The sequence below is a fragment of the Eumetopias jubatus genome, unplaced genomic scaffold (genome assembly GCF_037043125.1).
Source record: "Eumetopias jubatus isolate StellerSeaLion01/CBP00866 unplaced genomic scaffold, mEumJub1_p1.0 scaffold_14, whole genome shotgun sequence".
In the NCBI taxonomy this organism is placed as follows: Eukaryota; Metazoa; Chordata; class Mammalia; order Carnivora; family Otariidae; genus Eumetopias; species Eumetopias jubatus.
Genome location: NW_028274820.1, coordinates 53,618,577 through 53,690,665, shown reverse-complemented (window position 1 = coordinate 53,690,665; position 72,089 = coordinate 53,618,577). Strand labels below are relative to the sequence as shown.

The following is a 72,089-nucleotide window of genomic DNA, read 5'->3' as shown; positions in this document are numbered from 1 at the left end:
AATGTCACATAAAGGTCATTGAGTTTCTGGAAGCTGCCCATAATTAGTTGTAAGAGCCTGAGCTACCTAACTTCTGAAACTGAATTTACCCAATTGCAATATATTAGAGGGTTATCATGAGGATTAAATAAAATCAAAGTATGTAGAATCATCACAAAAGAACTTAGCCAGTATTCACCATACTTACTTATGTAATGGGTTTCAGACTACTGAATTGTCAGTATCACTGATGGAGAAATGAGTGATATATTCCTCATTTTCAGTTACTTTGTGTATTCGTTATCTAGAGTATGATTACCTCAAACTCAGTCATTAAGGAGGTCCTATACCTATGAGCTTGTGTCACATGGCATGACTGCCAAGTGGATACAAAGTGAAATAAGATAATGTGAAATTTGCTTCTTCACGGTGTCAAAGGATGCCAATAGCTATTTTGGGCACTGTGTCATGGTAAGAGGATTGCCATATGACTGTGTTAAGATTGCACCTGGAAAACTATTTTTTTTAAATATTTGACAGCTCAAGAGCCTCCAGCAATAGACCAAGTGGTGGGGAGCCTAGGAAGTGGTACAAAGAATCCATGAAGTTCTATGCCTGTAAAAAAAGAAAAACGAAAGATGGTAGGTTAAAAATGCACATTGTTTTGCTTTGTCAGTGAGAATGAACATAATAGCTCATAGATATGAGAAAGGTGTAAATTCTAAAATAAGAGAAGGATAAATGACTATAGTCAAGTGTAAGAAGGTATATCTATGAGTAGTAGACATCATTGTTTAAAATAACAATTAGTTTAGGGACACCTGGGTGGCTTGGTGGGTTGGGTGTCTGTCTTAGGCTCAGGTCATGATCTCAGGGTCCTGGAATCAAGTCTGGCATCAGGCTCCCTGCTTAGCAGGGAGCCTGCTTCTCCCTCTGCCTGCCACTCCCCCTGCTTGTGCTCTCTCTGTCTCTCTCTGATAAATAAATAAATAAAATCTTAAAATAACTATTTAGTTTAAACACCAGAAAGAAAAGCCTCCTGAGAATAACAACTATTCAACTATGGAATACTCATTTCAGAGAGACAATGTGAGCTCCATTTCTCAAGACAGGGCAAACAAAAGCAGTCTGAGCAGCCAGAGGGTGAGTTATAGGGAGTAATGATTTGCTGACAAGATTTGGTTTTGTTTAGTATCCAAAATATGAAAACTGGTCTCCATATATACTGAGTCTTAAAATATACTAAAAGTTAACTAACTTCAGATACATAATTTTTTCTTTGTTTTTAGCTTGTCTTGTTACCAATTGTTTGTCTCTGCGTGGGTGGATAAGAAAGATAAAAGACCTGTTTTATGAAATATAGTAATGTGTCTGTAATGTCTTTAAAACTAATGATATTTTAAATTTTTTGAGCCAAAAAAAGAGTAGGTTTTTCTGTTCTACTCTCAGCTCATAAAACAGTGCTTTGCAGGCAGGCAGTAAATATGTTTTTGAATAAATGATGAAAACACTGAACTCAGAGGAAAATGTCCATACCCAAATTAGGCTCAGTATTTGTATGTAAAATGGACAAATTATTATGGTATGCCAAATCCAATTATTGGTAACCATATTGAATCCAGATTCTATTAGAGTATTTAAGTCCTATGGAATAAGTTCAATCCTTGAATATTTAGAAATGAGTCATTTTATCTTTTCTTATCCCTTAAAACTCTTTGAAGTTCAAAGAGTAGTACAGTATTAGATTTCCTATGTAGAAATGAAATTATAATAAGAATTTCTGAATCTACCGAACTCTACTTACCAAATCTTTTATATCATTGACCATATAGTACAATAAACAAAATCATACTCAATGAAATGGACAAGTTACTGTTTTGCCGGCATATGACTTTTCCTCAGAGAGGAAACCTGTTTTGCCAGGTTCTTCTCAATCTTCTGTAAGTGTTAAACGTGTACTACAAAATATGATGATAAGAATCTTAGACTAAGTCATACCTTATGGGATGGTTAAATTCTCATGAAAGCAGCATTTGTTCACTCTTTTGCTGTCTTCTGGTTTATAATTGTTTATTACATAAAACTGGTATAAACATTCTCCTCAAAACTTTTTTTAATATGAAAGATCACATTGTTTTTTAATTCAAATTATTTTACTTAAATTATTTCCAGGGTTTCTTATAAAAGTCAATATGATGGAGGACCAGAGAGATATTTTTTCCACCCACAAATTGTTGTATAAGAGTTCAAGACACATACACAATCAAAAAAGTTGGAGAATAATTTTGTCCTGGATCCATCATGGTCCATCCTGAGAGGGTTATTGTCCAAATCAGCCCTTCTCAACCAGGGGTTCCATAAGAATTAAGCCCTACAGCCCTAAGATATTCATTATATATAATGAGTTATCTTTTTTCCTATGTTTTTAAAATGGTACTACCTATAAACCATCCTTGGTAAAATTTACAAAATACTCGTTTCCTGTTAATCTTAATTTTTTTTGCAGAACCTTGGTTGGGAAAGGGCGGCCTAATCCACATGTGATCCATGTTAAGCCTATTCCTTGATGACTTGGAGTATCCATTCATCTCCTCTCAGCTACTAGGACTTTTTGACATTTCCAAGGATCCTTCCTGTACCAGCAATTGCATATAACAGCTCCATCAGATGTCCTTCCACCTCCCAAAGTCCTGCATGGGCATAGGGACCAGATTTTATCACTCAGAGAAATTACTTCCTCCAATTGTCCCTGAATCCTGGGAAATCCAGTCTTCCCTAACTTTTCTTTCAACCCTACCAAGAGCCCTCCAAGTCTTTCCTTCTACTAAAACAAAGCTTTTGGCTTTCTCCTGGAGCAAAGCAAGTCTCAAGATGAATTTGCTCTTTTGAAAGAAAAGATATTACCCCTGTTCTTTCTGAAAGAGCCTTAGAAGCAGTAGGGCAACAAGGTAAGTTCTCAGTTTATTTAGACATGAGCATCTGAACTATCTCAATGTTCTTAATTGTTCCTTCCCGAGGTACAGTATTGAGTTTCCTGACCTTCCTCAAATCAAGGCACATAGAGAAGATGATGGAAGATGTATGGCCTACTAGGGAAAAATGGCGGGAATTTGGGGACAGATATTTTTATATCAAGTGTTTCCTAATAACCATCTGTAATTGCAAAACTGCTTGCAACTGGCTTACATGGTACTAAAAGGGCAAAAGAGCCACGAAAAATTTTTTCCAATAGGGGCACCTGGGTGTCTCAGTTGGTTAAGCATCCAACTCTTGATTTCAGCTCAGGTCATGATCTTAGAGTCTGGGATCAAGCCCCACGTGGAGTCTCTTGTGGAGACCCATATGGAGCCCCATTTTGGGCTCCGTGCTCAGTGGGGAGTCAGCTGGAGGTTCTTTCTCTCCTTCTGGCCCTCCCCTGTGCTCCCTCTCTCTCTCTCAAATAAATAAATAAATCTTTAAAAAAATTTTTTTCAGAGCACCTTGGTGGCTCAGTTAGGCGTCTACCTTTGGCTCAGGTCATGATCCTAGGGTCCTGGGATGGAGCCACCTTCGGGGTGTCTGTTACTCTGTCTCCCTCAGCCCCTCTCCATGCTCATGCTCTCTCTCTCTCAAATAAATAAATTTGAAAATCTTTAAAAAATATTTTTTTCTCAATAAAAGTAAAGACACTACTACATAAGGCTATGCCCTCTAGAAGTTTCCATCTGGCCACTTATCCCCCTTCTCCTGACACTGTTACCTTGGGCTGCTTCAGTGATCCTTAGGCACCAATAATCCTTAGGGTCATCTCTTTAGCCACTTAATCCACGGAGCATGTTTGCACCTGGCTCCTGAAGTAGGTGCCCCAAAGAAAGAGTACCTCCTCGGCAATGCTAAGTATCACATACCATACCAGCAAGTACTGGAGGATATTGAGTACTCTTCTGCCTACAGTGATTGCAGATTCATCCTGCAGTGAGACATATCCATTGGTGGGTATGTCACCAATGAAGGTAAGGAGAAGGGGCACTGTAAAATAAGATTACAGTTGAATGCTCTATTTTTTTTAAGATTTTTTTTAAAGTAATCGCTACACCCAATATGGGGCCTGAACTCACAACCCCAAGATCAAGAGTTATATGCTCCACCAACTGAACTGGCCAAGTGGCCCCTTGAATGCTCTGTTTATTTTTTAATTCAGATTTCCTCTCTTGCACAATATTGTCAAAATGTCCTTCTCACTACCTCTCTAGTTCCAGCCTTCATTTATAATTGTAATTGACTCATACTTCTTCCATTCCCACCCCAGCCCTCAGTGGATTGTATCTGGAGTTAGCAGATGCAGAAATAGATTTTATTAAAATATAAATCATCTTATGTCACTTCCCTTCTCAAAACCTTCTAATCTATCAACTTAGAATTAAAGACAAAATATTACCATGGTCCAGCAGCCTTAAGTAATCTCATCCCTGGCTACCTTTTTAACCTCATTTCCAACTGCTTTCTGCCTAACTCACTAGGCTTCAGCCATTATAGAAACGTTCATTGCCCATTTCTGCCCACATAGCAGGCAAAGCTATGTGTTTCTCCAGCTCTTCCTCTGGTTCACACACTCACTTCATCCAGGTCTCTCTGATCATATGTCACCCACTGAACACTATCTAAAATACCCATCACTTCATTCCCATACCTTAACAATTTACTTCACTATCTGAAATTATATCATATAATCACTTATTGACTTGTTTGTTGTATGAATCTTCCTCAGAGTGTAAACTCTTTAGGGCAGATATTGTATCTTATTTATGGTCTATCCATAGTAGCTAGAATAGTGTCTGGTACACAGTAAGCATTCTATGATATTAGCTATTATTCATCTTCAGTATTATTTCATGAATCAGTATTGCCCTGTGCTGCTCAGAAAATGTTTCCAGGGCCTGAGTCCATACACAGTCAAGATCTGGTGTGTGGGCGAGGATAAACTAATTACAATAATTGAGAAGAAAAATTAATTTAATCTAACTTATTTTTGATATTATATAATAGTGTTCTTCCTAACTTCCTAAGCCCTTCAAAAGAAAGGTTGACCTACTTCTTTAAATCTTCTACTGTAATGGGCAATGCAACTGTCCAGTCAATTGGTAAACCTAAAATTTTTAACTGCTTTTGGCTGTGTACAAAGTTCCTAACAAAGAACACTCCTAAGTTATCAATGAAATGTAAAACCTGCTTTTATTCTTTAAGATCTTACTAATTGAAGAAGCAGGAAGTGAAATAAAATACTAATTTTATTTGTGTCTCAGTGGCCTCAGAAAGTGAACAGAACTTCTGATGTTTATTATTTATTCCCAGCAATTGGCATACAAGCTGAGAGAATTGAGTGTCAGCTGAACAAAAGTGTTTGCTTTGAAATCTCAGAAACCTTATGCTTACTCAGTCCCTGTAGCATATGATCTACTACAGTTATGGCCTATCACTGGAAGAATAAACTCTTTCTTCTCATTGTAATTTCCCTATTCCCTTATCATTCCTTAAAGGCAGAAGAATATATAATTTTTTTAATTTTAAGATTTCTAATTTAAAAAATTATTTTTAAACTTCTGCTTTATTACTCCAGGTCTAAAGCTGGGAATATTTAACATAATATAACTTTAATTTTCAAACATTATTGTTAACTTAGAATTTTAAATTAAATTTAAATATAATGATGTTCTGTGGAGGTACTGAGATTCATAGATATTTTCCCACCCACATTAAGCAACGCCAGACTGCTGTGCTTCTTAGTTCCTGTTTCTCATTGTATAACTTTTTCTGATTAAAAATTAATACAAGTTTTTTGTTCACAAATTGAAAAGTACAGAAAGTATAAAGGAGAGAATAAAAAACATCTATAATCACCACCTAGAGCACTAATAAAATGTGTAATTCCTTACAGTGTTCTTTATATTCATAATTTTTAAAGAAAATTAGGATTGTTTTGTTTACTTACATGATTTTTAAAGTATAGTTTCAACTCACTTTATTGCTATAATATATAATTTTAAAATGTAATTTTAATGACTATAAATTATTCTATTTTATAACTTTACAGTTCTTTACTTTTAGCCTTTAATTGGAAAATTAGGCTGGTTTTAACCTTTTTCTTCAAATGATACTGTTATGAACAATTGTATATGTAATCCTTTTGATCATTAATAGATATTTTATTAGAATAAAATGCATAAGTTAAATTACTGAGTCAAAATACATTAGTATTTTTAATAGTCCTGATATATATTACTAAATATCTTTTAAAAATATTGTACCCATTTAGATTTCCATAGCATTTATGAAACTCTTTAACTTCACCCCAACAACACTAATTATCATTTTAAAATAAATAACTAGCAAAAAATAAATAATTAATTAAATAGCCATTTGTTATATTTGTTTAGGTATGAACACTGCTTGTTCATACATTGTGATCTTTTCAATCAACTTGTTCTCTTTTTGACTTGAAAGAGATATTTGTATGTGAAGAATAAAACTGTCATAATTTTTTCTCATTTTTTCCAGGTTATTATTCACCTTTTTTATTTTTAAATGAGTCATTGAAGGAAGCAAGGAGAGGAATTACCATGCTGGTTTGATTTTTTGTAATTAAATATAAGTAGTTGAAGAAGTTGTGGATAAAGTCCTAGAAAAATAACATCTCTCTGTTTTCATCAGTTTTATATTTTTATTTTTCATATGTTTGTTCAACAGATATTTGTTAAGTATTTATTCAATGAGTTTATAAGTTAGTGTCAACTCAAGATAGGGGAAACAAATATTGACATAGTGAGATATACACCCAGATGTCTACATTTTATAAGAAGAGCCCCTAGCCAGATACTTTAGCTATAAGATAGCTGAACTGGACAGGAATCTCTTAAAACCAAAATTCTGATTATAACTACAAATTCCCCATTTAAGGGAAAATAAAAGAATAAAAATCATTAAATCTTATACCTGTCCAAGAACTATTCAGATAAGTATATATTTGAGGGGAAATATGAAAAGCTGAAAGTTGGGATGTATACATGATGATAAACCCTAGAGTAGCAGGAATCTAGAAATACAGAGAAAAGCAAAAGCATAAATAAGCAGAAGCTTGTTAAAAATGCCAAAGACAATAAAAATGACATTTTTAGAAATGTTCAGAACAAGAAGAATGAGGCCAGAATAGGCCCACTGCTTGGGGGCATATGACATATAATTCTGGAAGGACTAGCTAGGGCATGGCATGACAGAAAGAGCAAAAAGATCTCAGCATGAAAGAATTAAGGGCCAAAGCCAACAAGAGGAAATTAGATAGTGATAAATGAATAAACCTGCCCTTAGGTTAAAAAAAAAAATCAACTGTCTGAGTACAAGATTGGGGAAACAGGATAGTCCACAGGAAAAATACTCTGGGGTTTTCATTGGTTGAAAACTTGGCCTGAATCAGTGGTTCACAGTGTGACCAATTGACCACAGTATTATAGGGCACATTAACCGAAATATAGAACTACAGAGATGATTATCCTCCAGTACTTGGTTCTTATTGGAACACAAGTGTTGTATTTTTTTTTTCTGTGAACCATTTATTCTTAGCAAACCGGAGCCCAGTAACAAAATTCAATTTAAAAAAGCAATATAAAATTTAATATGTTGACGGAGGACATTAAAAAGTAGCAGGCAAGTAATTTAGAACAGAGAAATTGAGTCCAAATAGATTATTGCAGTACATTATGCAAAATATAAATACATAAAAAGAAAAGTTTATGTTTTTCTACCTAAACAGAAATCAGTCTCCACAAGTGTTATATTTTAAAATTTATACATATTTTTATTTTAGAGAAACAGGGACAAGTTAAGACTCCCTATTATCAGTGACCTGGACCATTTTTTATGATCTTGAAGGGACTTGGAAATTTTTCCTGTAAACATTGGATGTGACACAGTCATGAAAATTGCAAGATATTTGCATGATTATGACAATAAAAATAGTGTTTACTTGTTTTCTGTTATTCCAGAAGATAGAATTGAATGCAGTGAACGGGATTCACAAAGAGGTAAATGTTGGTTTAATATGCAGACTTTTTAAAATGTGATCCGTTCCTGGTGACTAGAAGAGTTGAAGAAGAGGTCAGGAATGTGGTAGAAAGGATCTAAATATAGGATGAAATTAATCAAGAGGGTTTCTCATGGCTCTATCAATTGTACTATTCTGTGCTAATCTACTTTTGGTGTTTATTAATGCAACCTAAGAGTTTGTTCTTCTCAATTTCTTTGCCCCTGAAATAATTATGTAAATGGTCACTCAGTTGAGAAATACATAACAAAAGTGTTATAACTTAGCACTCATTTTTAAAGTGTAAGAGTATCAGAAATTAGAAATGCGTGTAGGTTGAGAAGAATAGGTATTAACTCTTCCTTAAATGTTTGGTAGAATTCCCCTGTGAAGCCATCTAGCCCTGAACTTTTGTTTTCTGTGAGGTTTTTTGTGTACTGATTCAATTTCTTTACTGGTTATCAGTCTGTTGAAGTTTTCTATTCTTCCTCTTTCAGTTTTGGTAGTTTATATGTTTCTAGGAATTTATCCATTTCTTCCAGGTTTTCCAACTTGCTGACATATAGTTTTTCATGATATTCTCTTACAATTGTTTGTATTTCTATGGTGCGAGTTATGATTTCTCCTCTTTCATTTGTGATTTTATTTATTTGAGTCCTTTCTCCTTTCTTTTTGATAAGTCTGGCTAGAGGTTTATCAATTTTATTAATTTTTTCAAAAAACCAGCTCCTGGTTTCATTGATCTGTTCTATTATTTCTAGCTTCTGTATCATTTAATTCTGCTCTAATCTTTATTATTTCCTTCCTTCTGCTGGCTTTAGGTTCCGTTTGTTCTTTTTCTAGCTCCTTTAGGTGAAAGGTCAGGTTGTTTATTTTTAAAGAACTAATAAAACTCAATACCCCAAAACCAAATAGCCCAATTAAAAATGGGCAGAGGACATGAACACACATTTCTCCAAAGAAGACATCCAGATGACCAATAGACACATGAAAAGATGCTCAACATCACTCATCATTAGGGAAATACAAATCAAAACTACATGAGATGTCACCTCATACCTGTCAGATTGGCTAAAATTAACACAGAAAATAACAGGTATTGGCGAGGATGTGGAGAAAGGCGAAACCTCTTGCATTGTTGGTAAGAATGGCAACTGGTGCAGCCACTCTGGAAAACAGTATGGCATTCCCTCAAAAAGTCAAAAATAGAACTACTCTGTAATCAGCAATTGTACTAGTAGGTGTTTACCCAAAGAATACAAAAATACTAATTCAAAGGGATACATGCACCCCAATGTGTATAGCAGCATTATCAACAATAGCCAAAGTATTCAAACAGCCCAAGTCCATCAATAGATGGATAAAGAAGAAGTGATACACACACACACACACACACACACACACACACACACACACACACACACACACCATGGAATATTACTCAGCCAATTTAAAAAGAATGAAATTTTGCCATTTACAATGACATGAATGGAGCTACAGAGTATTATGCTAAGTGAAATAAGTCAGAGAAAGACAAATATATCATTTCATTCTATGTGGTATTTAAGAAACAAAGCAAATGAGCAAAGGGGAAAAAAAAGGAGAGAAACAAACCAAGAAACAGATTCTTAACTGTAGAAAACAAGCTGCTGTTTACCAGGGGGGAAGTGGGTGGGGGCATGGGTGACATAGGGGATGAGGATTAAATAGGGCACTTGCTGTGATGAGCACCATATGTTGTATGGAAGTGCTGAATCACTATATTGTACACCTGAAACTAATATTATACTATATGGTAACTAACTGGAATTTAAATAAAAACTTAACAAAATAAAAATAAAAAAGAAATGACAGTGTGAAACCTGCATCTTTCTGGCTGCAAGAATTTGGGCCTTCTCCTTTGTTTTAGCTATTAATTTTCTTGGCTGTACTGGAATTGGAAACTGTATCTTGCATGGCATCTCTGGTCTCAATTGCAAAAACAATGCAAAAACATTGTTTCTGGTTACCAATATATCTACCACAATGATGCTCAGTATTCCTTTGTATATACCCAAGTTTCCTTCTGGCATATTTTAATTCTGCTTGAAGAATATTTCTTTTTATATTTCTTATGGTGAAGATCTTATGTCTTTACTAAATAAATTTAGTAAGTAAATTCTCTCAGCCTTTGGTCTGAATGAATCTGTTTCCCTTTCATTTTTTAAGGCATTTTTCTGTGTATACAATTCTAGGTTAATAGAGGTTTGGGGGGTTGTTTTTGAATTTCAGTACTTTAAAATGTCATTCACTTGTCCTCTGGATTGAATAATTTTAAATGAGAAGTCTGGAATTCCTGCCTCTTTTCCTCTGTACATATGTGTCCTTTTTCGTCTGGCTGCTTTTAATTTTTAATCTTTATCACTGGTTTCCAGCAATTTGATTGTGATATGCCTTGTTGTGTTTATCCTACTTGTGGTTTACTGAGCTTCTTGGATATGTGGGTTTGTAGTTTTCACCACATTTGGAAAATAATAAGCCATTATTACTTCAAGTATTTTTACTTCCTCTTCTAGAATTTATATTATATATATGCCTCACTTCTTGAATTGTCCTACAGGTCAATGAGTCTCTCTCTCTCTCTCTCTCTCTCAGTCTTTCAGTTTTTCAGTGATGTAATTTGTATTGTGGGTTTTGGGTTTTTTTGATGTTTGGGGTTTTTTTGCTGTAATTCTAATTTCTATTGTTGTATCTTAATATTCACTGATCATTCCTTCTTTAGTGTCTACTCTGCTATTACTTTCAAATGTACTGTTTTTGATTTCAGATATACAATTTTTCATCTGTAGATATTGTACTTTGTTGTTTGTTGTATCTTCAATTTATATAGTATCACATTACTATTTTCCTCTTCATCTTTGAACATATTTCTAATATTTATAATAGAGATTTTAAAGTGTTATCTAATTTCATCATCTCTGATATCTCAGTTATGGATCACATTTTCCAGCTTTTTTCATATTTCAGATAACTGAATAGGGTATACTGTGACTTTTACACTGTTGAGTGATGGTTTGTCATTTTCTTTAAGATGTGTTAAACTTTGTTGAGTTACTTACAGAGGAGACTGATACTTTAGAGGCCTGTTTTGAAGTATTTTCAGGTCAGATATAGAGTCACCTTTACTCCAGGCATCGGTTAGCCCTATTATCTGTGTGTGCCCCACCTGAGTTCCACTGAAGGCTGAGTGTTCATCAAAGACTCTTCTTGGCTGCTATGAACCTTAACATTCATGACATCTTGTAAGCTTCAGATTTTAGTTCTCTAATCATTCTGCTTCTAGTCTTATAGAGTTGTATCCCATGATTGTGTGGCTAAGAATTTAACAACAAACTCAAGGGATCCCTATGGAGATCTATTTCTCCCTGAAACACCCTTCCCTCTAGTACTTTGTCCTGAAAAAACCTCCAGAAACTCTGCTATTTGCCCCAGAAATTCAATAAAACCACCATGTTCTGCTTGGTACTCCTTTTCTTGTAGAAAGACCAGAACAGAAAACTTACTTCTCTTCTCCTGGAGATTACAGTGCTGCACTGTTTGTCATACAGTATCTGAACAGCTTATTTGAATACACTGTATGTAGTAGGAAAGTAAGTCCAGTCCCATTTACTCTATAATGGCCAGGAGTAGAAATACCCACACTTTATTAATAGAAATCACTACAAAATACATCATTTATGGGTTTTTTTCACAATAAAAGTTGTTAGTAATCAAAGGATATTTCAGACATAAACAGAAAATTGTGATACAGTACTAAATACTACTATATGTCTTCTAATTTTCATAAGCACTGACAATACTATTAGATAATGACTTCTAAGATCTACTATCACTAGAAAACAAAAAAAGACAAATTCAATTTTAATTATCTCTGCTTCTTTATATTTGAATAAGGAAAAATATCTTCAGAATATTGTTTTCTTTTTCCCCTTTTTAGCAGTCACTTTATCAAATCCTAAGTCTTTAGGTACAATCGTTTCTGTATTTGTACAATACAAAGTATTCAGATATAAAATAGACTTGTAACACTTAAAAACTGCTAAATGGCTTGTAATGATTTTGTGATTTTTCTTTTCCTTAATCTTTAGACTTCATTAGTCATTCAGTCCAGTGCTGGGGTCACCATACAAATTTAGTTTATAAAAGCTTGAACACTTAAAATCAGATCCCAAAGTTAATCAGTTTAAAATTTCGAACTTTTCAGTTACTAAATCTGTATGAGTGATTGAGTTGCTTATTTCATCAACTCACTTCATTATAATATTAAGATAGGTGGTATTTGTTTACCAACTCTTGGGTTCTCCTTTATCCATATATTAAAATTTCTATAAGTCTTATTTGGGAAGATGAAGGCACTAGTTTCTCAGAACTCTTAAATACTTATTGGCAGAACTTAGGTCCTTAAAGAAGGCAATTATGAAGGATTATTTTTCTGATTAGCTAATAAGTTTAATAAGAATTATTTTAAGTTACCTACACATTCATATTCACCATATCATAAACAAGCCAGCAGGTGGCAAACTTGAGATTTTTTTATACTCTGGCTCTTATTGAAGATGTACAAGTATTGAGCCATATATCTCTGGATCTCATGAATAGCTCTTTTGGTGTAACATGACATAAGAAAAATTAAACCCTCTAATTGTAGAGCCTCTGGTATTTGGATAGCAATGCACTCTATTTATGCATGTATTTATTTAGTTTTAATTTGATTTGCTGTTTTATCCTATAATTCTTTCTCTAACAAATAGTTTGAAGAGATGTAAAATGCCAGTTTGAATCCATTTTTGTTATGGTTTCCATGATTATGGAAGTAAATTTTAGTGGTCCTTTTGTTTACTTTGGGAGGAACTTTATATCATTTAAAAGGGCACACAAAATCTATTTTTTTCCCAGAACAGGTAATATTCTTTTGATAGTTCTAACAGCATTGATCCCCATGTTTTTAAACACAAAACATAATTTCCTGTGGGTAATTATTGTTTTTATTTTATTCCTATAAATGTTTCTGTTTATGTGTGACTCCCTTGTAGTCACTGGTAAGTAAAGATGGATATAGTTTCTTCTATATAGAGGTTTGGGCTTTGCACCAATGACTCAGGATCACTCAAGGTTGGTTATATTCAGGCATATGATTAGGCTTTGGGGTATTTAAGTAAACACATTTCTAGCCATCACATTCAGGGATAATTCAAACGTAATATATGACTTACTCATTTCTTTCTCTCTTTGAAATCTATCTATTGTTAACACTACCTGTATGTCTTCTATAAAATTAATTTCCCTTCTTGTAAGTTACACTCCTTCCAAATGTCTGCATTAACCAATCTATTTTAATAATTACTGTAACTTGTTATTCTCTTTCAAATGGAGAAGAATTAAAAAAAAAAAAAGGAAAAGCAGTGACTGAAGACAAACCAAAGTTGGGCAACCTAGATACTTCATTATTTCTACATATAAATTGGATCATTTAGATGACTTCTACAAGATTTAAATAAAATAAACTGTGCTTCATTAAAATCAAAAAATATTTGAAGGATTCTAACAATTGGCTGTTTGGCACACTGAGCTTTCAAGATGTGGAAAATGAATTCACTAATTAGTCAATATAAATGTTTGAATTGTTCCCCAAATTTCACAATAACTGAGGACTCTTTAAGGCCTAAGAAGTTATACTTCATCCTGCTTTTATATTTTTAAGGGAAGTAAGACTCAAGTTTTTTAAAATGTAGAGTATAAATATATCATAAAGAAAGTAAATTATAGTGTAGAATTGAATGTAAACTATTAAACAAGCCCTGAACCAAATTTAAGAAAACTGAAATTGGTGCATATGCTTTAGATTGCATATCCCTCAGCTTTAGTGATCTCAGCATTGAGGCTTTAAAAAAAGAAACTTCTAATCAGAGAGATGCCTACATTGCACTAGTCTGCATGTATTCAGAGGTCAAGGTGTCCTGGTTTTGTGTAATGTTTCCTAACTCAATCGTCCTTTCTTCTATTTTCCTTCAATCTATCTCCAACTGTGAAACCCAGGTTTGAGAAAGATGGCTCATACCCCAAAACACCTTCTCATCTCCCTGCTTCCTGAATCTCCCTGCTAAACTACCCTGTGATTTTTCATGAAGTAAAATCAGGGACATGAAAATGGGGTCCAGATACAGCAATTCCTAGACTTCCAGAGCCCCATGTGCATCAGACTACAACACAAAAACACCCAAGCTAGGGTTGGCTCCTGCCCTAATGATTCTGAATGACTGTCAGCTGTTCAATGAGCCAGATTTTTGTTCTTAATAATGCCCTTTCCAATGAAATACTTAAATGTATACATTTCTTGAATTTGAATGAGAACACACGGTCCCAGTCGTGCTCAGTCTGGTGATGTATCCCCAAAATGTAGCATTGCTGCTGGGTAAGAGCAAGGGTCTGCCGGCTGGAGAGGAACAGCCACCAGTATCCCCACAGAAGACTGTGGGGCCAATTGTGTCTCCACACCATCCCGCCACCGACACACAAGGGACAGGTCGTGACAGTGGAGAGTTGGCGCTCCTTATGAACAGGCTTGAGTCTACCTCTTTAGAAAGAGGTATTCCTGGGTGAGAGTCCTTAGGAGTCCTAGCGAATTTAGGAGTCTGGCCTTTCTCCACCGCTCAGCTCTTTCTGTCTTTTTTCCCCAGTGCGCCCCCACCCTACCCCGTGTACACGCAGAAGAAAGTTTTACACAAAATGAGCCCCACGTTGACGTAGGCATCCCTCCCCTTCCATCTGGATAAAAGCCCAGAAGGGAGCTAGTAGGGGAGGTGCGGAGATAGGGATCCTTTGGATCACTGTGGTCAGGGTCCCGAGGCGTGGCCGATCAGGAGCCAGCCAAGAGTAGACCCACAAACATATCAGGCTTTTCCTTCCTCCATCAACCTCTCAAATCCCAATGAGGTCACTGAAATGAAAGAGAATCAGACCAAGAGAGAGGGGGAGGAAGAGGACGACGACAAGGGAGAAGAAACCCAGACGGAAAAAGGCCATCAGACAAGGTCGCTTTTTCTGGCGACACAGCAACTGCGAGGAGCGTGGTACTGAATATATCCGCCCGCTCAGCCTGCGGACCGAAGGACTCGCAGAAGCACTTTGTGTTACCACGAAAACAAAGGAGAGGAGACGGGAGGGAGAGAGAGAGAGATTGAAGCTCTGAGCAGTTCCGCTTTGGATCTCCGGGAAACAAGGTTCATCTCCTCCGCAAGGAAAAGAAAGAGGAGCCTGAAGGGTCTGGGAGGTTAGAAGGGAGCAGGTTTCCTGCGGAGACTTGGGACGCGGCAGAACTCTGGACAGCGCCTCGCGAGCGGGGCTCATTGCTCCCAGCTCCTCCAGGTTTCTGGCTCCTTCTTGAAAGCCCTTCTACCAGTGCACTCTCCTCTCCTGGACTCCGACCACCAAACCCAGGAAAATCCTACGATTCCTGTCTGAACGTGCCAGGGGGTGGAGCGACTCGGCCTCTGGCCCGGTCCGGGAAGAGGGTCTCCGGTTCTGGAAATCTAGTCCTTGTGGATAATGCTTCGCTGGTGAAGAAAGAAAAGTTTTGGGGTCTGGTTGGGGGCGGAAGGGGTAAGGAAGATAGTGGAAGGAAGAAGGTGGATGGTTGGTTTCCCTCTCTGATCTGGAAGGAATGATGACCGAGGAAGGATGTGCACCAGCGGCCAGATTATTGGGAGCCTCTTGGTGCTCTCTGTGCTGGAGATAGGGCTGGGGGTGTCCAGCGTGGCCGTGGGGGCGGTCAGCTTCAGCCTGGCCCTCCGAGAGCACAAGCCGCAGCTCGGAGACTCGTCCCCGGTATGGAGCGGGGTGTGTGTACGTTGAGCCATTTCACTCTCTCTTTACCTCTTTACGGTGATGGTCAGTGTGCGTGCGTTAGTCACTCCCTCCCTGGGGAGGAAAATCATAAATCTCCTCTGGCTTGCATGTAGGTTCTTGTTGGCAGACTCTGCCTTTTTATGTTGTCCTTTTATTTACTAATTGTTTTTTTTTTCCCCCTCTTACCTTGGCCTAAGACCAAATTAAATGGCTTTGTTTCAAGTTGGGGGTGGGGGAGGGGAGTTTCCACTAGCTGAAGCTGCATAAGGCTGCTTAGTGGTGCTGATTAGGGAGTCACACCTGTCAAGGGCAGACTCACTTAGCCTGTTTCTTTTACAAGGAAAATCAAAATGAAAGTGTTACATCATTTTCTTGTATCAGGAACAAGCAAGGGTAGATTTATGCATTTATTTCTGGGCAACAGGGTCCAAGGTACAGTAAAGGCAGCACTGATACAACAAAAAGAAATGTGTGAGTGTAAAAGGAGTATTTTATCCCAGAAAACATTGCTCTTAATCTTTCTTTGCTAGCTTTCTGATACTTCACATCTAAAAACTCTTTTGTAAGTTCTAGGCAATAAGTTAAACAATGAATGGTATGATATGTAACAACATTCTAATTGGAGAATAACTCAGCTTAAATAGTACCTAATGCTCAGAGAAAATGTCATAATTTCCTCTAGGTCAGATGTCAGACCCAATGACCTTCTTGTTTGCTTTGGGTGAATCTCCAGGAAAGCCTCAGAGACCCACTCCTTCCACCAACGATCAATAAAATAACTGCACTATTCCTAGCGTGGACCTAATTGTGAAAATAATTTTTTCTTCTCCTTTAAGTTATATAACTTCTATATCCTTCTTGGTTTCTAGTTGGATTCCAGTTTCCAAGATAATTTAATAAGATGCTATTCTGTCACTGATGATCAATAGGTGTAATTAACAATCATGGTTTGGTTATTTGTGCTTTGAGTCACTGAGGGGAAAAAATGACTATGGGTTTAAGAAAAATCCTTTTGAAGTAATTCATTCTTGAGGGAAGTTCTAGTATTTGAAAAAGTGGTACAATTGTGCTTTGGAAAAATAGTTTTTATATTTTAATTTTTCAAAATGAGGCAAATGCTTTTAAATTGCAGAAGTTAAAAGGAAAAGTAAAAATGGTACTCAATTTCAACACTGACTTTTTCCTAAGAATCCTTGTTCTGAATTCAATAAGTTACTATCAGCCTGCAAATAATTACCTTTTTCTTTATTACGTAATTTTTCATCAACATACACTTTAAACTTAAATATGAAAGGCTAAAAGGCAAACCTTAAATTTGGTCATTTTATATCTTATATATTATTATTATTATTTAAACAGAAACAGAAATAGACTTTAAAACTTCTATCAGACAATTGTCAAAATGAAATAGAATACCAACATTTAAAACAAAAGGGAGAAACCTTTTGATGGCTCACAAGGGAGAAGACTCAAATACTCTTCAAATCACTTCCCCTTTTAAATGCAAGAAATTGGGTGAATAAACATAGGTTTTCTCTAAATAGTATTAGTATCCATTTTATTTTCAAGAATTAAAAAAGTGGTTACATTTGCTTGGTATCGCATAAGAAAAATAATTATTTTTTTTCTTCCCAGACTATTTACCATTATCTAAATGAGTCAACATATGTATTTGTACAAAAAAATTAAATTTTTGAATCAGCTCAATAAAAAGCAAGTAAAAGAATAATATGTACAGTCATTATCATAAAGAATTAGTTCCATTTTCAACTGGTTCTTTAGAGTAACCAAAATTCAGCTAGGATCCTCAAACAATAATTTTGAATTCTGTCATCTGGTTCAATAAAAATTTTTAAAGAATGCATGTAATTGAATGAATGGATTTGAAACTAGGAGGCCCAAACTGGTCACTTTTTGATCATTTTTATAAACTCAAGTTAAAAAAATCAAATTTGTGAAGAAATACTGTTTTGATCACTACTTATTACATTATAGACTTGCTAAATTGATTTTTTAGATTGTTTTTCAGAGGTCATTTGTGATATAGTCTGAATTATCTCTTATATCTGTCAATGATGAATTCACTTAACCAGTATCAATAGAGGGCTTACCATGTGCATTTTACTATTTAACACAAAGACCATTAAGATGAATCAGAATACCTAGCAGAGGAAACAAGAGGAGTACATCACTAACTTTATCAGGGGTGAGAAATTAAAGTTTGACCTTAGAGAGCTACAGGGGCAGATAAAGAGGAGAGAATTTGGGGAGGTCAATGAAATATCCATGGGAGAACAATTGTTTTCTCTTGATCTTGACAGTTTACTGGGACTTGTAATTTATGTATCACAGTGTTAAATAATGCATCACAGAGTGAAATCTGAAGTCTACCTGGGTGCAGATCCCAGATCTGTCATTTACTATCTGGATGACTACCAAAGTTTCTCATATTCTGTAAAATAGTGTTGTTAAAAGGCACAAATGAAATAATGCTCTTACTAAATGCATGGTGTGTAGTAAACATTTAATAAATGCAAGCCACTAATACTGGGTGCACAGACTGGCAGTGAAGGGCATGAGAAATGAGAGCCTTTCAGGCAGCGTGGATGAAGGCACAAACTGAGATGGTATGGGTTATGTTCCAGGTGGAAGAGGCTCTTCTATTTTTCTGGAGCTTATGTGTGAGGGGAAGATAAGGAAGGAAAGAGTGGCTGGGGCCAGACCACAGGAGGCTGTGTGCCAGTTGAAAGCAATAGATTTATTTCCTCATATTTTTAATAATAATAATAATACCACCAATTCTTACTTCCCAAGGAGATTCAAGGAGATGCAGAGGAAAGCTAGATCAAAAATTATCACTCTCTTTGGTATTTTATGAATTTAAAAATCTATATTATTTATGAACATTAGATGGGATTTTATAATTAACCTGTCATGATAACCACAGTCTATAATCAGAGTGTGTTTTGATTGGTGCCATGAAGTTTTTTTCAATATATTATTGTCATTATTACAAGATCTTTTAATTAAATTTTAGAAGTCAGATAAAACTGTACTATGAAGGTATTACTTTTTATGTATGGATTCTGACATCATAAGCTTTTTATCTAGGTCAAGTACACTAAGAATTCAGGCAACTATTTTGATCTTTGAACCCAAAAACACACATTTTTTAAAATGTGGTTTAAAAATAAAATAGTAAAATAAAATAAAGAGCTTAAAAATCCGTGGGATGGATACTTATATTTCCAGTCACTATTTCACAATCAGGCAAGGGTGCTTCCTGTGATCAGTATGGGCAATTAGCAGGAAAAAAAATTATTTCACTATCATTTCATAGAGAAAGAAAGCTGTAAATGCCTTATAGGATTTTAGCTTCTTCTTATTCACTTGTTATAGCTGATAGAGTCACCTGTTGAAAGCCTAAAAGAAGACATTACTGCTAGATAACAATGAGAGAACCATTGGGTAAACTGTTTTGGAAAGACAGTCATGTAAAATATAATTGATGTGTAAGATTTATTGACAGAGTTAAATAGACAGGGCTGTTTCCAAGTTGCTATGTGATAGTCACTTTTCTCCATCTCCAGTGCATCATCTCTAATGGAAATAGACTGTATTTAGTAGTACACAGATTCATGGTTCCAAGAGGATTTATTTTTTGTTGTTCTAGATTGGCACTTAGAAATATAGAGATTCAGGGCGCCTGGGTGGCTCAGATGGTTAAGCGTCTGCCTTCGGCTCAGGTCATGATCCCAGAGTCCTGGGATCGAGTCCCGCATCAGGGGGAGCAGGGAGCCTGCTTCTCCCTCTCCCTCTGCCTCTGCCTCTCTCTCTCTCTCTCTCTCTGACTCTCATGAATAAATAAATAAAACATTAAAAAAAAAAGAAATATAGAGATTCAGATGGTTGTGTCCAGAACAACATCTGGTGCTCAGTTGTATTTGATATATACCATACCAAATTCCAGCCACCTATATCTGATAATTATTCTATAAATCAAATGTATTAAAAAGAAATTTTCTTTTTTTTTAAGATTCTATTGATTTATTTGTCAGAGAGTGAGAAAGAGAGAGCGCACAAGCAGGGGGAGCGGCAGGCAGAGAGAGAAACAGGCTCCCTGCTCCCCCTGATGCGGGACTCGATCCCAGGACTCTGGGATCATGACCCGAGCTGAACACAGACTTAACTGACTGAGCCACCCAGGTACCCCTAAAAGGAACTTTTCTAAGCCTTATTAACCTCACATGTAAACACAGTCTTCAGAAAAATTTTATCTAAATCATACAAAGTTTGGATGATTTTTATTGCTAATTTTTCTAGACAATACTTGATTTGTATAACTTTCTCCACTTAGTAAATCTGATACTTTAGGTGAGTGAAATTTATAGCATAATCAAGGCTACCTGTTATGTGGACTCCTGATTCACCATGGCAACAACCCAGCCAATTGTAGGTTTGTGTTGAAATCCATCTACTGTACCTTCCGATCCATACTACAGCAATATAAGAGAGGTGCTATAAATAATTGAGAGCTGCCTCAAAATATTATTTTTAATAATTAAATCTAGTCCAATTCATTTAAGGGATAACAAATGAAACAAGGTCAAAGAAACCTCTCAAACATTTGAAGTTACTTCAAATGTATAAAATTTGAAGCTAGTATGTCTCTAATCAGATGATATATCACTTTTCTCCAGATTCAAAACATATAACTTAAAGGATTCATATTGCCTAGCATGAGCTGAAATCATTGCCCCATCCTCATAAAAAACTACAAATATACAAATATTATAACCAATTTTAGGATTAGTTTTAGTCATATAAGTAATTTAAGCATAAATTCTCATTTCAAAGGGTTAACAAGAGAATCAAAGCTGACTTCATCAAAATTAGCCACAATTATAAATTTAGTGTGTAATCTCATAGATATTTCCCCGCATAGGAATAGTATCATTTGAACATATAGATCAATTTTAAGTTTTTGGATAGAATAAAGCCCATTTGTGGACTCTGTAGAGCCCAGATAAAGAATCTCTTATCTGATTCATACTGTTATTCTCAAGTGCCACTTTTATCTACTGGGGTTAGGGCTATTAGATACTTGGCAATTAAATCAGTTAGACAAGCCAAACTACTAGGAAGTGTAATTATTATTCAAGGAACCATATTGTGTGCCAAAGAAAGACAAATAAAATGTCTATTTCTGGTATTGATTGGTAATGCTATGATAGAAGAAAAATGGTCACTTTTGCCATTATCTGATAAGATATTTTGTTTTAGTCTATATTTCATCCACATATAAGTGACATGTGTTTGAATTTCTACCTAGAGCCTATGACAAATTCTGTCTCAGGATTTTGGCCCTTATTCAAGGGTATAACTGATCTTGAAGACTTTAGCATAGAAATAGGGAATAATTGATAATAATTACCTTGGTCACCCAGTTGTTGATAATTTTCTTGATAGAAACATGATCTGAATAAAGTCAAATCCTTTCATTTGGATGATTTTGCTTAAAACACTCAAGTTGGCTTTAAGTATTGGCATGATTATTAACCAGATCATCCAATATATGCTTCAAATATGGCCAAGAAATTTAACTTTTTGTATATTCACTTAACCCTCAGATAATATTTAATTCTGTTGGTAGATGGGAAGCATAGCCCAGCCATCCAAACTGAAATGCCTGTCTTCAAAATTCTATAAAAACTAGAATAGATTTTGGTGAATGTGTGTGTACACCCACTGAAGGTGGGAAAACCCCAGCAGTTTTATGTCCAAATGATGTTGGATCATTTACTTGTGAAGTAAACAAAATTTCATTTTACTACCCCACTATATATATCTATCTATATATAATCTTATTCATTTAAATGGCATTCATATATATATAACTAAGCTCAGAGTCTTAAAAAATACTTGACTTTACTGTCTTAGTAATTTAGTAAAATCACCAGGTGGTCCCTCTGCAGATAGATGTTTATTTCAACATGCCAAGTGGACAATTCCAGAATAAAGGGATGGTAGTATATAAAGACTCTCATTCAGCATATTTCTAAGAGAGAAAGAGAGGAGAAATTGTATGACTACTTTCCTCTGTGATATAGGAAACTGTGCAGTTCTCATGAATGCAGATTTAATCTATAAATACTTTATTCAAATTGAATGATAGATTGGATTCATATATCACACTCCATATAACTGTGGTACTGGATCACATATGTTTCTTCATGAAGTCAAAGCGAGGAATATCAGTACCAGTTTCATGGGTTACCGTCAGTACCAAGCCTGGCACAAAGTAAGTGTTCAGTGAGCATTCACTGCCTCTTTCCTTTACTGCCCTCATGCCTTCCCATGACTGCCTGGGACCTAGACCACACTAGTTCTAAACTTGTTCTCAGCATTTCTCCAACACCCTCAACCAACTCTAATTTAACTCATCTTTTTCTTTTTATAGTATGTGTCATTAGCTTTGAATTTAGTTCATGTATATCTATTAGCAACTACAAAAATGTACCAAAATATCTACATTGGAGAGGTCATGTAAAATATCCAGCTTAAAACTGAATGGGGAAACAGCTGCTGCTATAAGACACATAAAAATATTCAATAATCAGACAAATTAGACAATTACCTAAGTTAGGCAAGTCAAACAGTGGGGATATAGGAACCACTATTTATGCCACAAAACAAAGTCCTTGTAAACATTTAAACTATATGAGTTCTTGTCATTAGTCAAAATGAAAGTACAAATTAATATTTCTAATAAAGATATTTAATATCTTGGAGACTTGTATAGTTTTGCTTGAACTACCCAAGTACTTTTGAAGAAATGTTTATTACATGTTGTATTATTAATAGGTGCATCAATGAAATATCTAGATTTCAACAATGATTCTTGTAACACTAATTAATGCTTATGGTTTTTAGCGTCAGTATCAAGACTCCTGAGAAAAAAATCTAAGTTCTGTTAGTTCAAGATCTGTTATTAAATACTGGACAAATTTATGTGGTCAAGACAAAAAAGAAAATATTAATGGTTAAGAAGACCACCTTGGAAGATAGGGTGTCTTGAGCTGTTTGTCCTGTAGAAATAATACATGATATGATTTATTATTAGTTAACGGTGCTCCAGATGCTTTTATATTCGTTATTATTTCCAGTTTTAACAACTCCATAAAGAATGTAGTATTTTATAAAATTTATGTAGGGAAAAGAGCTTACCTAGAACCTACTGTTATTTAATCAGCTGAGTTAGTATTTAAAGCTGACAGTCTTATTTTAAAATCTGTACTTTTTCTATTGCATTGTGTGGAACATGGGAAATTGTCATGAAAAAGTCATTCACTAATGTCTGACCTCATTATTTGCTTCCACCCCTGAATATATGAGTCAGGCAAAATGGCATAAAGATCAATCTCCATCACTGTTTGTATCTATTTCCCAGAAGAGACTGGCATAGTCAACTGATCAACAAGCACAACCTCCATATCCCCAGAAGAGTGTGAAATAGTAGACTAAATTGTTCCTACCTTCAGAGCTTAGGCTTTAGCCTTAAAAAGTAAAACAAAATTATGCATCTCAAATGATCATTAAATATTATGAGAGCAGGTCAGGAAGACATAAAACAACATATTTAAACATAGTTCAAAATGAGAGTTAACAGTGAGGGATCAGGGTTGACTCCTGTGTGGAGGGAGATCTTCATCCAGGCCTTGGAGATTGGGCAGCTTTCCAGTAGGCAGAGAGAGAAGAAGATGTGCTAAGCAGAGCTATAAAGTCATGGAAGGAACAATAAAATGGAGAATTTGTGGAGTATTGAGGAGACCGGACTTGTTGTAGCAAAGATATATTCACAGTAATAACTGGCAAGTGAAGATCTAATTCATCTAAATACAAGGAGACCAGCTTTAAAAGGTCCTAAAAGAGTAAGACTAGTCTGCCCTTGATTTTGGTGACCTCTGCTGGGTAGAACTTGATCATGAGGCCAAGGCAGTTGGGCTAGGCATTGCTGCTCAATTTCAAGGCAAAACACCGGCCCTTGATTCCAAGATGTGTGTCCTGTTTCAAAAGAAAGACTTGAGGGAAATCTTGGGACTTGAGGGAAGTATAAATCTACCATCACAAATCTAACCCCATTTCAAGTGACTTTCTTGTTGATGGTGCATTTATAAGATCATAGTTTCCTTGTGTTGAATTATTCTTAAAGCTGCCTGACATATAAAAATAAGAGTTCATTTATTTAACTGGAGGTATCAGCATGACATTAAGAAATTAAAATAGATTTTGAAGGTATTAAGACGTGGGTTCAAATTCTATCTCTAGCATTTGATAGTTAAGTTTGAGTGAGTTACATTACTTCCCTGAGCAAACAGCTAACTTACCTGTAAAATAGCAATACTACTATCTCATGGAGTTCAAAAAATTAGAAGTAATACTTATATAAAGGGCTTGATACATATTAAGTGTTTAATAACTAAGACTAGCCCACAACAATGACTACATGCTAGTGCTATATTTCTGGAAAATCAATTTTCTGTATGTGGTTTCTATTTGTGTATTAATAGACATTTTATTTTTATATTTCTGAGGGGGAGCTTCTTGTAAAGCCATTGATGAAATTGATCTTGGACTCAATGCTTGGTAACAGTTAAATCATATACCCTCTCTTAGAAAATATGTACTTTTCATAACCAATTTTGAACATTAATAGTTGTGATTTAGTGTGCATGTCCCAGGGCCCTAGGAATATTTTCTAGGTCAATATTGGGATAAAGAGGTACAATTTTTGTTTGTTCTACCAAGTGGAGATGTGTATTTGATTTTACCATTATTTTTGGCTGGGCTGTTGGAATTCCTAGTTCCTTCTACTTGTTTCCCACCAACTATTTTTGTATATCATTTACTCTGAGGAATTAAAATAATGATAATAATGACATTAATAATAGTAACAATGGCAGCTTATATTTACAATATACTACATTGCCTAAGAATTTCAACTGCTTTGTTGTATCATTTATCTCAGCAGATGAATTTCTTCACTTAAGGGATGAGAACCTAAAGGATTTAGGATTTAGTGATCTAAATCACCTGAAGAAAGAATGTGTGCATGTGTGTATGCGTGTACATACACACATGCATTTGCTGATATGCATGTGCAGGAGAGATGAAAAGATAAGAAATTCATACAAGGAAGTTGATAACTGTCACTGATATGCAATGTATGCTGCATTTAGGCTGCTAGTACCCTGATTTGGGTACAAGTTCACAATGTTGTGATCCTCTGTGAGCTGCAACTTATTTCCATTACTGGCTGGCTTTCAGAAACTGCCAGGCGTGTTGGATGGACATTTTTCTATGGTGTTGACAATTCTTGGGAAGAGCATAACTTCTACCCTCTAGTCCCCTGGAGTTCCTGCCTGTTTTCAATTCTGTGAGAACAGGTCACAAATCATAGACTCAAAGCTGGCACATACCCAAGGGAATTTTTTTTTTCTATCATCCTCACCAAATCCATCTTCTATACTATAAACTTTGTTGTATTTTCTACATGTATCAAGTTGTGGGTGTTATATTTGAGTGTTGTCCAAATATATTACAGCATCTACATTAATTTTGTTCAAAAGAGAAAAGAATTCTTAAACATACAAATGTAAACAAAAATAATGCAAATTGGGATAACCCACATTAATGTAACATTACCTTAAGCTATATATAAATACTTACTAAATTATTATCATGAAATAGATCATACAGAGGCCCTGTTTTATATATATATATATATATATATAAAGTTTAAGTTGCCTTAATAAACAGAATGTTATCGACAATATTTCCATAGCTGGGTGTTCAATATTGATTGCATCCTCTTTTGCTTCCCTCCAGAAATAATCATTATCTTAAATTTTTATATTAGTTTGAATTTTAAAATTAATTTATTTATTGTAACTGGCTAAAAATTGGCTAAAATAACAAAAATTTGGGCTCAGGAGACAGACTTCTGATTTTGTTGCTATATTCTATGAGATAGTTTTATTTTGTCTCATTTTAAAGATCAACATGAGTAATGACTATACATAAAAATTATTTGGACAATTGACATTTAAATATACCGCAAATTCAAAGTCCCTCTTACCAAAAATTCACAAGTTTAGTTATAATTTCCCTTGCTACTTTTGGAGCAGAAAAAACTCTAACATTAAAAAGCCTATTTACTCAGCATACTCAAAATAATCAACAGATTATTTTTTTAAAAAGAAAAACTATCACAAAGCAGAATTGGAATAGGACAAAATGCATAATGCACTAAATACAAGAGAGATTGCATTCCAGGAACACTGAAAGGGAGATGTGAAGGAATGGCATTCTGAGAATCAAGGCTGATTTTTTTCTATACACTGAAGGATTTGGGTACTGGGGTAGTGGGAAGTTTCTGAGGTTTTTGGACTTGGATTCATTTAGAAGAGTTTAACATGCCAATCAGCTACATGCTATGTTTGATGATTTCTTCTGAAATTCATTCTTAGGATTGTTGGTTTCATTCATTTGCTTTACAGTCTCTGAAAAAGGTTTCTTTCACTACCTGCTGTGCATCCCTATTTACCACTGTGGTGGTTTTCTTTCCATCTCTCCCTTGAGTGATTTTGGTTTGATTTCTTTATTCACTGTGGTTGCTTCTTATCCCATGCTATCTGCTAAGCCACCAAGATGGCCCGATGCTTAGCACAACAGCCTATCTGTTATACATCTTACCTCTTGGTAGTTTTTTTATTGTGAAGGTAATCATATTTGTGAGAGGTCATGGCTCTATTGATAAAAATGTACATTTACCCTTTCTCAGTTGAATTTTTGAAATATTGAAAATTTCAACATTTTCTGGAGTGGAAGAAATATGGATCTATGTGCCTTGCTTTTTTCAGTTCTCTGTTTTGGAGTGGAAAATAAGAAATTAGTTCTAGCTTAAGGGAAAAAAATAACATTGCATAATTAGCAGGGTTTTCCATGGACTAAGAAAAGAAAGAAATATAATTAGGAAAGTGGAAAAGTGACTTCTTTTAAAGATGAACACTATGCTAAAAATGCAAAAGAATTGGGAGAGGAGAAAGTAGGGGCCATTGAGATCTATAAATCTAATAAAGGCAGAGAAATCCCAGGGATCTGGGTTGTGGGATAGCACAGCTCAGGGCCTGGGACCCCTAAGGGTTAGGCTTATGGAGATGGGGCCAAATCAATGTTGAGATCAATGGTAAAGACACTTGTTGGGCCTGAGCAACGTGGTCTGTGCTGGGTTGGGATGAGTCGAGAAGAGGAATGACAATGTAGTGTGAAGAAAGCGCTAAAATGAAACAGAATAGTCAGGTTCCTATTCCAATTCTCATGAGCCAGATGCTCATTCTCCTTAGTTCTCTTTCCTATAAGATTTAGTCAACATATATTGATTCTACTGTGACAGCATCTTACAGTCTGAGTTAGGTTTTGAGGATCTAGCTATGAATAAAATAATCATGATTCCTGATCTTCTGAAGCTTAATTTTAAAAAATAGAGAGACAATGAACAAATAATGCACAGATTAACAATTACGGGTTGTGACATCTTAAACAGGAGAAATGTAGGCTTATGAAGAATACAACTTACTGATAATGGCAAAATCAGCAAAAACACCACCAAGGAAGCAATATTTTCTGAAGGATGTTGAGGCATTACCCAGATGAAGCAGGAGAAAAATACTGTTTAAACTGGACAGAATAGCATGGATAAAGACCCTCAGATAAGAAAGGTTCGATGTGTTTGAGAATCTGAGAGAAGGCCAGCGTGACTGGGTTATGGCAAATGATGGGAGGAGATAGAAGGCCCTCAGTGAGGTGGAGAGGCAAATGGGGGGAAAAATCACTTAAGGCTTTACACACACGCTAGTGTTTTGATTTCCCCTTAATTACAACAGGAGCCTATTAAAACTAATAGGTTTCAAGTAGAAAAGTGACGAGATTATATTGGCATTTAAAGAAGCTCACTTGGGGCGGCAGTTTCTAAAATATATTGGAATCAGACTAGAAGCCACAAGTCTAGTTAGGAGGCCACTGGCATGTATGGTATTATGGTTACATGGATGACAGTGAGAGAATAAAATAAACACAGAAGAAGCACAGATATTTGAGATACAGTATTGACAAGACTTTGTGTCTGATTAGATGCCATTGTTGAATAAAGTATTAAGAACGAGTCTCAGATCTAGAGACTGAGCAACTGACAGGATCCCATGCATTCATTTGAGAATTAGATGATTAGAAAAGGAAAAATTCTGCATGGATGTGTGTGTGTTGGTGCATCTGTGTGTCTCTGTAGGATACAATTGTGTAAGATGGGGAGAGGTCAAGAATTTATCTGTTATCTGCTAAGTTAGAGTTACCTGTGAGATTGGAGACATGCTGGGGACTATTAGATGGGTCTACAGTCCAGAACACAGGACTGTGCTGGAAATGTAAACATGGGAGTAGTCTGTAAATACATTAAGCACACATTTAAAGGTACTTTTAAAGCCATGTTACTGATTGAAACCACCTAAAACAAAGCCTTCAATTATTCAGAAACTGGATATTGATGAGGAGGTAGAAAAGAGAGACTGAGAAGTTGTGACCAGAGAAATGTGTGGAAAACCACGAGAGTATGGTGTCGGAGAAATCCAAAGGAGAGACCTTCCATGTAAGATGAGGTTTGTAACGTGGAAGTCATTGCTGACCTTAGCAAAAGCAGCTGAAGTAATGGGCATATACTCCAGTACAAAGTCTGCTAAAGAAAGAATGGGAAGTAAGAATATGGAAGCCAGAAGGACAGCGGTGGTGAAGGGTCTGTGTAGACAGATAGAGTAATTGATATAAAAAGATTTGGACAGGGAGGTTTTTGTCTTTAAGGGAGATTTTGGAACAATTTTCCTTGCTGAGGTGAATAATGGAGTAGAAAGGAAGGAGAAATTCTGAGTAGATGAAGGGTGATTGAATTTAGAGATGAAGTGCAGGTTTTGTGTTGATAAATTTTATTTTTGTATATTAAATAAAAGAAAGCAAGATGAGTATGACTGAAGATGCAGTTTGTCACACTTAACTGGCAAAGGATGAGAGGATGGCTTTTGTGTTTTCTCTCTAATCTGAGGTCTACCATAGCTGAGGGTAAAGAAGAGAACACCATTCAAATGTTTCCTCTCCCTGCCAGTTGAGAATAATAAAGTCACACAATATAAACTGGATGGAAACATAGAAATAATTTATTCCAAATTCATCCTTTTACAGATAAGTGAACTAAAGCTCAGAGAGTTAGCACTGCTGGCTAACTATAGAACCAGGACAATAGGGCAAGTCATCTAATTCTTAGTCTAACACAGTTCTCACAGATGCCTCAAAATATTAAGTAATCCTTAAGGTAATGCTCAATCAAAAGGAACATGCAGTTATTTGGTTACTGCCTCACACTGAACAGGAATGATCTCAAATTATTGGCACTGCTAAGCTATCATGAGGATATAAGGATTTTAACAAATTTTATTTTTAAAGATTTTATTTATTTATTTGACAGAGAGAGACACAGCAAGAGAGGGAACACAAGCAGGGGGAGTGGGAGAGGGAGAAGCAGACTTCCCGCTGAGCAGGGAGCCCAATGTGGGGCTCGATCCCAGGACCCTGGGATCATGACCTGAGCCAAAGGCAGATGCTTAATGACTGAGCCACCCAGGTGCCCCGATTTCAACAAATTTTAAGGGTCTCCCCCCAGTTGGGAATTTTTCACTTTGGCTCAGGTCATGATCTTGGGGTCCTGGGATCGAGCCCCTCTGCTCAGATACACACTCTCTCTTAAAAAAAAAAAAGATTTTTTTTTTTCCTTTGGCTTATGACCTTAACTAGAATTAGGTATCATCTAGATTTACACAGAGTAGCCATTAGCCACATATATCAGTTGAACACTTTAAATGTAGCCAATCTAAGTTGAGATGTGCTATAAGTCTAAAATACACACTTGGATTTCAAGGACTGAGTATGGAAAAAAGGACTGTAAAATATTTCAAGTTTTTAATGTTGATTCCATGGAGAAATGGTAATAACTTGAATATATTGAGTTGAGTAAAATATATTATTAAATTTTTCAACTTTTTTAATGTAACTATGAGAAAATGCAAAGTTCTATATGTGACTCAAAACTTTGGCTTGTGTTAGATTTCTAATTTCTCTCATCTAGCTACATTTTTCTTATGAAAAGAAGTAATTAGCTGGTCAGGAAAATCTTCATGCTTTGTTTACCTAAGATGGATGAGGGAAGCCTTTAAGACAATTTGAGTTATTAGTGAACTGGCAGGCTAAATTGGCTTAGTTGGCTGGTAGAGACAGCAGAAACTGCTAAGTGTTCCAGTGGCATTTCCCAAAGTGGACACCCAAGTTACCTGCCCCCATGACGTAAGCCTTTCAATCTTTCTTGTTTAAATGGTGAAATCCAAGTCTGTGGGTGACTTTTCATTAAGAGGATTTCAGGTATCATTTTCCAAGTACCAAAAGTGTTTTGAGAGAAGAGAGGCTTTTTTCCACTTCTACCAACTGGAAATTCATTTATCCATTCATCAACAAGTATTCATCAAACTTTTTGTACATGTGAGGTCCTATGTTAGAGCTTAAGTTTTAAAGAATAAAAATATGTAACACCTGACTAGGAGTTCAGAACCTTTTGGAATGACAGATATGTAGCGAATAATTACCACAGAATATGATCAGTGCATCAGTGTTATAATAGATCTGAATATAATATATTTTGTTAGGTTCTGACTAAGAGTACATGGAGGGGTTGAAAAGGCTTCACAGATAAACTTAATATTTTTACAGGAACTTGATGTTTAAGGAAAAAATATTCCAGGGACCCTAGGTGGCTCAGTCACGTTAAGCATCTGCCTTCGGCTCAGGTCATGATCCCAGGGTTCTGGGATTGAGTTCCCTTTCAGGCTCCTTGCTCAGCGGGGAGCCTGCTGCTCCCCCTGCTTGTGTCTCTCTCTTTCAAATAAATAAAGAAAATCTTTAAAAAAAAGAAATTTTCCAATTAGAGGGAGAATATAAACTTTTATCGGCACCCACCATGTACCATAGCAAGGCAGAGCACTTTCACATGGATTGCTTCTTTTAATTCCATAATCATGTGATACTAGTATTAGTCTCCTCATTTCTATAAAGGGAATGGAGAATATCATTTCATTACAAATGACATATGCAGTGTCGGAGAGCTGTGATAGTGTCATGGTATTTACGCGAGAAATACCTCATAAATACTGGAGAAACGTCTGGAAAAAATGAGCGGGGGGGGAGAAAACAGGGCCATTTAGATTAGTGATCAGTGTCAGAGCAGGGAGGAACTCGGGACTCCCATCCAATCCAACTCCCTCCCTTTAAAGATTAAGCCCCAGAGAATTCAGTTGACTTGCCAAATGTAGTTAAATGACAAAGGAAAACTGAATGGGAGCCTAAGGGTTCTGTTCTAAAGCACAGATTTTTCTCAGTAGTGAATGGTCATAGCCTCTTAGCCCCGGACTACAAAGAACGATTCCATCAAAAGCTGCACTTTGGTAACAATACTTATCAAGCCCTACTATCATTTGCTATTATAAGTCTTCAGCTTGTTTATACAAGATTCCTTTGTGTATTCTCCTTTTTAGAGTTGCAATTACAGTATTATTGATAACGTTTTCACATAATTTCCCCCTTTTTAAAAATTCTGATAAATTTCACTCCCCTTTCCTTGCTTTCCTAAATAGTTGTTTCTTTAACAGGATCTTCTTGAGGCAGTTGTGGTAATACAAAGCCTCAAGATATACAGGACCCTAGAACTTCCCAACCAATCAATTTGACAAACAATTACTGGTTTTACTTTGAATGAAGCACTTTGTTGAGAATTTGGAGATAGATAATTATCTGTACTCTGGATCTAAGGGCTATATAGCTGGTAGCATAAATGTATGCAAACAGAAACAGATAGTGAGCACGTGAATTCTTCTAAGTGATTTGCCCCAATTATTTTATCTAATTATTTACAGCAATTCTATGAAGTAGGTTCTCTTATGCATCCAATTAAGGAGAAAACTGTGGCGAATACTTTAACTTCCTCAAAGTCACACAGATTGAAAATGATGAAACCATGATTCAAACTCAGCCCATTTGACTGTACAGAAGCCATTCTTATCACTAAACTATACTGTCTCCTACTAAATCCAAATAAATATAGTTCAATACAGAATGCAGTGTATGAACATCCTGTGGATACACAAAGGAAAGTAAGGAGGGAGACAGAAGACTTCATGGAGGATGTGCCTTTGGTGGCAAGTCTGAAAAAATAAAGTAGTGAGGGCTTACTGGGAAGGGAGGAAAGAAAGGCACTCCAGGTTAGTGGAGACATGATGCACGGAGAGCTTGAGAATGGTAAAGAGCACACTGGTTTCAGAACACACACTGTGCAGAAAGAAGAGAGTATAAAGAGGTAGGCTTGACCTAACTGTGAGGAACTTGAAGAGTATACTATGGAATTTGAACTGCATACTTTTTAAGAAATGGATGGTTCTAAGAATGTTTTAAAGGTTCTGAGGATAGGAGTAACATGAGTCAACACGTATTTTAGGAATAATCACCTAGGCAGCAGTGTGAAGAATTAGAGCCAGGGGGATTATGTACATCATTCTTGTTAAAATTTAGAATCAGAAGGAAGCTCACTTTAGTGGGAATGGAAATAAAAAGGCCATACATGAGAAAGTCTATGGAGGCAGATTCAACAAGAGTTGGTGGGAAACAGGCTATGAAAAATGAGAGTGGAAGAGACTGGAAATTAAGGCTGACTTTCTGCCCTGGTTAAAGAGAATGAGAGTATACTGTGCTCAGAAAAACAAAAACAGAGGCTGGTTTGTAGGGCAAGAAAACAAATTAAGTTTAGACAAGTTGTGCCTCTTTGATTCATTTATTCATGAAATATTCATCCATCAATTTATAATAGACTTTGTGCTATATTCTGGGGATACTGTAAAGAACAAGAAGATAATGTTCCTGCCTTCAAGACACAATCTGTGGTAGCAGTACAAACATTAAACAAATAAATATACAAGTAAGTATTTCATTATAATGCTACGAGGGGAAAAAGGATGCTATAAGAGCTTAAAATGGAAAAAAAAAAAAAAAAAAGAGCTTAAAATGGGAACTCAGTCCAGAAAGTTAAGAGGGCGTCTTCTATGAAGAAGTAATATTTAGCTAATATTTAAATTAGGAAAAACAGCCAGTCAGAGATGAACAGTACTATTTCAGGCCATGGAAACATCACATGTCAAGTCTTTGAGGGAGAAGGAATCTGATGAGTTCCAAGAAGTTAAGAGAGAAATCAGTGAAGGTTGAGGCTGTAGAAGAAGGCAGATTATGAAACACTTTATCAACCATGTAAAGATTTTGAGTTTTTTCTTGAAGGCAATGGGATAAAATTGAAAGATTTGAAATATGGAAATAACAAGTTCAGAGAAGAGTGGGTTTGATGAAGGCAAGGATGGAAAGAACAAATTTGGAAGCTTTTGCTGTAAAATGGATGAGAGATGATAGTGGTTTGGAATAGAGCAGAAGCAATGGGAGTGAACAGAAGCAGATATATTTCAGCTATATTCTGAAGACAAAAAGAGTACTGCGTGGTTCACTGACATACATGAGAGTTTGAATGAGGTGTCAGTTAGGAGTCCCAGATGTCAGGAATGAGAACTCAGTGGATGGCTGTGCTATTTCCAGAAGTGAGAAGTTTTGGAGGAGGATAATATCTTCAGGGGGATGATGAGAGTATTTTCAGGAGAATATTTTCTCAATATCTTCAAGAAATGATTAGGACACTCTGAGTGCAAAACATTTTTGTGAGGCACCTCAGTGCCTGATTTTTCTGGTTGACTAGCAGTTCTTGGGTCATATCATCACCATACCTAGGCCAGTGGGAAAGATAGTCTGCCTCCCTGAATAATGAAATAAAATTTCTAGAATTTATTCTCATTCCCTCTGATTGGCCTTACTTGTATCTTGTGGAAATCTCTGAAGCAATCACTGTGACAAGGAGGACAGAACATCCTAATTCATTAAAAGTTGGCTCACAGAGCTGTGGGAGGTGGGAAACACATGACTGAAAGGGAGGGGTAGTGACTTCCTCAGCAGAAAAATGAGGTAGGATTGCCAGAAAATGGGTAAAGAAATTCTGAAGACCAAAATAATGGCTTTCTACCACCAAATATAATAACTGATCTTGCAGAAGTGAATAAAGAAAGATAAAAATGTGTAGTTTGAAATTTGGGGAGGGCATCTTTGTGAAAAATACAGTTGGAACTCTGTTGCTGAGTTCAGATAGAGGCCGGTACTTGAGGTATAGGTGTGAGAAGTTTCTGGCAGAGAAGTACCAGTGAGGGCGCCTGGGTGGCTCAGTTGGTTGAGCGACTGCCTTCGGCTCAGGTCATGATCCTGGAGTCCCGGGATCGAGTCCCGCATCCGGCTCCCTGGCTCGGCGGGGAGTCTGCTTCTCCCTCTGACCCTCTTCCCTCTCGTGCTCTCTATCTCTCATTCTCTCTCTCTCAAATAAATAAATAAAATCTTTAAAAAAAAAAAGAAGTAACAGTGAAAGCTGCAAGCAGAGAGTGAGAACTGACACTTCAGGAATCCCAGCAGACAGTATGGGCAGGAAAAAATGAGCCCAATGGTAGGGGCTGAGGAGTGAAGGGCAGAAAAGAAGGAAGGCAATCAGGAGTGTGGGATGGAATCCTGTGCAGAGACTATTTCAAAAAATAAAAGAATAGTCAGTAGAGTGTCATTGATAATCTCAGAATGAGCAATTTTACAGAAGTGTAGGAATAAAAACTACATGTATTACTTTATTCAGCAAACAATTATTGAGAACCTCCTGCTTGATAAGTACCATGACCAAAGACCCTCCTCTTCCATTCCAGTGATTTCATAAGTGTGTCCTGGGACCATTCTAAGTATTCTGTTTGGGAGGAGGGTATTGGCGGTAGTTATAAATACGGAAAAAGTTCTCTTAAGGAGCTTAATGTCTAGTGATACAGGTAATAAACATGAAAATAACTGAGTCATAATGTAACAAGGTCCAAAACAGATGCACATAAGGTACTATGAGAAATCAGAAAAAAAGATGAAATCACGTCTGGTTAGAAAACTTGAGATGAGCCCTGGAGAATAGGCAAGAATAAGGACAAAATTTTGCAAGTAGAAAAGTGGATATAAGCAAAGATGATACACTGAGTATATACAAGGATTCTTAAGTCCACTTTGGCTGTAGGATATCCGCAGGAGACCAGTTTGCAAACTGGATTGGAACTATCCATCTAGGCTCTGATGACAAGCCAAGACATTTGCTGAGTCATTAAAAAAAATTGTATGAAGGAGTGAGGTACTAAAAATCATGCTTAGAATGGACTTCAAATGACGCTAGAGAAACAGAAGGCAGAGAGACTCTCTAGAAAGCTCTTAGATAATCCAAGGGAGCGTTGGGGAGGGCCGGAATGAGATAAGAGGTTCACTGTGGGTGCGGAATTCCTGGCACACAGTAATTGGATTGGTGGAAATGGTATGGAAAAGGGGAAGATCAAAAGTGCCTCTGAGTTTTGAGAAAATAGTGGTAAGAGTGATGGAAACAAGAGAGGGATGAGGGGACGCAGATTTGAAACTCATATTTTGTGAGTACGGTATCCCTGCTGGATCTCTTTTGTTGACTCCCATGCATCTGACTGTGAGCACACTGAATTGTAGAATGATTGTAGCCTGAGCCAAAAATAGACAAAGCTTTCACAATGACCAACATCCTGTGTTATTCTCTGGTCTCTTGGAACATGGACCTACTTTAGACATGACATTTTTGCTTTGAAATAGCACATTCAGCAGCAAGTATTATTGGGAACACTTAGAAGACTTCCTTTGCATCAAATAGAAATTAATACATTTGATAATTACTTTCTAAAAGGTAGTCCACTTATAAGCCTAAAAAATTTTGTTAATTGCTGCTCAGCATATCACGGCTGGAAATTGGAGAAAATAATAGTGCATACATTAGTGAGTACATACTGATTTGATATGGGACAACCCACCTCCATGAAGGAGGGAACATGAGCAAACATACACACAGTTTTGGCCTATGGCAAGAGTCTGTGAATGAGAAAAAAAAAAACAAATAATGTATATCTAAATATTTTTTTATAATGCCTATCAGGTATTCAGACACTGATCTGTACTCATCAGATACTAAAAAAAAATTATATAATTTTAATAATTTTACTAATAACTTCAGTTATATCTGGTTTATTGCATAGTAGAAATTATACCAAGTATCTCATAAACATTATCTCGTTAATCCTTTTAATAACACTGCAAGATACGTTTTAAGATACTTGTAGCAGTCTGCCTATCTTACGGATAGGGAAGTTGACATTCAGAGAGTTTAAGTAGATGCTACAAGTCCACTAATCTGTGTGGCATAGCCAGATTTAAAGCCCATGTTTTCCTTACTCCAAAGTCTGTGTACCCCCAACCATTATGTTATACTCCATCCATTTCTTTTAAGCTCTGCCCATAAAGAACAGTGCTGTTTCTAAATCCCAGACCCTAGTAGACAGCACCCACCAACTAACCTTTCCCCAGATTGAGAAATGTCCTGGAGCCTACATATGACTCCTCTAATGCTCCAGAGTACCCAGCAGTTCTGTATGAAAAACCATCACAAATACCTTTGTCCTACTTGTAATCTCGTTCTGCTAGCTGATGCATAACCATCATGCTATCTATCTTATCAGGGCAAAGGGATTATTTTCTCTCCCAATATATGTGTTTCCTCTTCATGCCATTTAGCAGAAAAATCATGCCAACCCTCTTCTTCCTAGTTCTGCACTAAAACCCTAAATAACCATAATATCCTTTTTATCTAATCAGATGTTCTCCTTACTGTTTCCCCCTGAAATCAGAGTAAATCTTAAAATCGCATTGCATTTAACCTTAATTCCCCTCAGCTTGTTCCAACCTCTATAGTTACTCCTTCACAGACACCTTTGGGAACAAAATACTATTCACAAAAACGAGCATTAGGAAATTGTAATCTTTAAATAAAAAGGCATAATACATGATTGTTCCTCCTTCACAGATTCTGAAGCTGTATTTTGGTTAAAATTGAGCAAACCTCACTTTATTTCTGAGGAAATGATGTCATTTCTATTGGGCTCTGTAAGTTATAGAACTACTCGTAAAGGAAAGGAATTGGATAATGGATGGTGTTTGTTTATAGACTTCTAAACATTGTAGACCCAATGTATTTTAATCTCTGTTGTACTTTCTGAAGAGTACAAAATGGCCTGCAATTGATAAAGAATACCACAGGGTCAATGCTTAAAAGTATCTCCCACCCCATGGCCAATCTCTGTAGGTAAAGACTGATCTGTGTTAATTCTCCTGAGATACAGATACCTGTAGGGAGGGCAAATGTTATGGGCCAGACGTAATAATGATTAGGAACATCAGTGAGCCGGAAGTTTACTAGAAAGAAATCTGACTCAAAGAAGAAGCTCTGCCAATTTATTGATTTGCTTACCAGGCAATTCCATGACTGGCGTTTTTTTCCTTAAAGAGACACAGAGAGAGTGGGGTGCCTGGGTGGCTCAGTCAGTTAAGAGTCCAACTCTTGATCCCAGCTCAGGTCTTGATCTCAGGGTCATGAGTTCAAGCCCCACATTGCGTTCCATGCTGGGTGTAGAACCTACTTAAAAAAAAAAAATAATAAACAGAGAGAGACAGAGAGAAAGGCAACAGAACGTTTAAGAGAGAACGATCGTGAAGATGGCTGAGAAACCAGGGTATGTTTGCCCTAGAGAAAACGCAGGGTTAAATGGTGTATTTGTCATACGTTGGGGGGCAATGGGTGGATATCACAGGCATAAAGGCCTCAGGCTTAATGAAAGAAAGAACTTTCTGATGATCAGAATGACTTAAAGGTGAAAAATCCTGCCTCTCTTAATGGAAGAGATTGATCCTAAAGTGTAAAGGCTCTTGTCAAGTCAGAAATACAAATAAAATATTGATGTTGGGCACCTTATGATTCACTACCATTCTAGTTTCCACTGCAACAGTTGGAGCTTAGCCTCGGTAAGCATAATTGTTTGTGAATGTTGTTTATTTGGAAGAAAGAGGATTAATGGAAGAGAGGAATCTGGAGGAGCTGTTAATGAACACAAGGCTAACTCACAAAAAGCCTTGACGTTCCCTTTCATTGAAACCAGGACTCTCCAGGACAATTAGCATTGCTCTGGATTATTATAGAGGGTTCTCACATACACATAAAGGAGGAAAATGGTGTTTTTCCCACATGGATACTAATTTTTTGTGTGTAGAACCCACCCAAGTTATAGGATGGATTTTATTTTTTTATTTTTTTTTAAGATTTTATTTATTTATTTGATAGAGAGAGAATGAAAGATAGAGAGCATGGGAGGGAAGATGGTCAGAGGGAGAAGCAGACTCCCTGCGGAGCAGGGAGCCCAACGCGGGACTCGATCCTGGGACTCCAGGATCATGACCTGAGCAGAAGGCAGTCGCTCAACCAACTGAGCCACCCAGGCGCTCAGGATGGATTTTAAATGGATGCCCTTTGGGGATTCTGTGACTTAATTCAAATAAATCATTCACATGGTGGGAACTTAAAAGCCATCAAGGAAAATATTTTGATGAACTCTTTCCAATGCATGCTTTATGAGGAGGTCCTCCCTCACTTTTTAAGAAAGTTGCCTCTGCTGGCTTTTTTCCCATCTTGTTATGTTCATTAACTCCTCTAAATGCTAAAGCCATAGGTCGACATGATGTGATGTGATCACAAAGTTCTGGAAAGATTATATGAAACATCCTATTATTTTATAAAAGTTTACCTTAAAGAATTGGGAAAATACAAAAGAACCAGAATGACATTAAAATGACCAGTGATAGGGCACCTGGGTGGCTCAGTCGTTAAGTGTCTGCCTTCGGCTCAGGTCATGATCCCAGGGTCCTGGGATCGAGTCCCACATCGGGCTCCCTGCTCAGCGGGAAGCCTGCTTCTTCCTCTCCCACTGCTTGTGTTCCTGCTCTCACTGTCTCTCTCTGTCAAATAAATAAATAAAATCTAAAAATAAAATAAAATAAAATAAAATGACCAGTGATCCCACCACTCAGAGAAAGTCACTATTTACATTGTCATATTATTGCCCTGGCTTTGCATGTATGAAAATAATAATTTTTGCAATATAAGAACAAAACATGCATAGTTTTGTAGTCTGCTGTTTTGTTAAAACAGTGTTATAAGCATTTCATTCATGGCCTAACATATTCTAAAAAAAAAAAACCCATGATTTTAAGTCCTAAATTTCAGTACTTTAGTCCAGTCTTCTGCTTTCAGGTAGTTCCATACAATTATTTAAGACTAATATTATCCTCACTTCCCCAAAAAGTTTTGCCTTAGCTCATTTATGTAGACTACTCTAACTTTCTGCCTGACTTTAAAGCTACACAAAATATATTTTTTATCACTGTACACTCATTTCTTCTTCTTGTCTCTATATTGGAGACTTGAATATCCTTAGAATTTTGATATTCCCTTTTAAGCCTGAAAATTAGAAGTCTTTTGTGACTGCTTTCTTTCTTAGAATAATAATACTATTGTCAGAAAGGCAGAATGAGACAGGGGAGAGTGCACATACTTTGGAGTCAGAGTGATCTGGATTTGAATTCCACTTCTGTCATTTATTAGCTGTATACTCCATTAAAGTGTCTCTTGGATAAGACCACTTAGACTTCCCTGGACCTTAGCTTATTCTTCTGTGAAATGGACTGCATGTGTGGATTGAGAAAACATGCTTGGTGTTTCTTGCATACTAAGTTAACACTCATTGATTATAAATTGTCTTCTATTTATGGTTTGATAAGCTGTCCTGTCTGTTCTTTCCAAGCTGTCATTAACTTCTTTTGGTCAGCCACCCAGCGCACACCTCTGAAGCTCTGAAGTTGAACGGAGGAAACCGGAAACTTTTCTATTGTCTTTATCTATGGCCTTTATTCTAAAGGGAAATCCATGGACCTGAATGATATCCAAGACAATAATCAATAAGAATAAGAATAAATATATTTATTTATTGGAAATAAATGTATTACATGAAAAGGTTAATTAATTGAAAGGAGAAATCTTTTTAAAGAACTGTTCCCAAATAGAAATAAAGACCACGACTTTAAATTGAAAAACAGCACTGTGAATTAATTGGTAGCTACTGCCACCAAGTGGTAGAAAAATACTTCTTTTGAGACTAGAATCCAGTAGCCTTTAGGGGGAAAAGATCCCCGACCACAATTTAGTAATTTACCCGTGGACCTGAACTTATTTCATCCCTTCCCAAAGCATCATTCCCCCAACAAAAAGTTGGGGTAAAATTATTGGAAAATCCTAAATTAGTTTAGCCGCTAGAGTTAGAAAGGCCATTGTTTGAATACCACTTCTGCCAAATGCCAACCGTATGGTGTGAAAAAGTTGTCTTGAGGATCAGTTTTCGCAACTGAATATGTGAATTAAATTAGGTAATGTATATAAAATGTTTAGCCCAGAGCCTGGTATCTAGCAAGTGCTCCATAAATGTTATCTCTTATCTTTTTGATAATGGCTATTCTAACAAGCATGAGGTAATATCTCGTTATGGTTTTAATTTGCATTTCCCTAACGACTAGTGATGTTGAGCATCTTTTCATGTACATGTTGTCCTTTTGCATATCTTTGTAGAAATATCTATTCAAGTCCTTTGCCTGTTTTTTAACTGGGTTGTTTTTTGACTTTTTTATATTGAATTGTATGTGTTTTTAATATATTTTGGATACGTATTTATATATTCTGGATATTGATCCCTTATCAGATATATGATTGCAAATTTTTTTTCACGTTCTGTAGGTTGTCTTTTCACTTTGTTGATGGTTTCTTTTGCTGTGCAGAGGCTTTTTAGTTTGTTGTAGTCCCACATGTGTATTTGTTGTTGGTGCTTTAGATGTCATACTCAAAAACTCATTATCAAGATCCATGTTAAGCAGCTTTATTCTTATGCTTTCTTCTAGGAGTTTCATGATTTCAGGTTTTACATTGAAGTCTTTAATCCATTTTTTTAAAAGATTTTATTTATTTATTTGACAGAGAGAGACACAGCCAGAGAGGGAACACAAGCAGGGGGAGTGGGAGAAGGAGAAGCAGGCTTCCGGCTGAGCAGGGAGCCTGATGTGGGGCTGGATCCCAGGACCTGAGCCAAAGGCAGATGCTTAACGACTGAGTCACCCAGGCACCCCTCTTTAATCCATTTTGAGTTAATTTTTGTGAGTGGTATAAGACAGTGGTCCAGTTTCATTCTTTTACATGTGAATATCCAATTATCTCAGCACCATTTATTGGAAAGACTATCTTTTCTCCATTAAGCATTCTTGGTTCCCTTGTCAAATATTAGTTGAATGTATATGCTTCAGTTTATTTCTGGGCTCTTGAGTCTATTCCATTGTTCTATTTGTTTTAATGCCAGTACCATACTGTTTAGATGACTATCGCTTTATTGCTTTCCTGAATTCAGGAAGTGTGGTGCCTCCTGCTTTGTTCTTTTTTCCTCAGGATTTCTTTGGCTATTTGGAGTCTTTTTACGTTATAATGTCTCTCTCTCTTTTTTTTTTTTTTTCATTTATAATTTGTTGATTTAGGTCCTTTCTCTTTTTTCCTTGGTTGGTCTAGCTAAGGGTTTATTTTGTTTCTCTTTTCAAAGAACCAATTCTTAGTTTGGTTCATCTTTTCTATTGCTTTTCTGTTCTCTACTGCATTTATTTCTGCTCTAATCTCTATTATATCCTTTCTTCTGCTGATTTTGAACTCCACACCTGGTACTAGTTTTACTTTAGGGGCATTCAGCTCTGCCCTTCCACTCTCAGCTTGAGTGCCCCTGGGCCGTACAGCTTCAGGGGATGTTGCCAGCCCTTCTGATCAGATGGGCCCAGAAAACACTCCCCACAGCAGGAAGGGCTGTGATTCTGCTCTTTGCCTGGGCATGGGCAAATCGGGCTCTAGGGCCCGCAGAACTCCTTGACTGAGTATCTGAATCAGGCACATCTGCACCCTGCTGAGTGTGTACCCTTTACTTGGTTCTACAGATGGACAGAGATGCTGGTTGGGATTACTATTGGGCGGTACCAGGTACGAACTCAGGAGTCTACTGAGATCTGTGTGCCGGTGGTTGCAAGCCTCTCCCCCACTTCTCCATCCCAGTCACATTCCCAGTGGTCAAGTCCCATAGATTCCCCTGTAATCCCCATGGTATGGAGTCAGAGTAGGGGCTCCCACAAAATGACCCACAATGCTGGTGGGATTTGTTTTCCCTCCTGGGTTCTCTTTTCTCACTGGAGGAACCAGAGGCTCATGCAAGACTTCGCTGCATGGTGATGCGCTGGTCTGGGGGAGAGGCGATGTGGTCAACATGTAGTTGCTTCTCTTGCCCTACAAATGCAGCCTGTTTTGGTCTCTGTGGTGCCAGGGGCTACTTCAGTCTCACCCCCATGTTCCAGGATTCTTTCAGTGGTGTCTTCTTGAATAGCTGTTAGTTCTTCTCATGACGGGGAGCAAAGTCAGGAACAGCCTATGTCACCATCTTGATCACGTCACTCTAAGTTCTCAATCTAGATCTGGCCGTAGTTCCTTCCTGCTGAGGTTCTAGGCAAAGTAATAAAGTCCCCTAACTCCCACAGTGCTATAAAGACTATAAATTAACTAATGTCTTGGCAAGTGGCCTAAACTATAAAATCTGTCTGTGGATGCCAGTTATAATTCTATACACTAGGAATCATAAAAAGTCATCTATTATTAACCGTAAATAAAAAGAAAGGTAAAAATGGCACAGCTGTTTCTGCAGTTACAGTAAACCGTTACCTGGCCTTCTATATTCGGTAGTGTCAATTAACCACACATTTATATGTTGTCTTGGCTAATTTATGGTCACAACAATACATAGCCGAAGATGCTGAGGAGCCTGAAATGTCTTCTGTTTCCTCAGAGATAGACGGCACGGTGCCACTTTTGTCACTGAACTCCAATTCTTTGAAAATGGATCTTGTAGCCGTGTGGTAAATTAATCTCAATCAGAATGTCAGTATATTTCATGGAATCCTACTTCAATCCCTTGTCAGAACTGTACCAATCTGTTCTCTGCACCCTAAGAGATGGTCATTCAGTCACTCTCCAAACATTCCCAAAGGACCTCATTCATTGTTATGAGGATAGGTCTGTTCATTAGAAAAATGTTCCTGGTAATGAGTGGAAATCTCCCTCCATATAACTCCTACCCATTATTCTTGATTACAACATTTAAATCCAGAAATAATAGGCAACACTTTAAACTACCCCCATTTCCCAGATACACCAATGAACAGAATTTTCAGTAGTCCTAGTTTCAACCTATGAATACACACATCCTGCTGCACCAAATGTACCTGTTTTTTATGATTTATCTTTCAACCATCAGGTAATCTCATAGATAGGCATTTTTATGGTCTCAGCATTTTAAAATGAATAAAAATAAAGGTCCTCGGAGTTATTTCATGAAATCTGGATAGAAATCAGAAGGAAAAGCAAAAGAATCACCATTTGTATCAAATCAACTCACAGAATCCGTGATTCTGTGATAATGTTTTGGCAAGTGGCCTAAACTAAAATCTGTCTGTGGATGCCAGTTATAATTTTAATTATATTTTATATATTATATATATATTATATATATTATATAATTATATATAATTATATAATATATTATTATATTTTAATTTTAATTTTAGTTGGGAGGAGATGACCCTGAAAGTGGTCCCTGACACTTTGTCTCCTAATGTTTTGTACCCTCTTGGAATCATCAGTCCTGGGTCCTTCAGATGGGATGTGGGATGGCACAGCGCTTACAGAGTGGATGAGATACGCATCAGGAAGGGGACCACTGCTGTGCATCCTACAATTCCTTTCTTAATTTTGCTGTTGTACCCCCTTTGGTTTTTTATCAAGTTCGTTTGAAAATATCAGCTTATTTTAGTTGTGGTGAGGGGATTAGACAGGGATTTATCTTACTTTAGGTTTTATCCACCACTGGACTAGAGATACAGCTGGAACCTGAGGCCGAGAATGATAGTGACTGTGAGGAAAAAGACAACACAAATTCCAGAGGAAGTTTAAAACCAAGGTGATAGTCATTCTTGTATAGCCATCATTCCCACCAGAGAGATTTCTCTCACAAGGTTTTCATTAGGAACGTTTTATGACTTGTCTATTAAAAAGAATATTTTTTGACAAGGTGTTTCTGATTTTCTTAGAGCTAACATGAAATGGGGTATAATGCACAATAAGCAATAATCTGGGAACCCCCATGTTCTGCTCTTGTTGAACTTCTGCCCCTGGCTTACCGTATGATTTTTTTGGCTTCTTAATTCCTCTACCCACAAAGTGGAAATAGTAAAGAGTGGTTTTTTTAGCCTTCCCAGAAATACTGGGAGAGAGAACCCAAATAGTAAGTGTTGTGAATTTTTGAAAAAGTAAACTTTGGAAATTTGAGAATTTATCCCAACAGAATGCTTGAGAAAGTATTTCCATTTGGGGTCCTTTAACAGGAACCAAACTAAAAGGACTGGAAGATGAGGGTAAAAGTCCATCTGCTAAGATATCTTGTAAACTTTCTTCCAGTAAGGCAAATAATCTTTGTGCTGAAGGATATTGATGGAGAGTGCAGCGTTTAATATTTTCTCCAGAGCCCATTACCCAAGTGTGTTTTTTAATGCTCCAAAATTATTTCTTTTTTCTACATTATTATTTCTTCCTGCAATCTTTGTGGGTTTTTCAGTAAAAGCACACCTTAACTCCAGGAAGTAGAAAATCTGTCAGGCTTAATCTTTTTGCCTCTTTAAGAGCCAGCACCTACTGTCTGGCTCTACCGAGTTTGTAACTTATTTTTTATTCACTATAGTATCACCTTATAATGCTACAAAGATGGGCTAGTGTCTATGCAACTTCACTGGGATAATACAGTTGCTGAGTAATGAAGAAATGAATCAGTGGGAGATTGGAAGGAGGGCTCAAAATTATTTTGTTATGGTCCTCTTTATCCAGAGAAAGCTGAAAGCCATCACATCAATAACATAAATCATTGAGACTCAGAAGCCACCATTTAGAGCTATTCTGAAACAATTTAGAAACTCAGCATCTTCCTTGGGTCCTTTATTAACTTAAGTTTATAAATCTTCTGCACCATTATTGCACTTCAATTAAATGATTCCTTCCAAAATGTAGTCCTCAAAAACCTCACTCTCCAGAGTCACTTCCCAGAATCTGCTAGTTTTAACAGCCTAATTTGTGTTCTTAAAAGATATTACTTTAGATCTTTTAAGACAATGAGGAATTTTTAATCAGCTCTCAGATTTATAAATTTTCCAATTACCTCTTTTGAGGATTGATGTACAAGTTTCCCTGTTTACTTTGTTTGAGGGCTCTCTGGCAATCAAATTGAACCAGGTTACCGGAAAGATGTAACGAATGCTTGCCATCATTTAAAATCAGTTTGAAGTTACCTAAATAGGAAAGAAAGGACATGTCCACCCCTAGTAAATTTCAGGTGTGTTATAAATAGTGCTCTGCAACTCTGATTACCCATGGAATTTGGAAACATTCTAGTTTACTCTTTCCAACCTAATGGTTTTCACAGCCCAATTGTGTATACTGACAGGCTCTGGCATAAATACATTCAGGAAGAAAACTATTATTTCCTACCTGATCCAAAATATTCATTATGAGAACTGTAGCAGATATAGAAACTTGGCTAAATAATATAAACTATAATGCTGACCCACAGAGTGGGAGTAAAGCTCTTCTCTGTGTTACTTTTGCAAGACTCTAATCAACTGCTTCAGACACTCTTAAAAGAGAGGGAGACAGAAAACAATGAAGAGAAAAAGTTAGGCAAGAAAATGTCCCTTTGTTAATGTCCTTTTTTGGAAGGAACAGCTCTTTTATTCCTTAGAGGCTCTCTGTGGAGCACTAATAGCCCCACCTTTGCTTCAGTCTAGGTGTTCGGATGACCGGAAGTGATTTATCCTCAGGGGAATGGGTTGTGGGGAGTGTAAAGACCTTAAAAGCCACTATTCTTTGATGGGGGAAATGAACCTGTCAAAGATAAGCCACTTAAAACTTGCCATGCAAAGGCATAAAATGTCTACAGTAGGATCCAGAGAAAGCAACATCAATTTCCTTCCCTACCCCGCCCACCATAGTTGAAGGAGATATGTATGAAAACACCCTTACTTCTTCTGGGGTGCTTCTGGTAACTGTCTTTACACCCGGGAATGAAGAGACAAATATTCTCCATTAAGTCCTTCAGGAAAGAGAAGAAGCTTCATTCATCACATAAGCCTAGGGAGTCTCCAGAGTCTGGTAGTAGACATACATCCATTGTTGGTCCCTTCAGGCCTGCTACACCCGTGGTAGGTCCCACATCGGGCCGGCTTCTGGTAGCGCCAGCTCACCTAAGCCAAACTAGAGAATTAAATCAGTCCTGTGATTCTATACCTAAGGTTCTCCTACAATTAGGAGTATAACAGTTACCCCAGAATTTATCCAAGATGCAGATTCTTGGACCCCACCCCACCAAAATTTGATTCAATGGGGGCCCATGACTCTGCATTTATGACAAATATCCCCATGTCATTCTGATAAAAAATGGTTTACAGATGCCATTATTATTATTTTTTAAAGATTTTATTTATTTATTTGACAGAGAGAGACAGCAAGAGCAGGAACACAAGCAGGGGAAGTGGGAGAGGGAGAAGCAGGCTTCCTGCTGAGCAGGGAGCCCGATGTGGGACTCGATCCCAGGACCCTGGGATCATGACCTGAGCCGAAGGCAGACGCTTAACGACTGAGCCACCCAGGCGCCCCAGATGCCATTATTTGAAAAATTTTTGTCAAGGCTTTGTAACTGAGGTCATGTAATCCAAATTGGGTCCAATCATTAAGGCACCAAAAGTGTTTTCTCAAAGATTATCCTGGTAGAACAAAAAAGGAGGTAGCATGGGCAGCTTTTATAACTTGCCTAAATCTCAAGAGTGTTGGGGGAAATCTTGGTACTTGAAACTGGATAGATACATATTCAGATGGGATTATTGTATGAGACATCTGCCCTCAACTGGGAAGAGATCCCTTCACTTTGAGATCTTACGAAGGATTTCAAGAAGGATTCATATGGTTAGGATTGTTATAATAGTGACATAAGCTCTAAAGTTTGATAAAGTTGTTTTTAGGGACCCTACTCTGCCTACCACAGTATTCTCTTTTTCCCCAGAGGGAACACGTATGGATGGTAGTTACCTACCTTAAGTCATGGTCCATCCGGACAGGTGATTGCTTATAATCATAAAATGAGGAACTCGTCTCCTTCCTTTAGAATCTCTGCTTTCAGGTGGAAAGGCTTGCCAGCCATAGTACCCGAGGGCTTGAAAGAACCCTAAAGTAACAAACCAACTGATCTCACATTTTAAAAAATTATATTGATTTTTTAATGTCCTGAAGCTTTTTGTGATACCTGTTGACTGTTTTTTACATTATTTGATCTTGACTAAATGACAAGTATCTGATTTCTTCCAAGAGCAGATTTCTGAATGTGACTGGGATGGTGTGTGCCTCAAGGGACAGTGTCTGTATAAAGGGTATTTAAAGGGGAGATTGCATTATAATCACTCAGAGCAGTTTTCAGAACGGACTAGGTGATAGTAAGTAATAGCATTCAGTTGAGAGTGTTGAGACACTGCCCAATTTCTAGTTTCACCAAGGGGAAATGTCTATGCTGTGTCTATTGAGAGAAAATAAATAAACGGCTGGGATATATACTCGTAGGGCCCTTTCCCAAGCCATTTTCTGTCTCACATAATTAAGAATACAAACTAATATTATATGTCAATTATACACCAATAAAAAATTTAAAAAGAATACAACCTTTTTTAGTTTGGGAAGTCACTCACATTAAAAAAGGATCTTCTAGCAGTTACCATTCAGTGTCAAGGTAATATCTTTTTCAGTGATTTTTTTTTTTTAATAGAAAGCTCTACTTGTGCTGACATCTCAAGGACATCTGAGGTTTGAGAAGGAAACTTTTGAAACCCGCAAAGCTAGGATTGTGACATTAAAAAGGTCAACACCATCCAAATCATTTTCAAATGCCACCATTGAGAAGAAAATTAACCTAATCTGACCAATCATGAGTGTTGCAGGAGAACAAAAAAGAAGTTAATGGGATTTGATTCAGTGAAAAGACTAACTGCACCCAGCTATGTGTCTGGAATTGGCTAAATCTGATTAATTTCTGCCCCTCCCCATGCATACTGTGATACATTCATTTACCCATCTACCAATTCATTCATCCAGGCTGAAATTCCATCCTGTCATCTAGAAAATTCATTTTAACAGCGCAGCTTTGTCCAAGGAGCTATGGCAAAGTTGAATATAAAAATACATGATCTCTAACTCTAACAGTACCAGTAATGGCAAATGAAATTACAGATTCAATTTTACTTTTATGTAGCATGAGGTTCAAAACTGTTTCTTTGAATCCGTAATTTCTTTTCTTCACTCACTTGCCCATCGTGAAAAAAAAAAATCCCCTTTTCAATACATTTTTTTCTGGAGAATTGAGAGACAATCAAAATGCTTTGCAACATGAATGCTTTATTTCAGCCACTACTATGAATGTGTTGAACTAAAAAAAACTTTCCAAGTAAAAATGAAATGTTGTGGTTACTGAAGCTATATGTACTTTAATATGAAGTGGTTTATGATTTGTTATATTTAACTGAGAATAAAACTACCCATCCTGATGAGGATAGCCAGAAAATCACTATCATATCAGCACAGTTTCAGGGAAAATATGAACTATGTTAGCACAGCAGCATTTTCTGTGCTAAACTATGAAATAATCCTTTAAGAAACTCCAGTTGTCATTCTTGAACAGGTGATTGAAGTAGAATAAAAATATCCAAGAACTGGTGGTTGCAAAGCAAATCATCAAACTTTCAATCCATGTACAAGGAAAAATACATTGTTTAACCAGAAATAGGTTTCTTTCCAATCAGTCTCCCAACATTTAATATTTGTTTTCTTGATCATATTTCTATATATTTTAAAGAAACCTTAATTTTGACAAAATTGTATAAATCATTAAAGTTTATCAAAGTATTAAGTTCAATGTGTGGTTTAGCTCATTATCTTGAGTGGGGGCAAGTAGCATCATTTCTGCTTTCTAGTATGTATATCTTGTGTAATGGCTAGTGAATTTCAGTGAAAATTGTTTCATCTGAGGTCGTTAAATATGATGTGGCAAAATTTTTAATAAGCTCTCTTAAAACAAGATTGGCCCACCATCTTTCATAATCTCTTCACCCAACACTTGCTTGTTCTTCTGGCCACTGTTTTTATCTGCTTCCATTACAACCATGGTTTCAACATTTTCCATCACATAATTTAAAATTGAGAAACTCTACAAGAGCCTTTTTTTTTTTACTCTTAGTCTTTTCCCAGAATAAACTTTCTTGGACAGAAAGAAATACTAATAAAGAATTTATTAACAAGCATCTAGGTCAGTGCTGAGAGAGGAACAGAAAGAAACGAAACAGAGAGGCAGACAGAGACAGAGAGAAAAGCAGATGGAGAGAAGCGGTTTTCATTCATGTATTCATTTTAGGGATCTTTTAACAAACCCCTTTCCTTCTTTACCTAGTAGACTTTTTTTCCCCTTCTGTTTTCCCTCTTAGGAGGAAAACTGAATGCGTTCACATTTAGTCTGATTGCTTACACTATTGAATTGTTTATTCCAACTTATTTTATAGTTCCACTTTATTTCCTTTCATTTTTTTAAAACTTCCCTGACATCTCTTGGTTCCCTCTTTACTGTCAAATTGTATTTTTCTCTTTATTATTATTTTCTCAGTCTCTGTATTTTAATGCACAAAATTAAAGTTGTACTTTCCGTCAATATCTAGAACTAGTTAGCTTGTCTGTTATTCTGCTAAATGATAAGAGTTTTAGAATACTACTTATATCTTCTTTACCCCCACCTCACCCTCTCATGCCAAAATCACCTGGGATATTCATTCGAAACAGATAATTAATTTTTCCAATCAATACTTTTGAATCTAAAAGATTTACTGTTTTGTTTTATTTTGTGCTTTTTCTCCTACATTTCTTTTTTATCTCCTGGCTTTCCCTGCTTGTTTTCCTGAACAGCTTCTAGTAATTCTTGTAGCGTGTGTCATGTAAAATGTTTTGGAGCCTGTATCAGTTTCCTATACCTGCTGGAACAAATTGCCACAAATTTAGTGGCTTAAAACAACAGAAATATATTCTCTTTCACAGTTCTGGGGGCCAGAAATCTAAAATATGTCTGTGGTGCTAGATTCCTTCTGGAGGCCACAGGGGAGAATCCATTTCCAGCTCACAGAGGCTGCCTACATCCTGGGCCTCGGGACTCTCCTCCCCCTCACAGCCAGCAGTATGGACTCTTCACAACTCTCTCTTTGTCTTTTTGTGTCTTCTTGGAACCTTCTGTCTCTTTTTACCTTCTTCTCTTCCTCTTAAAGGACTCTTGTGACTATATTTAGGGCCTACCTGGACAATCCACAATAATCTCATTTTGAGATTCTTAATTTAATCACATCTACAAAGGCTTTTTTTTTTTTTTTTTTTTTTTTGCCATATGAGGTAACATTCGTGGATTCTGGGGATTGGGGCTCTTTGGAGAGCCATAATTCAGCCCACCACAGTGCTTTTGCCCAAATGATCCTGTCTTTTCTGTAATCTCTTGTGTGAATGAGAATTTGACTGGATGTCAAAAGTTGGAACGTGCTTTATCTTCAGAATCTTGCCAGTATTTTATCTTGATACAGTCTTTATGCTGTTCGTGCAAAAGGCAGTCATTCTAGTGAGGAAATGATTGTGCTATTATCGTGATTATCTTTGGTGCAGATATATTTTTCTACATTTCCTCTAGTTAGAGTTGCAATCCATATTTGCATAAATCCTGGAAACAGTAAGCTTTGCTACCCCTTTGCCAGGGGCTTAAAGCATTTGCTTCATACGAAAGGAAGCCTAAGGACAGAGCAGAGCTTTGCACCGTCCCCTCCCTGCCCACACACCCATTTATGTGACAACGCACGTCCCCTCCTCCTATCTCTGCAACAAAAGGTACATAGTTTGTTTGTCTAGAATTTCCTTTGAGGGCCTTATTCCTCTTTGAACTGCAGTTATTCCATTGCCTTGGACTTCAGCATTCTGAGGGGCTCTCTCAAAGTTATCACTCTCTTAGTTTTTCTGCTTTATCTTATTGTTTAAGTGGGAATGACATCTTTGTTCTTTCTCCATCTTAAGCAAAAAAGCAGAAGGCTCCCTGGACCTTTCATGAAGAAAATCCACTCAAAATATAGAATGCTAGTTCCATATTAGCTCCATTTCATCCTACAATGAGTCACAACCTTAGTTATCTACTGAATTTAATCTAAATTGGAATCAAATGAATTCCACTTGGAGGGCTAACTAGTTTCATTACATAGTTGCACTTCCTATCATTAGATCACTTGATCTATATAACTTCATAGTAAAAGCAAAGCCAATAGCTCTCCTGGGTTTAAATAGCCCATCTTCTCAGAAATAAAATTATATTGTCTCATGTAATATTGTTTATCTAATTCAGATACATATGTCTCCAGCTGTCAGTTTTACTTTTTTAAACTGATTTGTTTTTCACTTGTTTCATAATGTAGTGTGAGTGTTTGCATCCTTGATAAAGTTATATTGAGCAAAAAGAAAAGTATTTTGAAATAGAACAAATTCCCTTTATAATAAGGTACACTTAATTGTAGACTGTAATACAATTGATTGATCTTATAATCATTCTTTTTTTAAAAAAGATTTTATTTATTTATTTGAGAGAGAGAGTGAGAGAGAGCACATGCGAAGGGGGAGGGTCAGAGGGAGAAGTAGACTCCCTGCCGAGCAGGGAGCCCGATGCGGGACTCGATCCTGGGACTCCAGGATCATGACCTGAGCTGAAGGCAGTCGCTTAACCAACTGAGCCACCCAGGCGCCCTGATCTTATAATTATTCTTATTACAACAAAAATTAATAATGGGAAGGGCAAAGAGAGCAATTACAGATGGCCAGGTGTTCGTTGAACACTTTTGGTTGGATTTGCTAGTCTGATGCACTGTACTAGCACTGAAAATCCTTTTGAAGAGCATTTCAATACAATATTAGAAATAAATTAACTCTATTTTTTTTAGTTTTTTTTTTAAGATTTTATTTATTTATTTGAGAGAGAGAGAGAGAGAGCACAGCAGGGGGAGGAGCAGCAGAGGGAGAGGGAGAAGCTGGCTCCCTGCCGAGCAGGGAGCCCGATGCGGGACTCAATCCCAGGACCCTGGGATCATAACCTGAGTCAAAGGCAGATGCTTAACTGACTGAGCCACCCAGGCGCACCAACTCAGACACTTTAAAGAGCCTTAGATTACGTGGGTAATTTGTGACCCTGATGAGTGACCTTGAGCAAGTCACTAAGCCTGTCTGGATCTGTACTTCCCCACATGCAAACTGCAAGGACTGAATTAAGTCATCTTTTAAGATCCCTTCCAGGGCACCTGGGTGGCTCAGTCGTTAAGCGTCTGCCTTCGGCTCAGGTCATGATCCCAGGGGCCTGGGATCGAGTCCTGCATCGGGCTCCCTGCTCGGCGGGGAGCCTGCTTCTCCCTCTGCCTGTCTCTCTCTGTCTCTTCTGAATAAATAAATAAAATCTTTAAAAAAAAAAAATCCCTTCCCGTGCTCTGACTTGGAGTACAAGACAGCCCATGAAATTAAAAGATCATTTACTGCTTTTTTGTGCTTCTTTTACACTTCTCTATAAACTGTGATGGCTAAATTTCAGCTAACATCCCTTACAGCCTCCTCATAAATGTTGTGATTTTATATACTGCCCATTATATGGGTAAATTTTTTCTCAGATTAATAGTTTCCTCCAGGGAATGCAGATTTTGCATACCCTGACAGAAGTAACTATCCAGAAGTATTTATTCTCTAGGCGTGACTGGGAGTAGAAATATATCATTTGATTCCCCCCACTACGCCAAGCCCTGAAATTCCTTTCCTTAGTGGACCATAGAAGGAAGCAATTTTATTGCCATCTCGGTGTTCTAACCAAGTGGCTGGGAAGGAGAACTCGGCTTAAACTCCTGAGGTCCGCTCAAGCTTGGCTGTGAATAAATAATGGCAATGTTTATAGATTTCAGAAGAGATCCAAGGAACACAAAACTACATCGCTTTCAAATTATTTCAGGAATGAGTTCTGGGTGAATGGACTTTCAGGGTGAGTAATGGGTTAGTCAGGCAAGCAAGGAGGAGGGCATGCTGAGGCTTTGATCTGAAGCTTGGCAGCACCAAGAGGTACAGAACCGTTCCAAACTGGAATGGCTTGAACACAGCCCTTATAGACATGAGACAGGATCAGTAAGGAAGAGTCCTTAAGGACAAGTTCATCTGGATCCAGGACACAAAGGGGAATGGGCGTGACAAATGGTTACTCAGAAGTAGGTTTTTAAAACTTCTGAAAAGTATGTGAGTATTCAAGCTTTATAAAGTTCTGAGTTTTTATCCTCTCATGGTTTAAGATATTAAAATTATTTTATTAGATCAATTTATATAATATGTTAACCCTTGTCTGTCATAGGCTTTCTAAATATGATTCCATTTATTTTTTTGCCTTTCAGAGGTATGTTATTTTTTACTATTGAAAATACAATTTTATGTATTAACATTTATAAGTATTTTCCATTTTGGTCTGTGACTTTGCTGTTATGTCTAGTAAATCCTTCCCACTCCTCTAAAATTACATAAATATTTAACTTCGTTGAATATTAATTTGAAAGATCATCTATATTATAAGCAAATTGTTACATATCCTTGGTTTCTCTGATCTGTCCGGCCACATCATTGCCTGCTTTATAATTATTTCGTTCCCTTATATGGAAAGATCCCTGCACAGGAAAACTTCCTTAACTCATTATTTCTTTATCAAATTTTGTTGGTGTTTCTCACATGCATTTTATTTATTTCAGATAATTCTTAGATTATTTTTATGTATATATTTAAAGTCTACCCATGTGTGAAACTCACTTAAAACCACTCATATTATTAGTTCTGACTTGAGATAGCACAATTTAAAAGAAAGTCAAAAGGAAAAACTTAACTGCATTCAAAGCTTTATCTGCTAGTCTGAAAGCCCTTAGTGGGCTTATTATTTATTAATGACTGTATTATTTTATTTATATGGTTTGCTTCTAGCCAGATGTATGTGTAAATGCACATTCAAATAGCTCTAAATGTTTCTAACCAAGTTAAATGATCTACCATTCTCCGATAACCAAAGTATCTAATAGTGTGTCATTGGTAGACTATTTGATGCATCTTTTCTTTGCAAAGTGATTATGTCACCAACGTGCTTATTTACAAGAAATGACATGCCATCAATAGCTTCGTCTCCTTGAGTTCTTCCAACATATCCACAAGGACCATATTTCTGGTAGAATGAGGAGGTCACCATTTTACCTGACATAGTTTGAGAGGTACAAAGAATGTCTCTGATGAAGAACATTTCCCTTTCTGATGTCTTATCTTTTTGTTTGTGTGAGATTCACTACCTATAGTAGAGCGCATTGATTCCGAATTGCTTGGAAATCAATTATGAATGAATGTATCACACCACTTTTCTCCCTAAGAAAGTAGAAAGGGATAAGAAGACAGTGAAAAAAAATAGGAAGAACAAAACTCTAAATTTATTTACTTCATAATTTTGCCTGGTGTAAAACTGACTCAGGTTTTGTTTAAGTACCACAGTTACCTGTATCAATCTTGCAAAGAACACATTTTCACTAAAGTTAACATTTTTATCTCTTACCATTCTAAATGAGGTATCTTCCTTTCTAGCTTTTGATGGGAACGTAAAATTTTCACACTTCCCTGGAACAAGTGTCATGAGTGAGCTATAAGCTAAAAAAAAAAAAAATAGAAGTTTTCTTATCTTTGAATATGGAATAATTTTTATTCTTTTCCCTTTCAGTTTCTTCTTTGTGGCATATGTGGAATACTGTGCGCCAAAAAAAAATCTGGACTTGTCGTAAGTTTCTGCCTTGTTTGTATTTTGCATTGAAGTATTTGAAACGTAGGAACCTGAAAATGGAAATGATGACAAGCCAACTTTCACATAGTGAATGTTACTCATTTAGGATGAAAAGAGGACCGACCATTAAATACTGGCTTTTTCATTTTCAAAAAAAAAAAAAAAAAAACCCATCAAGATTATTAGAGACTATGACAAAAGAAAAAGAAAGAAAAGCTTTGATATACTCTTTAAATGCGTGAATATGCTGCCCATAATGACTGCTGTGGTTGACAATCTCCACTTTCCCGGTTTACAGATGCCCAGACACTCACATGAATCCTTCAGTAAGCTAAAAAAGACATGGCCTGAGTTCATGGGAAACTTAACTGTTTAAATGTGGAACTGGGCCTACTAATTACTGGCTTTGACTGTGAAGTCAATTTTTCAATGCAGCAGAACAGCTGGGTTGTTATAGTTACCGTTAATTCCCAATGATTTTTTTTTATTTAATTTATTTTATTACTGTGAACACAAACATAAGTGTTTTCAGATGTTTTTCAGTACTGTCATGGGTTTCCGGGGTATGGAACATACTTCCAGTTAACTCTGATAATGGCTGGAGGAGAACTTCTGTATGCTGAAGGGTGGGTTCCCCACTTCCCTCCATGATGTTTTTTTGAGAGTTCAAAAGAGGGGAAAAGCATTGTTTATTTTTTTGTGTGCAATAGGAAAGTTCATAGACCTTTTTTTTTTTTAAAGATTTTTATTTATTTTTGACAGAGAGAGAGAGCATAAGCAGGGGAAGCAGCAGACAGAGGGAGAAGCAGGCTCCCCACCAAGCAGGGAGCCCGATGTGGGGTGGATCCCAGGACCCCAGGATCATGACCTGAGCCGAAGGCAGACGCTCAGCCGACTGAGCCACCCAGGCGCCCCAAGATCATAGACCTTTATAAGTTGGCAAAATTAATACTACACTTGGACCCTAGAAAGTGGTCTTTGATCCTAAAAAGAGTTTTCCAGGGGGAAGCCAGTTATCTGAGGAGGGCATGGATGGGATTATTAGTTATTTTTGTTTAACTACTGTTTTGAATCACATCTTTTTTTGTGAGGATAGCTCTTGTGACCAAAAAATGAAGCACCCATTGCCTTAGACATGCGAGATGGAATTCTTTAAAGTTACATAAAGGGAAAGCATTAGATACAGATTTTGGGAGGCTTGTAATTTGCATCTGTGAATCTTCCATCACTTTTTAGACATGGCCTTCATTCTCTCTCTACTTTTATTTTACTGGCGTCTTTATGGCTATATAATAACAATTTCTTGGAACTTAGAAGAAAGAGAGAGAGAGAGGAAGGAAGGAAGGACGGAGGGACGGGCAAACAAAGAAAGAATGAGGGAGGGAGAGGAAAATAGGGAGAGGCAGAGCAGAAAGGGAACAGGGGAAGGAAAGGGAAGGGAGATGTCTTCATCTCTTTGGGCTGTTATAACAAAGTACCATAGACTGGGTGGCTTATAAACAACAGAAATTTATTTTTCACTGTGCTGGAGGCTGGACCCAGACTAGGGACCCATTTTGTGTAGCTAGGTTCTGGTAAGGTTCTCTTCCAGGTTGCAAATGTTTGACTGTGTCCTCATTTGGCAAAAGGGGAAAGAAAACTCTCTAGAATCTCTTTTATAAAGACACTGACCTCATTTATGAGGACTCCACCTTCCTGACCTAATTATCTTCCAAAGATCCCACCTGCAAATACTATAGTATTGGGGATTAGGCTTCAACATTTGTATTTAGAGGGACACAAATATTCAGTTCATAGGAGAAGGGAAGAGAAAGAATTTTTAAAAAGGCACTAGTGTCTTTTTTCTGTCTTTCTAATTCTCTTAAGAGTTATTTAAAAAAATCATAAGAGCTGAACTTTTTATAACTACCATTCACTTTAACTTCTTTTACACTCTGATATTCCCGTAGATGACATTTAGCTCTCAAGAATTTTCTATCCTTCAATCAAATTGCATGATAATTTCTCCACTCCAAATATCTCTGGAGTCTAAATTCTCTAGTCTGGTGAGATTTGAAAATCATATATGGTTATAAATGTGGGTATAGATTTTAATATTTCAATTCCTAGGTGAGAATGTTCTATTTGCACACATTAATGAAGTGTCATGCCTTTCAAGAAGGAATGAGACTAATATCAGGAGAGATTACATGTTTTCTAATAATAGTCAAATAATTTGTCATTTACTTTCTTAAATAGTATTCATTACTTGAAGGCTAGAATGTAACATTTTCCCATATTTTCTAAGAATGAGTCAACACCAAAATATTTCCCAAGAAACTGCATGCTATCTGAATATACTTTAAAGGTAGAATATTGATTCTTTGTGAAACTGGAGGCAACAGCTTCCCACTTGGGATGATTCAGTTATTTGGTCATTGATATTCAGCATTATGTTTAATCAACCATAAAAATATATATTCATCCATCATTGGATTTTCAGTCTTGATGATAAATACTGTGAGACAGACACAGTAAAGATGCTGAATTAAGTTAGAGAAACAAAACAAACTACTTGTAGTTCTTTCTGCCCACCATGCTATTTCAGGTATCTGTGGCCTTACCCTTTTCTGGAAACTGTATGCACTTAGTTTAGATGACATGGTATCAGGGAAGTCCTGTCTGAAACCCCTGGCTGGGCTACATTCTCCTCCTTATTCCAAGGGCAACCAATTCATCCCTCTTTTTTTTTTTTTTTTAAGATTTTATTTATTTGACAGAGAGAGACACAGCGAGAGAGGGAACACAAGCAGGGGGAGTGGGAGAGGGAGAAGCAGGCTTCCCGTGGAGCAGGGAGCCCGATGAGAGGGTCGATCCCGGGACCCTGGGATCATGACCTGAGCCAAAGGCAGATGCCCAACGACTGAGCCACCCAGGCGCCCCTCATCCCTCTTTCTTAATATTTGCCATCCATGTTGAAATGTGGGTATCTTCTCTCACACAAGACTGCAGAGTACTCAAGGGCAGTAACTCTGAGCTATTCTTTTGTAATGCCAACAGCTGCCTCACTCAAAGCCTAACAGATGCTAGGTGCTCAATAAATGCTTGCTAAACTCAGCTAAATGTCAACAGCAAATAATTCCCAATAGTGTAAAATTAAATGCTAAATTAAGTTACATCGGTGTTTGCCCGATGGAATTATACCAAAGGAGGAGATCAACAAATCCAGGAAGGCTTTCTGAAGCAGTTAGGACTGCCTTTGGGCCTTCCATCTAGGAGTCCAAGAAAGAAGCAATATCATTTCCAGGAAATGGAAAATATCATTGAGGTGGGAATGAACAAGTTGTAGGATTGGCAAGAGAGAGGACTGTAGTGGAGACCATGTTCTGGAGAAAAATGGAAATAAGTGTAGATAATTAAATTAGTATCACACTCTAAAGTATAAGGAAAGCCCATGGGGGAATTTAGACAAAATGCAAATACAAAATAAAATCATTAAAGCTTTTGGAATATTCAGTTACATTTATGATATTTAGGTAGAATAAAACCCCCGAGGTCTCTTAACAGAGACCCAGATCAAACCAATAATAGGATCAAAAGCAAAGCCACATCCTGTGTTTCGCCAAAACAACCAGACAGTATTTTTGGAATGTCTACTGTGTATTCTTCACTGTGGTGCCACAGAGTAACAAAAGATTTGTAATATAAAGGGCCAGTTCACAGGGGGTCCCTTAACTCTCCTTTGGGGGGAAATCGATACACAATAAAACTCCTAGGAATGAAAAAGAGAAGTAACCAAATTCCCCAGGATCATTTAGCTAGAGAGGTATAAAGATCTGCAGTTTGGTGGAACTCATGACAGTTCAATGAGAAGATATTTAGATATTTTAGGGGGATTAACATAGTGAAACTGGATTTAGAGTCAGAAAATCTGGATTCAGTCCCTACACTTGAATATTACCTGCTCACCATTCATTGTCCAAAATGTATATTACGATTTCTCTCAGAGGTTTGGTGGGTGGGTTAATTGAGATAGTATCTGTTCAAGTTCCTAGCATAGTAAGCACATGATAGATAGTAAGTAAATATTATTTAAATCTGAATCTACCTTGAAGACAAGTTTTGCTTATTTCAGCATTTTCAAAAGATGTATCCCTGGCCTTCATACAGTCAGCGATTAATTCCAAAACACTGTGGTCTGCGCTCTTTCCATTGAGTCCGATTGCCCAGAAACTTGGTGAAAGGTTAGCTCCTGTCCTCTGAGAAGCACCCAAAGTTTCTTGCCTTTAGTGTAGCTCAGCTATTCTTGAGGTGCAGCCAGGACAGTGCCCTGTGTCCTGGTCAGCTTTGTTTCCTCGACTTTGACACTCCCTTTCTTTTCCTTATCAGATGATCCTTTTCTCTGCCTGCTGCATCTGTGGGCTCATTGGGGGCATCCTGAATTTTCAGTTCCTTCGGGCAGTGACAAAGAAGACCTCTTCCCTCTATCCTCTGCATCTCGCCTCCATGTCCCTTGCGTGCATCGGGATCGGCGGCTGCACCCTCTCTTCCTGGCTCACTTGTCGACTAGCCAGCTATGAACAGAGGAGGATGTTCTCTGAAAGGGAGCATTCTCTGCACCACTCTCATGAAATGGCTGAGAAAGTGAGTTTTGTAGCTCTTCTGTTCACTGCTAGCTTGGCTTGAAGGCTGCAGTCAAATCTTGGTCAGGCATCTGGCAGCTTTAGACGAGAATTTGAGGAATTGGATTTTCTAAAACTTTGGCCCTAGTGGGCTAAGAATAGGAATTTTTTATTTTTTTTCTCTGCTATTTGGGGTACACCTATTTTCAATAATTTCAGAGCTCTCTATCTATACCAAAACCCAGTTCCTAAAATAGCATTCCATAAAATATTGAATGCCTTATAAATATGGATTTTTATGTGTTGTACAGAGGAAAAACACGAACTAAATACCCTCTCAACTCAATAGTGCCAGTTGTAGAAATCTGATGAATTCCCCTTTCTAGCTCACCTCCTGTGCTTGTAAGCAGATGCATTTGATTATGTAAATTAGATTTTGAAGCATAAAAGGACCTTTTAATAAGGCAACAAAAAGCCTTGCCTACCGGGGCAGATATTACAGTCCACATAAAGCTTCATTAAATTCTCATCTAAACTTCATGCATATTTTGGTAGCTTTGCCTATATTTTAAATAATATTCTTGCATAATTGTTTCATGACACTCATTCAAACAGGAAGTAACATCTATTGCTTGAAGGACAAACGATAGAGTGAGCGGTCTGTGTTTCTATTGCATTTTGCACATATTTCTTAATTCAGCTCCTGTTACTGGATCTATGAAGGAAAAGATAAAACATCCGTAAACTAACCTGGTTAAGATAAGGGCCACATCATATTTCACTTGACATCATGGAAATAAAACTGCTCAACCACAGAATAGAAGACACAGTAGCAAAAGAGTTACTACTGCATTTTTCTTCAGAATGTTATTTGGAAGAAAAACTATTTATTCCATAGTTTTAAGTGTTTCCATTTTGTACGCAATCAATACATTCAAATAAAGAGAGTAGATATCCTTAAACTGCTCCATGAAAAAGGCAATTTGAAACAGATATACACATGTTCTTAAAAAAAAATTATAGTACTGTTAGCAGGCCTGATAATTTAAAGAAATGGGTTGTTAAAAAGAGATTACCATTATGTATTTGGATAGTGGCTCATTTGTGCTCTATTTTTATACTACTGTGATTTCGTTTTTTTGTGTGTATGTTTGTGCAATATTTATTATATGATTGTTATATTTATATTAGAGATTGAGGGCTATTGAAATAACCGACTTGCCCAGCTGCCCGGTGGTGCCCCCGACACCAGAGTTACCTACAAGGTACGCTGATTTCTAGGGAGTTACCATGTTGTAATGTCACCTCGGGAAGCAATGCCTCTTCCTAGGAAGGCATGATGTCAGCAGATCAGTCTGGACTGATGCTGTGATGTCTGTTTCTCCTCAAAGTATCTCTTTCATGAGAACTACTTTGAGGACCCAACATAAACCTACATGGCAGAGTCTTGCAGCTTAAAATGTGGTTGAGTATTTAAAATATTCAGCCTCCTATAAGCATCCAAACACATTTCTGTTTGGATGATTCATGACTCCCTTATTTTCTGCTACATCATGATTCTGACTCAATAACATCATTCACAGACCAGAGTTTTGTTTTTAATAGGTGTGTCTGATGAAGACAAACTGTATCTCCCTCGTGCCAAAACTGCATGAGCAGATAACATAAGTTTGACACTAATACAGTAAAAATGCTGTATGAGAGTTGTCTTTTTACAAGATTATCTGATGTGATACATTTCACATTTATTTCCTATACTTTGGGCTGCTAAAAATAAATAGTCGCCATTCTCGCTTTGGTTAAACAATATAATTGGAAATGCAGAAAGTCACATTGATACTATGGCCCAATGGCAGAAAGTATATCCACTTGCAAATAGTCACATTTGGTCCTGCCCAAATTTAGAGTATATTCTTCTTGCCAAATTGGACATGCCTATTTGCAAATAAACTAAAAATGCTAATGCATTTAAAACCTAATTTTGCTCTTTTCTCCTACCCTTGATTTTCCTGTGTCCATAAGAGTGTGAATTTAGTTAGGAAAATGCTTTTCTTCTGTAAGCTTTTTAAAAACTAGATTTATTTTTTAAAGATTTTATTTATTTATTTGACAGAAAGAAAGAGAGACCGCGAGAGAGGGAACACAAGCAGGGGGAGTGGGAGAGGGAGAAGCAGGCTTCCTGCGGAGCAGGGAGACCGACCGATGTGGGGCTCGATCCAGGGACCCTGGGATCATGACCTGAGCCGAAGGCAGACACCTAACGACTGAGCCACCCAGGCGCCCCTAGATTTTTTTCTTAATCCTGCAATAAAATATCCTACATTAGATTAATTTTTATGGTTTTTAAGCTACTTTTTGAATGCAAATTCATTTTAGAAGTACAAGCACCTAAGAATCTTACTTCTGTCAGTTCATTAGGAAATTATTTTTATACTATTGTGAGGAATAGAAAAAGCTATATGAGTAAATTTTGTTAAAGATCATTTTTGAAGAATTGTTTCTATTTAACTTGCCCCCCATAGTGAGTTCCTGAATGAAGCCTCAAATCAGGTTTCCTGCCTATGAAATTAACCTCAGCCCGACAACCCCACTGTGTCTCCACACTTACTTTTACTGTGCGCACGCCTAGTGAGCCAGTCACTGAACCATCACCAGGCCGTAGAAGCAGGCTGCTGGCTCCAAAGGACCTTCTTCACGTTCTGTCAGTCTTTACCCTAAAGGAGTGTGAGTTTCTAGGCTTTCCTCGGCACCTTACTTGGGAGGTATAATGGGTACCCAGGAATGAGATAACTCCTTAGGACCTGGAAGGGGCCAGGCACTTTGCCTGGAAAGACAGATCTTTTTTTTATTTTAAAGATTTTATTTACTTATTTGACAGAGAGAGACACAGCAAGAGCAGGAACACAAGCAGGGGGAGTGGGAGCGGGAGAAGCAGGGCTTCCCGACGAGCAGGGAGCCCAGGACCCTGGGATCATGACCGGAGCCAAAGGCAGACACCTAATGACTGAGCCCCCCCAGGCGCCCCGTGGGAAGACAGATCTTGATGTGAGAATGGGACACGGCCCCAGTGCCTATTGTCTCCTTTCTCCAAATTTTCTTGGAAGAAATTCTACCACATCTTTCAAAAGACAACAACATTTTCAAAAGCAAAGTTCAAAAACCAGGCCAATTTCTACCTTCCAGTCCCTCACAGATCCTCCTCCTAAGCAAATTGCCAAACCAGCCAAAACAAGAAGCAAGTATCTTTATTCTATTTCATCTCCTATATTGAATTTTCTAAGAGAAGAGATTCAAAATAGGGCATGGATACCTTTTCGTTTTTCAAATAAATATTTGGGAAGAATTTCTAAAGTTAAAAGCAAACAGTTCTAATTCTCCTGAGCAGAAATCAAATATAAACTGATAGACTTGAGATAAATGAGCAATAATTTGGATTTGAATTTTCTTTACTACACTTTTGCTAATAGGCTTGTTCAAGTGTGAAAAGATTTTTAGATCGTTTTGCCTAAATATTATTTATAATAAGGCACACTAACCATGATAAATGTGAATGGGCTTCACATCTCATTACATTTTAATATTTAGGGAGGAGTTTAATGTTCAATAAAATGTATGAATTCAAAACATCTTAATTTTTCTTAAACTAACATTTTCTCAAATTACAAATGGAACTTATGTGAGTTCATCCTTTCTATCTAAATTTTCATTTGCCTTCCATGTAGTTTTTCTTATTACCATCCTTAAATTGATCCCTTAAGAAACATATTAACAGGTTTTACTATTTGTTTGGTTGGGCTTTTTTTTTTTTTTTTTTTACTATATGTGTGATAGTGTCGTGAAAACCAACCTTCCCCACTGTGATTTATTTGTGACCCACCATTACATATACGCAGTGATCCCATTGTGGGTCTATTTCATTTCTCCGCGAAAAGGCCACACATTTTTCTATAGAATGAGGTAACCCCTAGACTAGGTTGGCACTTTGTTGACACGCTCAGCAGAGAGGCCAATGCAAGGGGGAAAAAAGTAGGCATTTAACCATCTTCTTCTTTCTAGGTGAGGTCTTTCCAAAATAAAGTTGAGAAACAAAAGGAGAGACTCAAGGGACTGGGGACAGATTGAAGTGTTTCTGTGTGTAGAAGACTTTGGCCATGAAATTTCATTTTCTCAAATGCAACAACAATATCAATCCTTGTCCTTCCCCAAAACTCAGCAAGTTTTTCAGTGGCTTGAAATTTGTTTTGCAAACCCATTAACCAAATCAGTATCTTACTCTGGAAGTAAATTTTAACTAATTCATCTTATTTTCCTAACAGGAAATGACAGACAACATGAGCAATGGAGGACCACAACTGATATTTAATGGAAGAGTATAATCAATGTTTTAAAGAACTGAACATTTTTTAGGATTTTCATGAGGACAGGAAATACCAAAGGAGTAGGGGATAAAATTAAAACAGTTCTTGCATTTGTTTTTATCTATTGTGAGCACCCAGTATAATCATTCTCCCTCAGTTTTGCCTCAGTTATTTCTTCAGCTTTTTTTTGGGGTGGGGGGAGGTGAGAACCTTCCAGAAATGTTCTGGTGCAGGAATTTGAACAGACTTTCGAGATTGTTCTAAAGACTTTTCAGGAAAAAAAAAAAAGGAATAAACAGAAAGATTAATATTCTACAAAAACACTATTTGACTAGCATGAGTATTAGGTTTGTAATGACATATTTCTTATAAGTAATCAAAAGTGCAAATATCAAGAAATAACAGTAATTTATTGATGTCTTTGTTTTGAAAGACAATGACTTCAAGAATACCACAATTCAAAACCTCGGTAATGCCTTGTTGTAAAAACATTATAATTATTTCCAATTTGTGAATGAATTATATTTCATAATTTATTTGTAAATGACAAAAAACCCTAAAGCATAAAAAAGAAATTTTTTTTTAGAGAGAGACCATACTAATCTGTATGATATTTTTGCATTTTTGCACAGGGTGAAAAGTTATAAATGAATATCCTCAAAGAAAATAAATATGTTTTGATTATACCGTGCAGATTGATCTGCATGTTCATGAATAAGCCTAAGAATAAAATATAGTATGTGTGTATGTGTGTGTATATATACTGTAAATATAAAAATATATACAGCATATATTTATAACATTCATGAATGTAAATAGGTAATCAAAAAGAAATTGTAATGCTCTTGGGGTATTATCAAGATTCTATTCCCAAAGAGATGGGAAAGCAATTTTTCAAGGCTTTTATATGTCCACAAAATCACACGTTTGATTTCTACTAAATTTGTTCATTTTTATTCTTTTTATTATGTCTGCTGTGTGTAAATATCATTGTGACTGATCTTTATGGAGTTGAGTGATCTGAATAGTGTAGTATAAAGATAGATTACTTATCTGGCTATTTTACTACTATGGTATTTATGTAATAACAATGATTAATACTGATTTATAAACATAACAACTTTAAAATCACATACTTCCACATTTATAAATACAGACATAATGACTTGTGATTTTCATGATAATTACATTTCAAATACTTTGCAGCCCAATTAAATTATATAAAAGGACAGATGATGTATACCCAAAAGGTAAAGTTATAATTCACTTTGCTAGAATTTAATTTAGATCTTTTTAAAATTTTAAAATTTATGTGAAATAATACAGACAGACCATTTTTAAGAATACATATATCCAAAGAACCTGGAAGAGTTCTTTGTAGAAGGAAATAAAAAGATAGGCTTACATTTATACAGTTAGATTCAATCCTTCTCTTCCATAATGAAATGTTAAAATAGCCATCTATGACAATATGAATAGGCAAGAAAATAGCATGGTCTTTGAAAATATTTATGACAATACAACCTCTGGTAACAGATAAAAAAAAATCTACTATTTTAAAATATGTGGTTCTCACTGTATTGTATACTTTTATTTTTCCCCAAAGCTAATCAATTTTCAGCTCATTTTTATGAGTTACTTATTGAACCACAGGTAAATTCAACCTTGAATATTCAGGATGAGAACATGTTATCATTTAGAAACAAAATATGGGTTTTAATTATGATAACAAAATAATAACTCCACTCAATGGAAATCTGAAGGTCTTCTCGTTTTAGAGCATCGTGATCATCACTTACCCTATTTAAGTCGACTCATAAAAAAATTCTGGCTGTAGACAGTCAAAAGAAATAGCTGGGCTATGGTTGTTTGGTGTAGTGTTTGAAGTCTCCTAACTCATATGAATAACTTCATTATCCAGTAGATAACAGAAGTTGCCCATAAATGCAACCTCAAATAGTGAATCAACATTATCACTATTCTTTTGATGCCACAAACAGGCATAGGCTTTATCACTGAAAATCTAAACTATATGATGCAGATATTTTGTGTGTGTATATATATATATATATATATATATATATATGGCTCTACTGAATTTACACAAGGGTGTAGTTTTGTACTGAAGGAATAACCACTGACTAATTTTAGGTGGCATTTCTTTGTAGACATGTTTGTATAATACAGAGTTCTAATACATCAGTAAGATGTTTTAATGCCTTTTGAAATAATTTATGAAATCACCCATCAAAGGACAAAAGTGGGCATATCACTGCTTCGATATAGAGTTAAGAAGAGATGCAATCATGACAATTATCCAAATAGTCTACTGTGTATATAACCAGATATAGATATGTCTTTAAATGTAGTTCTCTTAACCCAATATTTTCAGGGCTCAGTTGTTTAGAGGGATTTATTTGGGATGTAGAATGATTCTTTCTGAGATAAGTAGGGGATGTTAGGAAGACATTGTTCAAGTACCTGAAAATTTAATTTTCACGGTAAATGAACTATGAACTAGAATACTTTAAGTGACCACATTATAGTTTTGGTATGAGCCTACCCTTGGGGGAAAGTAAATTAGGAAAAAAATATGTGACACTAGTGTGATGGTGTGCTACAAAAGGTGAAGTTATTATAAGCATAGAAGAATAAAAGTGGGCTCTGCTTGGAAATTTTTAAACGTGTGTGTTTAAACACACACACACATACACAATTGTTTAGAAGTGGAACGTGGTATGATGACTCTATTGATATGTCTGTGTAATAAAATGGTGTGCTTTGAAACTGCATATGGTGTGAACTCTCTTTTCATTGTGATAGAAGAAATAGTTTCCCCCGCTAGGTTCTGAGATTGGCAGGGGACAGGATGCTGTGAATGAAAAGGCAGAGAGAGTCCCAGCTAGTGGATGTGGAATTCATACAGGGTATTTTCCGAGACAGGAAGGATGAAAGTGTGTTCAAATGTAGAGAGGGAGTGGGTGAAGATGCAGGACAAAACGAACATGAGAAAGGGAGGTCCCGCGGAGGCGGGAGTTAATAAGATGCACGTTGTAGGAGACAGATTTAGCTATAGATAGGACTGAAGTTGCAGGGGATCTCAGAGATGAAACCACAATATTCAGAGAACTCTGCTAACCTTGTGCTTGTCAAATTATTGCTACTGGCTTTTGGGGTGGACGGTAATTCATTGTGCAGACTGCCCTATGCGTTTTAGGCCATTAAGCATCTCTAGTACTCCCTCTACTAAATGTCAGGAAGATTCCCCGGGTGTTACAAACAAAAATGTCCTAACAAATTTTCACCTATCTCTTTGGCAGGTAAATATTGCCTCCTAATTGAGAGCCACTGAGGAAAACCCGTGAACACAATCCGGAGCGGCCAATGTTAATGCTACTTACAAATGTAGACTTGAATTGCTCAGAATCATAAACTCACTATTCTAGGGTCTGCCTATATTATCTGATACAGTAGCCACTAACCTAACCACGTGTGATTAAATGTATATATAAATTAATCAAAACAAAATTAAATACTCAGTTTCGCAGTTGAACTGAGCTAGCCACATTCCAAGTGTTGAATAGCCAAATAGGGACAACAGCACCTCAGAAAGTGTTATGGGTCAATGCTAGTCAAAACCACAGAGAGGGCAACTATCCTTAACCCTCAGTCAACCAAGTATCATTATAATAAAATGTGAAAAAAATCAGTAAACTCTCCATGGAATTTGAAGCTGATGAAACAGTTAAATCCATGGACAAAGAAAAACTAGCAAAAATGCAATGTAGGCCAAATCCATAGTGAAGTTTAAAGGTGTTAGAGTTTTCATGTTTTAAAAAAATTCTGTTCATGGAAATATTCTACTAAATAACTAAATATTTTATGTTTGACAGGTAAAATGAGATGTTGTATAACTTCTATTTTTGAAGAAATTTACTCACCCTATTACCATGCATCAATGAAAAATTCTGCATTTCTTATGCTTGGGAAGGTGGGAACAACAGTCAGCTGCCCTCCACTTTTTTCACTGACTTAAGCTCAAAAGTGGCATGTTTAGAAACCGTATGTCCAAGGCTACATTTTCAAAGATTATTTAGCAAACACGTTCCAGAAATTAAGATAGAGCATCTTAAGTGCCATTTGGTTAGAACACAGTTTCCCAAATAAAGTTTCAGAACTTGGCATTACTTCATTCTTGTCTTCCTTAAATCATTTTTCTGGAAACATATGTAATATTTCTTACTCAAAGTATGTGACAGCCAAGAAATTCAATTATTCCAAAACCATAAATCACAGGTTGTGAGTTACTCAGAACAGAGGAAACTGATTCAGGAATTGCTTGATATGTGGATGCCTAGTAAAATTATACAAAAGTTTGGTTTTTTATTATTTTTTTCGCCAGGAAAAATATTTACTGAATACAAGAGTCTTTTACTAGGAATGTATTTCCCAAGAAATATATTGTAAAAAGTTAAATTCTAGATCTAAACAAATGGATTTCAATATTTTAATAGTTCAATAGTGTCTACATTAACTATTTATAGGCACATAGCCTTCATTTAACCATAAATCCTGAAGAACTAGGTTCCATCTTTAAACTTTCCTTCACATAGACTAGGGACTATTGATTTTTGAAGTTTTTTTTTTTTTCTTCATTAACACCCAGAGGCTCTAATCTCTTAGCCACATAATAAATTATTGCAAGCCCTACCTCAAAAGCCAAAATGTATTGTGTTACTGAAAATTGCCAGAGAGACTCTAGAATTTGGCTGAAGCTTCACAGAAAGTCCTAAAATCTTGTCAAATTTGCATCAAGTGTTTGACTAACCTCAAGGAATCAGGACTCATGACTGCTCCTTGTTATTTATCAGTGAGGATATTTGTCCTCACCTACTCACTAAGACAGAGGTCCTCTAATGTCATTTCACAATCCAGATGGAGGGCTGGAAGATATTCCTTGGGCTCTCCAAGATCATTGCTCAGGAAAGAAAAGCTACAGGTTCCTTTGTGGGGTCTCTACCATCCCCCACTCTGTCCCTCATTGCCAATCAGCCAAGGAAAGAGGTAACAATCAGTCTTATTCATACAAATGTACTCTAAGGGCCCTATGCTGTCTAGATGTGCACTCCCCTCATTAATGCCTAAAATATCTTTTGAGATCTGGACTTCTGTGTCTTTTCTATCTTCTTATTATATCAACATTTTTACATCGATCTCTGAGAAAAAAACATTAAGTTTAATTTAAAAGGATCTAGGTCTTCTAAAATAAAACAAATTGCTGGGAGGAAATTTGTTTCCAAGTCATGATAGAGTAAGTAGTGGTTATATTAGCCTATTGCTACCTGTCAGCCAAAAGGATGGCAGTGCAGCAGGTGAAAACCATTTATCAAGTGTTATTATAATGTGCATCATCTATAAATGTGAATATCCCTCTATCATATTAATATCATTTATTTAATCTGAATGTGGATAATGTGGTAAGACATTGTTAATATTTCACCTGAAAGGTAAGGTCATTCCTTGCTGTACCCATGAATCTTAGAGCCATTCAATCAAATCATGCAACTTATATATCCTCAAGTCCATAAAACCACAACTCCATCCTAAAGGAACCGCTGTCCTTTATTTGTTCTGCTTCTTCTGATTTCAGATCCAAATTTCTGGTTCTGTGGCAGTGCTTTGATTTCAGTTTCTGGTTCCTGCATTTGAACCTGAGACTTTACCTCTGCAGTTGTCAAGTTTTGATAGCTACAGCCACTCACCTCGCACTAGGCACTAGGATTTGTTTAACAGGGCTCCTTACCCCTGAATCAGCTGGTGAAATCCAGCCTTGGTCACCAAGCGGGCAGCAGCGAGTGACAAAAGCAGCTTCAACAAAAATGTTAGTCACCAGCAAACAGGCATGTGCTCCAGCTGGAAACGGGAATGCAAAAGAAGGATCCCAGACAACTAAAGAGAAAACAGGAGCTCTCCATACCTTGAATGTAAAGAGGCTGGAAAATCTATGAGGTCACTGGAGACAGTCAGGGAGCTGTAAGCGAGAAACTGAGGCAAGATTATTTTTTTCCCTGGGTTTCATTCGGGGGGATTGGATCAGTAAGCTGTACAGAAAACTAATTTTGTCATGAACAAAATTTTGCCTTTATTTATCAGATAAGTTCATTTCTTGTAGTATCTGTCTTTTTCTTCTTTTCAATCTCTAGCTTAGCCTACTCATCTGTGCCAAGAACATTGGAGGAAGAGGTTTTATTCAAGGGAGCTGACACTGTCTGTGTCACTCTAAAGCTGATATGTACATGACAGCAGGAATCACAAGAGATGTCAAGGGAAGATTTCATTAGGCGTTGGTCCTTCTCAATGAGGAAATCTCCTTTCAATGTGACTCTTGGAGGTCTGGATTTTTATTTTATTGAGAAATTGTGTCTTTTATGTAGTATCTTCTCTTATACAGTTCTGCTCGCTGTTACGTTCTTTCACAACTGGGAAAGTCCCCTTTGCCACTGGATAAGGATGAATTCATTATTGTAATAATTTCCAAAGCATAGGGGTATTAAAAGCCTCCTGTGGCCATGAGAGGGAATCTAGGATATGATCCATTAATATGCATTTTTGTTTAATGACTTGAGAGTAAATTGTGTATCAAAATGTACCACGTCTAAATTTCGTTTTTATCTAATTTCCACCCTCAAACTTTCCATACCACATTCTTTGGAATGTATTTAGTGTCAAGGATCTGTGAATTCACACCCACACAAACTCTGCAGCTAGCAGGTGGTTTATTAAATTACAGCTTTAAGGTAATAGTCAAAGAAAAAAAAAAGAAATGGTTTTCTATTTTTGTTCTGCAGTGAGCTAAAGGCAGATGGAAGTAAATGAGAATGTCCATAGGTATTCTTGCAAACACCATGGTTAATTTTCCTGGCTAGATTCCTTGGATTTGAAAACCTTTCAAAAGATGTTGAAACTTTGCTGCAGTAAAGTCTAGTTGGGGGGGCGCCTGGGTGGCTGAGTCGGTTAAGGGTCTGCCTTCAGCTCAAGTCATGATCCCAGGGTCCTGGGATTGAGCCCCACTTAGGGCTCCTTGCTCAGCAGAGAGCCTGCTTCTCCCTCTCCCTCTGCCTGCAGCTCCCCCTGCTTGTGCTCTCTCTCTCACTATCTCTCTCTATGTGCCAAATAAATAAAATCTTAAAAAAAAAAGAGAGAGAGAGTCTAATGGGGAAGGAAGTAGGGCCTTAGAAGAAATACGAACCCTAGTTTTCAGGACAGTAACTTCTATAAAGATGATATCATAGCTTCAGAAAGTAGCCCTACCCCCATCTTATACCTCCTTTACTCCTTCCCAACAACAGTAGTTCTCAAGACTACACACGCACACACATATACACACTATTTTACTATTTTTTCTTTCTTTTTTAAAAAAAATTTAATTCCAGTACAGTTAACATTCAGTGTTATATTATTTCCAGGTATACAACATAGTGATTCAGCAATTCCACACACCACAGACATCACCCAGTGCTCAGCATCACAAGCGCACTCCTTAACCCCCATCACCTATTTCCCCCATCCCCCCCCACCACCTCCCATCTGGTAACTATCAGTTTGTTCTCTATAGTTAAGAGTCTGTTTCTTGTTTTTTCTCTCTCTCTTACCCTCTCTCTCTTTTTCTCCCTTGCTCATTTGTTTTGTTTCTTAAATTCCACATATGAGTGAAATCATGTCTTTCTCTGACTGACCTATTTCACTAATTGTGCTACTGGATGTTTACTCCCAAAATACAAAAACACTAATTCAAAGAGATACATGCACTCCTATGTTTATAGCAGTATTATTTACAATAGCCAAATTGTGGAAGTAACCCAACTGTCCATCAATAGATGAATAAAGAAGATGTGGTGTGTGTGTATGTATGTATATATGTATA

At 36.8% G+C, this 72,089-nt stretch overlaps 1 protein-coding gene across 2 annotated transcripts; it reads left to right on the top strand.

Moving 5' to 3' along the window:
* The first annotated feature begins 15,748 nt into the window (after nucleotides 1-15,748).
* TMEM196 (transmembrane protein 196) lies at nucleotides 15,749-64,183 on the top strand. Of its 2 annotated transcripts, none has more exons than XM_028117360.1 (4): nucleotides 15,749-15,895; nucleotides 55,147-55,203; nucleotides 59,575-59,829; nucleotides 64,124-64,183. In XM_028117360.1, exons 1-4 carry the CDS (start codon nucleotides 15,749-15,751, stop codon nucleotides 64,181-64,183), a joined length of 519 nt encoding a protein of 172 aa, XP_027973161.1. The 2 variants fall into 2 exon arrangements, with proteins under 2 accessions (XP_027973161.1, XP_027973153.1); XM_028117352.1 differs by having other exon boundaries at nucleotides 15,749-15,913.
* Nucleotides 64,184-72,089: the final 7,906 nt, after the last annotated feature.

Bases quoted from the DNA above. Each gene is read 5' to 3' on its own strand.
- TMEM196 (XM_028117352.1), top strand. From the start codon at position 15,749: ATGTGCACCAGCGGCCAGATTATTGGGAGCCTCTTGGTGCTCTCTGTG. The intron at 15,914-55,146 runs GTACGTTGAGCC...TTTCCCTTTCAG, and splicing joins CGGTATGGAGCGGGGTGTGT to TTTCTTCTTTGTGGCATATG. The intron at 59,830-64,123 runs GTGAGTTTTGTA...TTTTCCTAACAG, and splicing joins CTCATGAAATGGCTGAGAAA to GAAATGACAGACAACATGAG.